This window comes from Euleptes europaea, chromosome 13, assembly GCF_029931775.1.
Source record: "Euleptes europaea isolate rEulEur1 chromosome 13, rEulEur1.hap1, whole genome shotgun sequence".
Lineage (NCBI taxonomy): Eukaryota > Metazoa > Chordata > Lepidosauria > Squamata > Sphaerodactylidae > Euleptes > Euleptes europaea.
The window spans coordinates 39,614,529-39,675,392 of NC_079324.1; the positions used below are offsets into that span (position 1 = coordinate 39,614,529).

A 60,864-nucleotide genomic window follows, 5' to 3' on the forward strand; every position below is an offset into this window, starting at 1 on the left:
TAGAAAGCCAACTTATTGCAAGAAGGCAAAATGTGAAATGGCAAGGTGGCAGCTCTTGACCTGTCCTTTGTTCTGAGAACTTTGTGGGCCCTGCATCAATGGCGGCGTTAAAAACGAAACATCCCCACTTGGAACAGTTGCCTGTAATAAACAATCTCTGTGTGTGTGGGCGGGGGGGGGGGGGGACGGTAAAAAGCAAGACAAACAAAGGCCTTTTCTGGCTAGGAATGGAAATGAATGTGCCAGTTGGGGTGCCCAGAGCCACTCAATTAAGAACATAAGAAGAGCCTTGTTGGATCAGACCAATGGTCCATCTAGTCCAGCATCCTGTCTCACACAGTGCCCAACGGGTTTCTCTGGAGGTCCGACAACAGGGCATAGAGGTATTGTCGAAGGCTTTCACGGTCAGAGTTCATCGGTTCTTGTAGGTTATTTGGGCTGTGTAACCGTGGTCTTGGAATTTTCTTTCCTGACGTTTCGCCAGCAGCTGTGGCAGGCATCTTCAGAGAAGTAACACTGAAGGACAGTGTCTTTCAGTGTTACTTCTCTGAAGATGCCTGCCACAACTGCTGGCGAAATGTCAGGAAAGAAAATACCAAGACCACGGTTACACAGCCCAGATAACCTACAAGAACCAAAGGGTATAGAGGCCTTCCCCTGATGTTGCCTCCTGGCACTGGGATTTAGAGGTTCCTTTTAGTCACCATGGCTAGTAGCTACTGATAGTCCTATCCTCCATGAATTCTGTATATCAAATGGTTCAGCACATCCAGATGTTTTCCAGTTAGCTGCAAAGGAATCCAGAGTGGATTCCCAGACTCTGAAACGAAGCCTGAGGCAACTACCTCTGGTATACCAAGACCTGGTAAACTGCTGGGGAAGGCTAGTAAGACCTGACCCACCAGAAGGAAGCTTGTGAGCACCCCCAAGTGGAGGCTTTGCTGAGTTTGCACCCCAGGCCACAGATCTCACCTGGTGCAATGGTGGTACTGCAAAGGCCTTCTTGGCCCACATGATGAAGACTAGCCTGGCTTGAAAATCACTAAGCCTTCTGGGTCCAGAATCCCATTCTCAGCCTGTGCACACAATTCCTTTCCAACCAGAACCTTGAGTCCACATCAGATTCCAGGTGGAAAGGAATTCTGCTGTATCAAAATTGGGGGGGAAGCCAGGCTGGCCAGAGCACTGCTGAGACAGACTAAGATCACAGTGTAATCATGACTCAGCAATGTGGTACGCTGGGTAAGGGGGATAGAAGGCAAATGTCATTTTGGGCAGTCTCAGCAACAGCTCTGTATGCAAGATAGGGAAGCATGTGTCTTGGGAGCCAGATCATTCTGCCAGAGGACTGTTTGCCTCTTTTCCTCTCCATCATAAAGGCTTTGAGCTACTAACATACGCAGGACGGCTGCAGTCATCCAACAGGTGCAGTTTCCCCTATCACTCCATTGCCATTAGAAAAACCCACAACAACCTGAAACTAAATGACATCACAGGGGTGATTATGCTAGAAGTATAATTGCACTGCTAAGTAAGTTCATAATGTTAATATTAAACCCCTCACTTTGTGATTAAAAGCAAGATAATCTCTTCTTGAAAGCAAAAACTGTCCTCCTGCGGCCACAGTGCAAACCATGGATTGAAACTCTATCTCTTCCTTCTCCATGAAAGTGGCTTTCTCGATCCGGATAGGAAGAAAGGTAATTATGCCTTGTGTGAAGAACTACTTTATTTTTGCCTATCCTGAATCTACTGCCTCCCCTTCACTGAGTATTCCCGAGTTTTAAAAAGGTAAAGGTAAAGGTCCCCTGTGCAAGCATCGGGTCATTCCTGACCCATGGGGTGACGTCACATCCCGACGTTTCCTAGGCAGACTTTGTTTACAGGGTGGTTTGCCAGTGCCTTCCCCAGTCATCTTCCTTTTACCCCCAGCAAGCTGGGTCCTCATTTTACCGACCTCGGAAGGATGGAAGGCTGAGTCAACCTTGAGCCGGCTACCTGAAACAGACTTCCATCGGGATCGAACTCAGGTCGTGAGCAGAGCTTGGACTGCAGTACTGCAGCTTACCCCTCTGCACCAAGGGCTCCTCCCCAAGTTTTAACAGGGCTAAAAAATTCTCTGGGGAAGGAAGGCAGCTTGGTATAGCCCGATCTTGGGAGACCACCAAGGCCAAACCAGCTCTGGTTCTCACTTGCCTTTAAAGCCCCTTGTTGGTCCTACATAGACATTTCCCTAGCATTTTCAGATTCATCTTTCTCTCCCCACTTGTTTCCTACTATTAATCATTATATAAGCCTTGGTCATATCCCCCCTTTTTTTCTAAACTAAAAAAGACCCAAACCCTTTCTTTGGAAAGGTGTTCCAAACTCTCGGTCGCTTGGCTTGCCCTTTCCCACAGTTTTCAGCATTGACACATCGTTGCTGAGGTGGGTGGCCCCAATAACCCTAGGCAGCGTCCCAAATGTGGGCACCTCACGGCTCTTTATGCAACACCCCGCAAAACTAGCGGTTTTGTATCCACTCTCCTAATAGCAGACTTGCCTGTCTGTCTGAAAACTGTGGCTTGGCAGAATTACTCCCTCCCCTGTGTGGTTTTTCTTCCTTGACACCCCCCTTCAGGATTAGCACTACAGAATCACCCTGGGAACAGCTGCCGCTGGAGAGGAGTAAGGTTGCCAACCTCCAGGTACTAGCTGGAGATCGCCTGCTATTACAACTGATCTCCAGCCAATAGAGGTCAGTCCACCTGGAAAAAATGTCTACTTTGCCAATTGGACTCTATGGCATTGAAGTCCCTCCCTTCCCCAAACCCCGCCCTCCTCAGGCTCTGCCCCAATAAGCTCCCACTGGTGGCAAAGAGGGACTTGGTAGCCCTAGAGAGGAGGTCTCTCCCAGGATGGGACCTCTGATCCCCGCCGACAGCAGAATTGCAGAGCCTGGGGTTCTTCCACTTTATAAGAACATAAGGAAAGCCCTGCTGGATCAGACCCAGGCCCATCAAGTCCAGCAGTCTGTTCGCCCAGTGGCCAACCAGGGGCCTCTAGGAAGCCCCCAAACAAGACAACTGCAGCAGCAGTTCCACAGCACCCAAGAAATTCGTTATGCTCCTCTGATCCTGGAGAGAATAGGTCTGCATCATGACTAGTATCCCTTTTGACTAGTAGCCATGAATAGCCCTCTCCTCCATGAACATGGCCACTCCCCTCTTAAAGCCTTCCCAGTTAGCCGCCAGCAGCCCATCCCGGGGCAGGGAGTTCCGCAATGTAACGCTGCCCGAGAGACCCCCGACCAGGATCGGGGTAGGAGGGTGGGCCTCGGCTTCCGAGGGCCTCCGGGCCTCGGAGGCAGGGGGCCTGCGGGGGCGAGAGGCGGATCAAAGGTACGAGCTGGAGCGGGGCCCCGCGCGGCCGGGGAGGACTGAGGCTCGCTTCAGAGCAGCTGCGAGGCCCGCCCCAGCGCGGTGCCAGCCGGCAGCAGCTGTGCCCGCCCGCCCTCCTTGGTACTGCGCGGCCGCCCGTCCTGGGCCGGGACTCCAAGGACAGTCGGCCATTCTCTCCAGCTGGCGGCGGACCAGGAGGGGCCTCGCCCCTTCCTGCAAGCGCCTTCTCGCTCGCCGCCTCGGCAGACGCCTCCACTTGGCTCTGCGGCTGCCCTCCGGGCTTCAGGGGTTGGAGAGGTCGGACGTGTTGCCACTGCGGCTGCTTTTTTCATGGGGGTGGGGCGGGGGGAGAGGCGATGCATAAGAACATATGGAAGACCCTGCTGGATCAGGCCCGGTCCCATCAAGTCCAGCAGTCTGCTCACACAGTGGCCGACCAGGGGGCTCCAGGAAGCCCCCAAACAAGACGGCTGCAGCAGCACCATCCTGCCTGTGTTCCACAGCACCTAAGATAATGGGTGCCCTGACTTGGATGGCCCAGGCTAACCTGATCTGGTCAGATCTCAGAAGCTAAGCAGGGTCAGCCCTGGTTAGTATTTGGATGGGAGACCATCAAGGAATACCAGGGTTGCTGTGCAGAGGAAGGCAATGGCAAACCACCTCTGGTCGTCTCTTGCCATGAAAACCCCCTCCAAGGCTGCGACTTGGAGGCACTTTACACACACACAATATAATGGGCATGCTCCTCTGGACCTGGAGAGAATAGGTATGCATCATGACTAGCATCCATTTTAACTAGTAGCCATGAATACCCCTCTCCTCCATGAACATGTCCACTCCCCTCTTAAAGCCTTCCAAGTTGGCAGCCATCACCACATCCTGGGGCAGGGAGTTCCACAATTTAACTATGCGTCGTGTGAAGAAATACTTCCTTTTATCTGTTTTGAGTCTGTCACCCTCCAGCTTCAGCAGATGAGGGAGAAAAGCTTCTCCCTGTTCACTCTCTCCAAACCATGCATAATTTTATAGACCTCTATCATGTCTCCCCTTAGCCGCCTGATTTGCAAGCAGCAAATCAGATGGACAACATTTCCCATTCCTGAGCCGATGAAGGGTTGCCAACTGACCAGGAATATAACGCTATGACTTGCTCCTGTGCCTTTAACAGGAGCTGAATTTTTTTGGGGGGGAATCACCCGCTGAAGCGTTCAGGATGGGAAGACAAAGGCACAGCTTCAGTGGCTGGTTTGAACCTCTAAATTGGATACTGTCTGATAAAACCTTTTGGCAGCAATTCTGGGGCCTCTTAGGTGCCCACTGTTCAGCATCCTACCTATGTCTGTCAGTTTGGCTTTTAATTCCTCCCTTACCTTGAAAAACACCAGCAGCATTAATGAAACCCCCCAAAACTTTATTTTGGTAGGAAGTTCAGGCTTTGTATTTTTCAAGCATTGTTTTTTAAAATCCCACCACTATTTCCAGATGTTAAGAACATAAGAAAAGCCATGCTGTATCAGATCAAGGCCCATCAAGTCCACAGATTGGCCAACTAGGTGCCTTTAGGAAGCCCCAAACAAGCCCCCAAACAGCTGTTTTACACACCTCAGACCCCTTTCCAAAACAGGTCACTGCCAGCTTTCACAGAGGAAAGTAACACAACAATGAATAACACAGGGTTTCTGGTGGCTTCAAAAGCTTTCATGGCCAAGAAAGCTACACTGACAAGGAGAAATCAGACCTCTGGGAATCTACATCAGCAGTAAAGCGGCAAGGCAGAGGCACAAGAAAGCTGTGCACCTCCCTTCCTTGATAGAGGCACTATGCTCACCTGAGTCAGGGAGAAAGGTGGCAATCTCAGGCATGGGCCATGCAGAGTACAGGCAGGCATCGGCTGGCTCCCTTTGACACTTGGGAAAACAAGGCATCACTGACCAAGTTATGCAGTTAGCATCGTTCCCAAACCAGCAGCTCCTTATTTCTTCCTGCTTCCAGACTTCTGAATTAGCACTGCAAAATCTGACCCAGCTCCTCATTTTCCCAAGTGTAATTTATGAGTTGTGTGTGTTGGGGAGGGATATTACAAAACCCTTTTTCTGGGTATTGACACTGGACTCGGAAGCTCGTGCATTGTTAGGTGTCATTGGATTGGTCCTAATAAAAGGTAATACATGGATTGGGGTACTGGATTATATGCCATTCTCAAGCCTTATTTAATTGAACTCAGGACTCTAAATTGTATGAAACGTGCTTTCTTAGAAATCTCTCATGCGAAAGGGTTGATGCTTAGGTTAAAATTCCCTTCAGGGTTACCAGCAATGAGGAAAGACACCTCCCCCAGCTTCAGGGTAGAGGGGGGTCACGTAAAGAGCCCCCTTTTCTCACTTAGGTATCCCAATTTCTCCTGTGCTCTCAGGGCTGTCCAAAGCTGGCTGGCCAGATTGCATGTCACAGTCACATAAATCACCAAGCCTAGTCCCCTGACAGCCTCTGAGTGCTGTTTGTAATAACAGGAGCGTTTTGTGTACGTGTGTTCAAGCTTTTAAAATGCCTGGCTGGAAATTGTTTTGGACATTAGAGTGAAGCTGAGGAAGAAAAACTAGATGAGTCTTTATTCAGGGATGGCTGGGCCTGGGGAGAAATCAACAACCCCTCATTTCTCTTCTTTTTCCCCTGAGGACTCCCCCTCCCTTTTTTCCAAATGGTGAAAATAATGAAAATTTGGGGGAGCTCTGGTGGGAAAAACCTCCTGTGAAATATTTTCTTTTTTGGCATGAGTAAAATGTGATCTGAGGGAAGGTTTTTCAAATTGGAAATATGGAGATTTTTTAAAATGCAAGAATCTACAGCTTTTTGTTTTGCCGTCAAGTTGCAGTCAAGGCGACCCTGTAGGGTTATCAAGGCAGGAGATGCTCAGAGGTGGTTTGCCTTTTCCCTGCGTCTGCATAGCAACCTTGGCATTCCTTGGCAGTCTCCCATCCAAATACTAACCAGGGCCAATCCTGCTTAGTAGCCAAGGCCTGACGAGATCAGGCTAGCCTGGGCTATGCAGGTCAGGGCATCTACGGCACTGGAGAATGTTAATTCCCACATATGGTCTATACGACAGTATTTTCAAATATATATTTATTGTTTAATTGGGGCTAATTCCCCCCCCAGCAAATATGCTATATTATGTATAACAATAACTCTCTGTTGAAGAGTTCAATTATTTCAGTGTTATAATGATTAACTTGAGAGAGCCAGCGTGGTGTAGTGGTTAAGGTGTCAGACTATGCCTGGGAAACCTTGGTTCAAATCCCCACTTGCACCGTGATTGCTGGTGACCTTGGGCCAGTCACACACTCTCAGCCTTGATCCTGGCTAGTATTTTGGATGGGAGACCTCCAAGGAATTTCAAGAGTTTGGAGGTGGAGGCAGGTAATGGCAAACCACCTATGAAATGTCTCTTGCCTTGAAAACCCTATGGGGTCACCATAAATCAGCTGTGACTTGACGGCAAAAAAAAAGAAAAAAGATTAACTCTACATTCAAATCAGCTACTAGTCCTATTGTGACAGTATAAGACTGTTTTTATCCAAACAATACGCTTTCTCATTTACCACAAAATTTGTGTTTTCTATTTTCAATTTTTATTTTGGCCTACCTCTCAGATGGCAAAAACAACGATATATGTGCTGAGTTAGCACAGAAGAAAGCAGCAAGTAGCTCTCTCTAGTATTTGGGTGTATTTGCAATTTGGCTTGCAGAAAATGAAGGCATTTATATTTTCATACTTGGGCATTTCATAAATATGCCAAACAGGACAGTTTTATATTCTAAGTTATACCGTAAATGATGCATTTTATGTTGTTAAACCAATAAAATAAAAGTTTGATAAAGAAGTGGCTCATATTTCAGTTTCCCCCAAATTTCTATTGTTTTCGGGGAGGGAACAATAAAAAATATTCCCCCCCCCATGGCTTCAAAATTTCCAGAAGTTTTACATCTCTGGTTCCTGATTAATATAGATGACTGCCCACTGCCCATCAAGCATTACTGAAATAAATATATACACACACAAATGGGATGAAGAGTTCCAATTTTTGTAGGGACCTCTTACCCCAATGCTGTCTGGCTTGGTTAGAGACCAGCGATATCAGACACAAGCTACCCATTTACTAAAGGGCTTTAATAAATGCTGGAGTGGGAGGAGGTACACCAGTGCAGCTGCCATGGGGCTCTGGTGGTGGGAAGCATCACAGGTAGAGAGGCCTCTGGGGGCACACGTCCATGCTACCAATGCAGAACAGAAGCCCAGTGCCTCCAGCATCATCCGGGGGTCTTGGAAAATGCCCCCTCTTTCTCTGCATCAGTATAAAGTTCTCTAAATTATCATGCGGATTAAATATCGGTGGGTTTGTGGGTGGGAAGGTGGCTTCATTCTTAAATTATAGTCCTGGAAAACGGGGTTAGATTGTTGAGGGCCTGCCCTGTGCTAGCCTCCCAGCTCCTTGTTGGGGCATGAGGAAAGCAACACAGGTCTGGAATAGAAATGCTGGTGCTTCCAGAGGTCCGCTGTCATTGAGTGCCTGGGAAAGGAACTGCAGCACCTTGAGAAACACAGCAACTCTGACTGCCATGCTGGGGTGTTGGAAGATGGACAATGGCCACATTTTGCACCTCTGAATGCCATGCACAGCTTGCCAGGGTTCTCAGATGGCAAGAGAAAGTTCTATGTCCAAGAAAAACAAAAAGGCGGCCTTGGAGAAGCAACCAGCATCCGGCCATTTCATACAGCAATTGCCAGAAGGAATACAGTTAGCCACAGCAATTTAGCTTGGTCTTGAATCCTGCTAAAATCTCAGGGCATGGCTAGGTGGATGTCCTCCGAACGAAGCACTTTGTAGACCACCCAGTAGAAGATGTTGAACACCAAGAAGGTGAAAGGGAAGACAGCCCGGGAGATGGTGTCAATCCGCTTGGCCCTGTCCAAATAGCGCCTTCGGATCACCTCTCCATCTTTCAGGAGCAAGGTTGGAGGTGGCGGACTGTAGATCTTGGGGCTCTCGACGGTTCCTCCGTCCTTCATGTGCAAGCAGTGGCCCAGGCCATACCCCCGGAAGTAGAAGCGGCTTTCACGAACAATCTCCTCTTCCTAAAGAGATGGAAGGAAGGAATCAGTAAGCAGAGCACAGGTGTGGCATCTGGTGAGGCTGCCATTTAAGTCTACTGCTTGCTTTTGTCCAAATACAGCTCAGTATATATGTGCAGTATGGATTGGGTTCCAGGCACTTTTTTGCCTGTAGAGGTGCAAAGCTCATGCTGGTTTTGAGTGCCGTGTTTCTTTTTGCACTTGTCAGGGAATGTGGGGCTGCTCTGGAGATACCAGCAGCCACCACAACAGCACAGGGGGTGTGGGAAGGCAAGAAGGGGAAGGAACCGGTGGCTTGAGGAGTGTACTTGTTGGCTGACTTCAAGTGGCCAAAGGATGTCAACTCCTTTTAGAGGGCCACTCCAGCATGGAGGTCAGAAGAAGAGTTGGTTTTTATATGCCGACTTTCTCTACCACTTAAGGCAGAATCAAACTGGCTTACAATCACCTTCCCGTTCCCTTCCCCTCCCCACAACAGACATCCTGTGAGGTAGGTGGGGCTGAGAGCGTGTGACTAGCCCAAGATCACTCACGTCCTGTGGAGGAGCAGGGAAACAAATCCAGTTCACCAGATTAGCATCCGCCGCTCATATGGATGAGTGGGGAATCAAATCTGGTTCTCCAGATCAGAGTCCACAGCTCTAAACCACCACTCTTAACCACTACACCATGCTGGCTGTCAGTGAGGCAGGGGAGGGGTTGCTTTTAATGCTTGTGACCGTTTGAAGCTAATGCAAGTCAGGGCATCAATCCTAGCAGGAAAGGGGGCAGAGCATGGATTAGAAATCAGAAGCGCTGGTTGCTTGCCTATCGTGCCTGGTGCAGCACACTGATACTCAAATGCTTTCATACTCCTACATAAACCTATGCCTGGCCAATAAAAGACACCACTTTGGCTGCCTATTTCTGCATCTTAGTCCTAGTTCGCTCCATTCTAGTTTCTCTTCCTCCCTCTGTCCTTTGACTGTTAAGGGCGGTTTGATGAACCCCAGCTCCCACCCCCATCTGTGCATTTATGGGCTTGCAGGCAAAAGGGAGAGGTGGGGGAGGGTAAGGAGTGAGGTTTGGGGTAGGGTAGGTGTATATTAAGAGCTGGGGGGGTGAGCTGTTGGGGGAAAGGAGGTGGGTTTGGTTTTTTTTACCCTGGAGTCGGTGCTGCTGAATAGAGAGAGGGTCTCGGACGTGGACTCGCTGCTGGGCAGGCGATCCAGCTCCTGCAGGGACTCCAGGCTGGGCGTCTGGCTGGTCAGACCCTTTTAAATCCAGCAGTGAGTGCAAACAGAAACAGGACAGTGGGTGACTCAGGGCTCTGCCTGCACAGATGCGCTTGGGGCTGGTTCACACATACACACAACATCACTCGCTGAGAGGTCTGCACAACTTCTGACCAGCCAGAGGCTTAGCGGCTCCCTTGTTTTGTTTTTGCAGTCCCAAGCCGACAGCAAAACTGGGGAGCTTCTCGAGCTCCTGATGGGCCGCTCTCTGTGTCTGGTGGTTGGGAAGCTCAGAAGTTGTGCTGACGTGCTCAGTGACTTCCCACTTGATGCTTCTGCGGAAGGGTTTGTGGTGATGATGCCCAGTGAGTGGTGTTGAGATGGTGATGAAAGCCAGTACGGTGTAGTGCAAGGGTGTCAAACATAAGGCCCGAGGGCTGGATTTGGCCCCTTGAGAGCTCTTATCCAGCCCGTAAGCCAGCCAAGGTAGCCATCCCCCGCCCCACTCTAGATCTGGCCTGACGAGGCATCAGCCCGGCCCAACCAAGTGACATTTATGTCATATCCAGCCCTGGTAATAATTGAGTTCGACACCCCTGGTGTAGTGGTTAGAGTGTCAGACTAGAATCTGGGGAGACCCAGGTTCAAATCTCCACTCAGCTATGGATATTTGCTGGGTGACCCTGGGCCAGTCTCTCTCTCTCAGCTTAACCTGCCTCATGGGGTTGTTGTTGGAAAATTAATATGAAGGAGGGGAGAACAAAGTTGTAAGCTGCTTTATGGTCCATTGGGGAAAACAGTGGGGTATAAATATCTAAATACATAAATAAATGCTGACTGTTTATAACAGATGTTCGTGTTTGTGTGAATCAGTTCCAACAGAGTAGGGAGACTTACAGATGAGGGTTAATGACAAGGCTGAAGTATTCTGGGATCCTGAAGTGAAGCCAGGCCTGCTGGGGTTGTTTGGGGGCTGGACCTGGCATCTGGCATCCTCAGAGGCTCTGCCTGCTTTCTCTTTTGGAAGCCAAGGTCACAGAAGCCAGTGGGCAACACTTGATGAAATCTCCTGTGCCAAGGAGGAGACAGAGAGCTCAGCAGGATCCCACAGAGCTCCTTGCTCCTGCCTGTCACTTGCGGTATGCAAAGGAAGCACACCTAAATCTGCTGAATCACGTTAATTTCTACAGGTTGCAGAATCCTGCCTTTCTCAGCATAGGATTTAATTTGGAATTTTGGACAATGCAGAAGCCACCAGGTGGTTCCAGAAGGAAATCACCAGGCACAAGGGTGAGGAAGGAACAGCAATGAGTGGGGGAAAGGGGCAGAGGTGGGGAGAAGGAAGGAAGTAGCACAGTCTCCCTGACCCACTGCTGGGATGTGGCCATTGCTTACTCTCTGGAGTTCAAGCTTGCCTGGATGGAAGCCTCATTGTGTCCAGCCTCTTTTCCTTTGATCCTAGGTATGTGGGGTCTGAGAAAGTGAGAGAAAGCCATCCTGCGCATGCTCAGAGGCGCTCTTTGTTATTAACTGCTTCACACATACCTAGCCTGCTCCTGGCACAGGTTATTTCTCTGGCCACTCCCAGGGAAGTTGCTTCTCCTGACCAGCTCCTGCTGCCCTGTTTTGCAGTAGAAGCCAACTATTGGCTCACCAGATCAGATGACGAGGTGTTGGGCGGCCAGGCACTGCAAGGCCTTTGGGCTCTTATATCTTAGAGCCCTGGGGCTTCTCTGTCACGGGTCTCTACAGAAGGGAAGCTGCTTGGTCTATGAGGCACTCTGCAGCTGAGGGGCTTCTGGTGGCTTGTTCCTTCTTGCCCACTGACCACCAGCTGGGCAATCCATATCCAAGCTGTCTTGCCCTATGTCAGGTGAATGTTGTTTACTTTGTGGATGTCCAGCTGGTGGCTCTTGAGGCACCTTTGCCTAGGGCTATGAGCAAGAGGCTGCTTTCCTGCCTTTTAATGTTGCGTGTCTTGTTCACTAGAGGGCAGCCAAGCCATCCTGATGAGCCACCGGAGAAGAGCAGCCAAATGGAATTGCACATATGGGCCAGAGGGTGGCCTTTCCCAGAATGCTTGTCCAGTTGCCAGTCACCTCCTTCCCCTTGCCCCTTTCTACCCAGGTGACTGGGGAGGTGCCCCCTTATGATTCTGTGAATGGCACTGCTGGAGTTCACTTTTGGTCATCCCCCATCTGCAACGGATTTGACAGAGGCTAGGACAGGCCACGAGGGCCCTCTTTCCGGCAGGTTACTTGCCTTACTGGTGTGCACCATGGGTGCGGTCAAGCATTTGCTAGCAGTTATTTTCATCAGATTACAATTTCCATCTAGTAACCCCCTTCCAATATGGGACCTTCAGTCAGGGCTGAATGAACACATGCTGAGACTCTAAGCTATGTCAAGTTTAAGAGGCCAAAAATGGTAATGTAGTGGGGGGGTATTTAGAGGCCCCTCATAATCTGAGGCCTTACGGATTACCTTACTTAGCCTCTGCATAAATCCAGTGTGCCTTCAGCTGTCTAGGAGCAGATCCAGTGAATGCCACCCTCTGCAGATAGCCCCAGACCAGACCGAACATACTATCTAGATTTGAGAACATTGGTGTATTCCGTCCTCCCTCGCTTTGGGGGCTAAGCCAAGAAATCGTGTTTATGCCTATTGTTAGAAATCCCTATGTGGAATTGCTTGTCTACACTGAAAACCAGTTTGCATGACAGAGATGCAGGGGAAGTGAAAGCCCTTATGAAAAAACACCAGCAGGCACGATGGAAGGCATTTGAAATGGATGGAGGAAACTCATGTAAAAATAGCTCTTTGCCATCTCCATGAAAGGATTAACAGCTTGCCTATGCCTGGGAAACCCAGTGAGCAAAGTGCTGATCCAGGAGGCACAACCAGTGCCACGTTCCTTACATTAGAAGAATGCTAATGGCCCAGCCTCCCTGTATGTTGGAGGGGGCTCAGCTATTGCACCAGGGAAATGGCAGCCTCTCACCAATGGCCATTCACTCTGATGGAGAAGACTGCTGGGGCAATGGCCAGCATGTCAATCCCACCCCACAAGAAGCCAGCCCAGAGGAAGGAGGGGTGTTGATCCCAAAGCCCCAGTCCCACTCACCATCCTCTGCCGCCGCTGCCTTCGACGCAGGCGCACTAACTCCTTGTGTTGACGGGAGACAAAGTTGACTGCTGCATACTCCAGCAAGGCGGCAAAGACAAAGAGCAGGCAGACAGCCATCCAGATGTCAATTGCCTTGACGTAGGAGACCTGAAAGAGGGAGGCAGTGTGCAGAGGTCAGCAGGAGGGAGCCACAGAGGGCTGCAGCTCCAGATACCCCCCTGTGCCCCATCCCCCACTCCCTGCACCCAGGCCACAACCTCGGGGGCCTTCTCAACAGCTCACAGACAACAAGTTTTCCCTCGTGGACTCCTATAGGCCAACCCTAAGGCTTCTAGCACTATCCCACTTTGGATGAGAACCAGCAAGTCACCCTTGGCAGCATTCCTTGAGATGACATGCACTGATCTTTGTGCTGGCCTTGTGGGCAGACAAGTGGTGGCAATTCCTTTCCTGGTACCTGTGATGCTCAGCTAAATGCACAAGAGGAACTTTGGCTCCTGCCTGCCTCTCTGCACCACAGGAAGAAGGTGGGACAATTTGAAAATGAAGCAGGCCAGTGTAACTGGGGGCCAATGGGAGTAGGACGGAGATGTGCTCCTGACAACAGAGGACTGCCCATGAAAGGGGTCTCAGCCAAGGATGTTGGCACATACCCCTTCCCCCAGGCTGCCTCCTGATATGCATTCTTGGAACTGGGCAAGGAAGCTAAGATTGGGTAAGAGAAGGCAGGCAGCCTCAGGGGAAGGGGACATCAGAACATGACTAATGCCACTCCCTTTTTTCTGCCGTAGGTTTCTGCTCAACAAAGCCATCTGCAAAGTGCACTGTCTGGGTAGCAGCAATATTTTTCTTTGGGAACTATAAATACCCCTCTAAGCAAATGGGCTGCAGATATCAGCAAGATGGAGCTTGGCAGACGAGGGGGATCCTCCCTGGCAGGGGGAAGGCGGAATATTGAGCTTCTGCTTGGGCTGAGGCTGCTGGCAGCTCTGTGGCGCTGTCCAAGCTGAGCTCCTGAATGGATTCCGCAAGGGTAACAAATATATATATTAAAAAAACCCACTATTTACACTCTGAGAACTTGATCAAGGGTGAATTAGAATTCAGTTACCTTATCATCCCCTCTCTTACTTGAGGTCGTTGTTGTAGGTTTAATTTATTCCCACCCACCCCCTTAAAATTAAAGTGTAACAAGGTTTTATTTTCTTTCTTGCTGTCAAGTTGCAGCTGACTTTTGGCAACCTCTAGTGTTTTCAAGGCAAGAAACGTTTAGAGGTGGTTTGCCATTGCCTGCCTCTGCCTAGCAACCTTGGACTTCTTTGGTGGTCTCTCATCCAAATATTGACCAGGGCTGACCCTGCTTAGCTTCCAAGATTTGACAAGGATAACAGAATATGGCAAGCTAAATGTGAAGTTTTGCAAATATAATGCACATATGTTACAGAAAAAGCCAGGAAGTTTGTGAATGTTGACATTTACTGGTCATTGTAATGTTTTTAGGAGACCAGTGGGGAATCTAAGAAAACACAGTCATTTCCCAGTAAGTCTCAAGAACCACCAAGTGCCTCTGCCTAGTAATGAAATTTCATTTCCATCATTATTGTTAAATGGCAACATTAAACAAGGCACACTGATAGCTATCCAAAGCCAGCCTTGTGTCACGCTAATTTACCACTAAATCCTGAGAATTTCAACTTCGAGTGAGCCCATGTGATTTCCTTTCCCTGCACCAAGACAATATTTTGTCATCCTATGAAATAAAGACTCATGTACCCTCCCCTTAGTTCTTTTGCTCATGCCTGAGCATACACAGAAGTGTCTGATCATATTTATTTATTTTATTTATTATTCATTCTTCTACACCGCTCTCCCTGACGAAGCTGGGCTCAGAGCGGCTGACAACAAAATACCCTGCATGTAATTCCTTGACACTTTCTCGAGAGGAGGAAGAACTCATTGATGGGGAAGGCACACAAAAACAGGGAGGAACGATGGGATATGTGAAGACCTCCACTAGTGCGAAGTGCCTTCCCACTCTTCTTCTGATCCAAATCCCTATTAAGAACATAAGAAAAGCCATGCTGGATCAGTCCAACGTCCATCAAGTCCAGCAGTCTATTCACACAGTGGCCAACCAGGTGCCTCTAGGAAGCCCACAAACAAGACGACTGCAGCAGCACCATCCTGCCTCCCCCCTCCTGTTATATTGATGTCAACTGAGGGGTAACCTGCTGCGAATATGTGGCAACACGAGTACTGTTTAGGCACCATCTGTAGTTTTTAAGTAGTTTAAGTTTTAAATTGGGATTTTATTCAAATTTAGCTTTTGTGGTTAATTTTATTATTGATGTATTAATGTTTTTGTATGATGTTACTCGCCCTGAGCCAGCTTTGGCTGGAGCAAGTGGGCTATAAATAAAAAATAAAATAAAATAAATACAGGGGGCATGAAAAGCCAGTGGCTTACGTGCAGGAGGTAGCAATGGGAATCAGAGGCACTCCTCCTGCTTGCTGTGTTTCTCTGCCTAAAGTCCATGTTTTCCCCTTTCCCCTGCCCACAAGCACTGACCTTTGGCAGAGATGCCCGAGAACCTGCGCTCTGGGTAGTCATTGTTAGCACTGTGGTAATGCCGAGTCCCACGCGAGCTGGCGCAGCATCCATGTTAATCCAAAAGGAGACCCAGGAGAGAATGACAATCAGCAGGCTGGGGATGTACATCTGGATCAGGTAGTAGCCCATCTGTCTTTCCAGATGGAACTTTACCTCGATGCAGGTAAACTTCCCTACAAGGAAAAAGAAATGAGGGCAAATTCATAAGCAGAGCAGATGTTGAGGAAACTGGTGCAGGGTCTCATGCTGGTCACAATCACAACATGCTTTTCTCCTTTCTTTTGGAAGTATTCAGATCCCCCACAAAGACCACAGGCAGGGAATGAGGCAAAATTTTTAAAAATCCAGCAGGGATTAGGCTGATCACCCAACATCTTGCCACACACCCCGGGGCATGCTGGTAGGTGTCTGGGAGGCAGGGCTACTTGTGTGTGCTGGAGTGGTGGAGGGGCCTCAACCCACCGATGGAGGTTTGTTACCTGTGTTGTAAGATTTTGTGCAGTAGCCCAGGTCTTTCTCGTCCCGTAGAATAAACTGAGGGAGCGTCAAGCCCTCGGCCACCTGGACAGCTTCCTGCTCCTTCACCCACTCAAATATCAAGTCGTTCATGGTGTAGCCAACTGCAAGAAGGGCAGTGCAAATGAGAAAGGGAGGGGCCTTGCAGAATGGACCATCCCAGTGATCCATGTAGAGGTCACCTGCTGCCTTCTCTCTGACAAGCTTCCCTTTCATTCCCTGAACTGAACCACCACATGTGGTTTACTTCCCTCTTTGCTCAACCACAGCCACTTTCCCCCTTATCCTGCCTCCTAGCATCTCCTTTATCTTTCTCCTGCCCTCTTGCCCTTCCCCTCTCCTCTCTTCCACCACTCCAGAATTTGCTGTCCCAAAAAGCACCATGGTAGCATCTCAATATACCCAACCCTCCTCCACCTCCATCACTCTCCACTGAACCTCTTCCTCTCCCACTCCTGAATAAACATCCTGGACTCACCTTGATGTTCTTCCACTGCCATCGTATGCCCTACAGTTGTTCCCCATCATTGCTCAAAATCTCAGTGGCTTCCACCACTTTTTGCATGCCAAATGTTGGTTGTTACCCCTCTTAAGCAGAGACCACACATCTTCTGCAGAGTGCCTGAAACTCTATATGTATGGTTAACAGTAGAACTCACAGCTCTCCAGTTGCATTGTGCACGTCTGGATGTCCATAGGGAAATTCTTGAGATCCATGGGACAGGAGAGGATTAGTGTCAGCCTGGGGGGGGGGGGATAAAGGAAAAGGGGAGGACTGTGAGTGTCCCGTATGAATGCCTGTTTTGCTTTCAAGCAGCAATGCCAGCGAGGAACACGAAGAAAAGGCAGCTTCCAAGCATAAGGCAGAAGAGAGATTTTGCTTGTCCCACCTGATGCTGTAGAGCACATTCCCATTCTTGAAGATGCGCAGAAGTTTGTTGTCAGTGGTGACCTCATGGAAGTTGGCTCCCTTCTCATTGGCAAAGAACAAATCTGGCTTCCAGATGGAGTCAAGCATGGAGGGATCAAGGTCCAACGAATCATCAGGGTACTCCCGGTAAGACAGGCGTGGGTCATTCCACTGCTGCCGTAGGAAGACGTTGACGCGGTAGTCCTAGGAGCCCAGAGTCATGGTCACATAAGTAGGTGGGGGCAACACCTCACCACACACACACACACATGAACAGCTTGCCTAGTGGCTTCTGTAGCTGGCCCAGAGTGAGCTGCATATCCTTTCTATGAGAGAGAAGTAGGAATTCAAAGAACTGGGGAGAATTCTGGCCAGTACATTGGGCCTTAGTCTGACTGCTCAACAAGTAGGGATGGAAATTTCCTTAACCTAGCGCTATACTACACAGGAATGCTACCAGACTTGGCAGGAAAAGCCCAGCTTCCTAGAAAGCATGAAAATGTAAGGCTGTAGGCAACTGACAAGTGGTTTAGCAGAGCATTATGGTTAGTAAGAATTTACAGGTCACAAGCAAACAATCCTGTCTAAGAACAAGCTCCTCATCCATTTAGCCTTCCATATTTACAGGTTTTTAAAATCTTCTCTTAACAATAGCTAGCCGTCTCACTAGACAAGGGTGCACATTCTTGGCTAATTATCTTAAAACTTCATACAAGGTTACCTACACTTTAATATCTTCATAAAATATATAAAAACTGTTAGTTTATTCTTGCTACTTTTTATTGTAATGAAATATGTTTAAAAATAGATTACAAGGTTCTCATATGTATGAACATCTGTTGGCCGTCAACCTATTAGTTAAAATGGATACTAGTCATGCTGCATACCTATTCTCTCTAGTATCAGAGGAGCATGCCTATTATCTTAGGTGCTGTGGAACACAGGCAGGATGGTGCTGCTGCAGTCATCTTGTTTGTGGTTTCCTAGAGGTACCTGGTTGGCCACTGGATGAACAGACTGCTGGACTTGATGGGCCTTGGTCTGATCCAGCAGGGCCTTTCTTATGTTCTTAATACACCTCATCTTTGCACTATATATCTTCATATTGTTGAGATGTGCCTCTTGCCAGGAATTAAATGATCTCATATAGGAAAGCTAACTAGAAGACTTTTTTGCCATGGAGTCACAGTTGATTTATGGCAACCCCATAGGGTTTTGAAGACAAGAGACATTCAAAGCTGGTTTACCATTGCCTGTCTAGGGCTTCTTAATATATCTGAATCAGGCCTGACCAGAGTAACCCAGAACATGATGTTCAGGCACAAAGGCTGTTGCCCCATCCTCTGGTGCCTTCTTCAAACAAGACTTCTTCCTCTCAGTAGCTCCCTCGCCTTTCTCCACACCCCTTTGCTCCCTGTTTGAGATCTGCTCCAGTGGACAGCTACTATCAGAACTGGGTTAGAATCGGAGAAATCCATTCACATCGCTTTGCCCAGACTCTCCCTCTGGAATCTGTGGGGAGCAGACAGAAGACACTGCAGTGTTAAGCAGGAGAGAAGAAGCAAGAGACACCTTACCATAGTGGTTTCTGTGACTGAACCAAAACTGTTGATGAAGATGTTGCATGTCACATTGACGGGCGGGCCTGTAAGCCAGTGAAAATACACGTGTGAGTGGACTTGTGACATTGTGTGAACAAGATGGGTGGAGGAGACACTTCAGGGGCTTGGGCACCACTCTGCTTTCCTTCTAGCTCTTTTGCCTCCAACCCCCCTTCCCCCAGGAAGAGCTTGTACTCTACTGGTGGCTGGTTGGGGAAGGGGGCACTGGGTCACGAGCACCCCTAGTGGGTTTCAGAACTTCCATTCAAGACATTAGGTAAGAATCTGCATTCTAGGATTCTGGATCAGGTAGCCATGCTGGAAGAATTTACCTTTGAAATTAGGTCTGATCCGAGCATCATATCCTGATGTTCGGCCCATAAGTTTATCCAGGAAATCAGAGGGAGACATTGGCTGAGGGAGGCTCCGTGGGGCAGACTTGATTTCTCCTTTTCCTGATCCCAGCCTGAGGAGTGAAAAGAGAGGAGACATTAGCTCCTCCCCCAAAACGCACTTCCATTAACGTGTCACTGCCAGGTTGGGGCTGACCTTCCGCAGGATTTGAAAATGACCCCCCAGCATTCATGGAGTGGTATCCCTTGCGCATGCAAGCAAGGATTTTGTTGCCACCTAGAAGGGCCACTGTTAAACAGTGCTGGCTTTGTTTTGTACCCTGGTGGAATTATAAAATATTATAAGGGACTGTCTGAAATCCCATTTTCTCTCCACCAGTGCAATAGAGGCCCATTTATACCAGGACACAGAATGATCAGTCTTCTTGGGAGTTCAGCCCCAGGCAGTGGGCACCAGAGAATAAGGACTTGCAGAGCAATTGAGAGAAATGGAGGGGGTACTTTATTTATTTATTAAGATTTTCCAGCCCAGCAGGTCTCATGAGATCAAGACTGGCAACTTTATTATACAACCCCAGGGGGGGGGTCTTTTCTGGAGCTGAAGACTGGTAATTGTCAAAGGAAGAAGGGCACACCATGGACCAACCTTCATAATCACACTGACAAGCCTTGTAGAACTACCACTTCCCCATAGGCAGCAAAGAGCAAGTAAACCAGCTTTCCCACTGCTCTGTGGCAACTAGGGTTGCCAACCTCCAGGTACTAAAGCAAAATAAAGCAAAACCCGGTGCTGTAATGAGAATAGCTCAACCAAATCAACAGCACGCACAATGTTTTAAGCAAACACAAAGTGTATTTACAGAATGACAAAAAAGAAACTACCTAACTAGCTATCTAATAACATGCACTATAAAACAAACACACAATGGTACTGAACAGAAATATTTACAACTATTGGTTCTCGTAGGTTATCCGGGCTGTGTAACCGTGGTCTTGGTATTTTCTTTCCTGACGTTTCGCCAGCAGCTGTGGCCGGCATCTTCAGAGGAGTAACACTGAAGGACAGCTGCTGGCGAAACGTCAGGAAAGAAAATACCAAGACCACGGTTACACAGCCTGGATAACCTACGAGAACCAATGAACTCTGACCATGAAAGCCTTCAACAATATTTACAACTATATACAACGATATACAATGAGCAAATGAACTTAGTTCATTTGCTCGTTGTTTATAGTTGTAAATATTTCTGTTCAGTACCATTGTGTGTTTGTTCATATAGTGCATGTTATTAGATAGCTAGTTAGGTAGTTCCTTTTTTCTTGTCATTCTGTAAATACACATTGTGTTTGCTTAAAACATTGTGTGTGCTGTTGATTTGGTTGAGCTAACCTCCAGGTACTAGCTGGAGATCTCCCGCTATTCCAACTGATCTCCAGCTGACTGAGATCAGTTCACCTGGAGAAAATGGCCACCCTGGCAATCAGACTCTATGGCATTGAAGTCCCTCCCCTCTCCAAACCACACCCTCCTCAGGCCCAAAAACCTCCAGGTCTTTCCCAACCTGGAGCTGGCAACCCTAGTGGCCACCTCCAGGTAGTATGTGATCTTGTGCATAGTCAGAATGGGTCACAGGGCAGACAGAAGATTCCTAATGGATATTTCTGGAAGAGGGGCTGCATTCTCCAGGGCTGGGAGTTTTTGGGATGGGTTAACAGAAGAAAGCTGCCCTTGGGGACCAGGCTGTGGCCGTCAGTGCTGGGATCTCATGGCCCTTTCTTACACGCCCAGGGTAATGCCAATCTCCACTTTGGGATCAAGAAGGAATTTTCCTCCACGCCAGATTGGCCAGGGATCCTAGAGGTGTTATGCCTTCCTCCGGGCATAGAGCAGAGGCACTGGGGGAATGGGGGGGGGGAGGTATGAATTTCCTGCATTGTGCAGGGGTTTGGACTAGATGACTCTTGAGGTCCCTTCCAGCTCTATGTTTCGATGTTTCCTGGAGCACTGAGTCAGGAGACGGCTGAAAGGGCTGCTGGGCTTCAGGGCAAACGGACTGCTAAACATGCCCATTTTTTTTTACTTCTCTGCTAGTTTGGGCCTGGTTTTTGTTCTTGCCTTCCAGGGCCTGCTCTTGCACTTCAGAGCACGCAGCTTTGAGGGCCCCGGGCACAAGATGTGCTTCCTGGCAGCTCTGCTTGGAATTAAGGCTGTCAACCTCTTCAGCCAGGGAGCTTCAATCAAGTAACCAATCAATAGACAGATAGAAGAAATCAGTTCTACAGAAAGCAAACTGGAATTGCCTGCCTTCTTCTTCCTCCCCCAGGCCAGGCCTCCTGGCCTTTGGAAAGCTGCCATCTCAGGAGCAGCTCTTTCCATACCTCAAGGGCATTAGCTCTTGCTACAGAACATCAACACTCCAGGGGACTTCCTCCTCTCTTCCCCATCCTCTTCCTCCAGCTAGAGAGCACTGCAGGAGTCTCTCTGCAGCCTTGATTTTTAAAATCTGTTTGTGCTGAGTCTTGGTTTGAGGTCCCCGATGTGGCTTGCATGGAAAAGACACTTTTTGAGCAGCATTTAAAAGGGGCAAAGAGTTGCCCTCCTTCTCCCACCCATCTCTTCTCAGTCGAAGCAAATAGCTGATGGAGATTTTTCCAGCTGCACTGGGCCAGCATCTACTGCTATTTCAATTCACCACCATCCCGTACCACGGGTCTGCTAGCTCCGAGGAGCAGCTGAGCCTGTCTCCCCCAAAGCTAACCTGCCTCCCCATCTTCTGTAAAGCAATCTCCGTGTTGGAGGTGGACTGCTCCATCTCCAGAGCAGCAAAGGGACAACTCCTTTGCCGCAAATCTCCCAAGGCTCTTGTCAATTCGAATAAAAACAAGCTTTGCGCGAGCTGCACACAGCCGAACCCTGCTGCCGAGGACTTCGCTCCACCTCCTGCTCCAACGAAGGGGTGTAAAATCCTGAGAGTCCAAATAATCTTTGCAAGCAGGGCAAAGGACATTGCAAGGCCACAGGCCTTCTGAAAGTTCAGCAAGCCAAACTCGGAGAGGCCAGCTGCACTGAAATTCATCTCATGGCTTAAAAACCTCCTCCAATGATATGGGGAGGAGGGAGGGGGGAGAACAGGGAGGTCCCCTGGAGTGTTTGTTCTGGGGCAAAGGCCTCTCTCTCTCTCTCTCCCCCCCCCCATTGAAGATCTGGTATAATTTACAAGTCTTTCTTCAGCCTGGGAGTAACAGTATGTAAGCTGTCTACATGTGTTTGCTTCAAAGAGATTGGTGTAGAGAGGCAGGTTCTAAATACTGTAAATAAATAAAGAATATATTCTGTAAATGCAAGAAACATAGCATCTGAAGTGGTTGTCCTGTGGTATGTATTAAAATAGTTACACGGCGCTTTTCTCTGCCAAGGCAAATCCCTCCATTTTATACTCACAACAGTCCTGTGAGGTAGGCTCAGCTGAGATCATGATTGGCCCAAGGTTACCCAGTGAGCTTTCATGGCAGTGGGGAGTTGAACCTGGGTTCCCCAGTTCCTAGTTCAACACTCTAACCACTACCCTGCTCTTTGCTTCTTAGATGACACAAAAACTGGCAATAGAATACTGACATTTAAGTTCAAAGGGCACCCCAAAAACCCCTACGGAGCAATTGCCACCTCAAAAACGTTTATGGCCCTGAGTCAGACTGGAAGACCTTTGTAGGCCAGCCTGGACCTTTTGAGTGTGGCTGAAAAGCATTTTGTGTCATGCATTTGCTTCCTGCTCCCGGAACAGCTTCAGACGGAGTTTGACACAATTCTGAGTCCCATGGGGCTGCGAACAAGGCAGCCTCCTCAAAAAGCAGGCTGACAAAAGAGTGACTAGCAGCACATCCCAGCTCCCAGGGGCTCAACCCTGGAGAGAAGAGAGGATGCCAGGCTCTCCCCCTCCAAGAAAAGAAGCCAAGACGAGTCTCCGCTGTTGCTAACACATGCAGCAACACTGCTTCTGCAGCTGGAAGTTCACCGGACTGCTGCCCTGAACAGGAGGGACTGTGAGAGGAAGGCACGTTCTGGGGAGGGCAGGATGCGTAGCCAGGACAATGGGTTGGGGCACGGCTGCGTCACTGGGCTTGCAGCACTAGGGTTGCCAACCTCCAGGTACTAGCTGGAGATCTCCTGCTATTACAACTGATCTCCATCCGATAGAGATCAGTTCCCCTGGAGAAAATGGCCACTTTGGCCATTGGACTCTATGGCATTGAAGTTACTCCCCTCCCCAAACCCTGCCCTCCTCAGGCTCCACCCCCAAAACCTCCCACCAGTGGCAAAGAGGGACCTGGCAACCCTATTGCAGTACAGAACCTGGTGCCTCTCTCAGATTGTTGAGGCTCCCCTCTGGGAAGGAACTTTATTTTTGGGCCCTGTTTTTTGGGTCTCTGTCCCCACATCTGGGATGGGATCAAATGCAAACTTTAATTGATCCTGGGATAGGGAGCACACACTCAAAATGTTGTCTGCACCTGTGTGCGTATGCATGTATTTTAAGGGACATGGATTTGGGCAAGGGATTGTGGAGATCTGAGTGACTGTATGGTGCTGGTTTCCCATAGTTTGAGGAGCTAGCCTCAGGAAAACAGGCAGAGGGCTAAATGCTTCCATGCCTACAGGCAAGCTTAACATCACCCCAAAGTGACCATAGCAGGGAACAGACTAGAAGTCATCTACTAAAAGGAAACACTGAAAATTCCTGAAGGAGCTGTGTGAAGGGGCTGCTTTTGCCTGACAGTTGCAAGCATTCTCCCCTCCTTTCTAGAGGCCCACAAGGCAATCCTGAAAGTGCTGTTGCTACACTCCCCATCCATGGCCTGGCATATCTCCAGAGGCCAACTGAGTCCAAAACTTGGACTCTTGCTCAGATGTTCCTGCTCAAATGTGGGTACATCTGAAAAAATGAACGTAAGATAGGAGCGCTTCTGGGGATCAAGAACCATTTCTTCATTAGTTGCAAGGCACCGGAGGACCATGGGGTACAGCCACACACAAATATGCACACCGTGATAGCTGAAAGTGCCATAAAGTCACAACCAATGTATGGTGACCGGTAGAGTTTTCAAGGCAAGAGATGTTTACAGGTGGTTTGCCATTGTCTGCCTCATGACCCTGGACTTCCTTGGTTGTCTCCCATTGAAATCCTAACCAGGGCCAACCCTGCTTAGCTTCTGATAAGATTAGGCTAGCCTGGGCCATCCAGGTCAGGGCATGCACACCTTAGCCAAAGGCAAAATCATTTGTACAATAATTTGCATTCACTCACACTTTACCTGCATGGGTAATTCTTTTGATTATTATTATTTTTTTTTTTTTGCTGAAATTCCATAAAACTCAATAAAGCATAAAATGTAAGCAGAGCCCTGCTGGATCTGACCAGTGGTCCATCTAGTGCAGCATCTTCTTGCACACAATGGCCTTCCAGTTGCCCTGGAGGGCAAACAAACAGGGCATAGAGTAGTTTTGCAGGACCTGCCTGTTCTGCCTCTGCCACTACCACCCTTACACACTGAGAACACACATTGTTCACAACATACACAAGACATGAGCAAGCAAGATGTCTTATGTCAGAGTGACCAGTGTGAAGCAAAGAATGGTTTGATTAAGATTGCAAGATAGAATAAGCAAGTGAGCCCAGCCACGTTCAGTAGGAGATGAGATACTACAGAACATCCAAGCTGGCCTACCTCTACTAGTCAGACAGACTTTGAGTAGAAATACGTTCAGAGCCTTGCTGGATCTGACCATTGATCCATTTAGTCCAGCATTGTTTTGAACACAGTGGTCAACCAGTTGCCCTAGACAGCCAACAAACAGAACATAGAGTCCAAGGCCTTCCCCCTTCAGTTGTGTTCTAGCACTGTTGTTTTGAGATTAACTGCTTCATGGACCTGTCCTCCATGAATCTGCCAAATTCCCCTTTTAAAGCCATCTACGCTCATGGCCAAACCCATCTGCTGAGTTTTAGTTTTCTCACTTCTTCATCCCCAGCTGTGCCCATCTCCCAAGGGAAAGAACCCTCCCCATTCTTTTGTCCCCTGCACCCCCACATTCCCTCTTGTTATGCACTGCAGCTACATCAAATCTTCCTTCCCTTTGTGTCCCCAGAGTACAGGCTGCGTTCCTTTGCAAGCAGCCCTGAGGGCGGGGGGAGGGAGGGAAGCTTTCATAAGCCTCTCAGCATGGAAGGAATGAATGCTCCATCAGCTCCTTCCAGTCTCCCAGGGTGGCGGCAGCATTAGCAGTTGCCGGGATTGTGAGTTCTGGCCTTGCGATGACCTGGGCGAAGGTGGGATTAGAGAATACATGCAAGCAGGGGGCCCTTAGCAGATTCTCAATCTGGAAGTACTGCATGTTGGAGTTGGATTGTCTAGTGGCACACTGTTGAAGCCATGGTCAAATATTTTGTAATCCAGTTTGAAAAAGACCTAAGAATAATTAAGTTGGGCCCTGGCCAACCTAGCAGGGACCAAAAGCTAATCCTGACCACAATGCATGCTGCAAGGATCTTTCACCAAAGAGATAGTGCTCACAAAGCACATTGGTTTAGAAGATTCATGCAAGCCAGCCAAGAGCTAGATTACAGAGGAACACAACATAACCTTTTCTCTCACAGTGGGCACAAATCCAGCTCAGAAGTTCACCTTGCCACTAGTTTAGCAACTTCTGATGCCCCAGATGGGGGGAGGCTACACTACCAAGAAAGCCTGTGTGGAGAAACAACCTCCAGTGACCCAAAGCACATTGCACATCAGAAATGCCAAATCTCCTAGGACTCTTTTTCAATGGCAGGTCCAGATGCCACTGAATGCTACGGAATTCACTTCAAATGCACACATTATCTGCAACTTCTCAGGTGGAAAGGTGGCTATAGGACATCAGACATTGATTGGAAAAGGACAATAGAGGCCATCAGCAAGGTTTGTGGAACTAGGAACCCCTGCCAGCCAGCCGAGATGAGCTCAGAAAAGACACCATCACATTGCACACGGGTGCAGCTTCCCAAGGAGATCCCAACTCTGCACATTCTGAGGCCATTTTTCACATTACAACCTCAGTTCCAGGCAAACCTATCCCTGGACCTTGAACTTCCAAGTCGCAACAATGGCCTGAATGAACGATGATCATCAAAACCTCACTGTTCTACTTCCACTGTTCTACTTAATTTCTCTGTTGATCTGGGTGTATATAACTTATTCACATCCTAGAGATGTCTGGGGAGTTCCCTGCACTTTCATGGGCAAGCCAGGAAGCTTGAAGAAAACCTGGCCTTTGTGCAAAGCCTCAGTCTCCTGGTCTTTTCGAAATCCAAAGGGCCACCAGAGAATATCTAGCCCTCTGCAACCTCCAGAGGCAACAGAAACATTCTGGGGCTCATAAAGTGTGATGTTCAGGAACCCTTGAGGGTTGAACTCAATGCATTATTCTCCCACACAGAAGAGCTTCAAAGATAGAATACAAAGGGGAATTGGCTGAATTAACATTCATGGAGGAGTTTAAAACTTTCTCTCAGCCAAGTCTTAATGGGGACTTCTTATTTCTTGCTCACTATAGGCGCTAATATTTTGCATCCCACCCCCTTGTGTGTGTGTAAAGTGCCATCAAGTCACAGCCAACTTATGGCGTCCCCTTATGGAGTTTTCAAGGCAAGAGACGACCAGAGGTGGTTTGCCAGTGCCTTCCTCTGTATAGGAACCCTGGACTTCCTTGGTGGTCTCCCATCCAAATACTAACCAGGGCTGACCCTGCTTAGCTTCTGAGATCTGACCAGATCAGGCTAGCCTGGGCCATCCATGTCAGGGCTCCCACCCCCTTAAAGTTGTTCATTACTTCAGTATGCCTCTGTAACTTCCTGTTGTATCTGCTTAATTGACTTCTGTTCTGCACTAAGAACACTCATTCTGAATCCCGTGATTTTGGATTAGATCTCTCTGAATGAGCCTCACTTACTCATGTTGTAAAATCCTCCCCATCACTTTTTGTTGTGTATATAAATAGATGGAAGGATTTATACTGCAAGGCATCTGGTGAAGTGAGTCTGACACCGGAAAGCTCCTGCTGGAGTAAAGGGTGGTTGGCGATTTTTCAGGTGCCACTGGACTCCTGTTTTATTCTGTGGCTGCAGACAAACAGGGCTGCCCATCTGGAATCTTCACCTACCCCCCCCCCTCGCAATTGGTGTCCACCAGGGGCACTACCTGGCACGGGAGTAGGTAAAGGGCACAGGCGGCCATGCTTCCTCTTCACCGTGCTACTGGGAAATCTCTGCTCTTCTACACCCAGGCAACCCCATCCCCAACCATTTTCAGCCCTGGGAATGGGCAATCATCGGCCATCTCTCCACACCTCCTTCAGCCCCACACCCTAACCCTCAACTCAGTTCAGGGCAGCTGACAAGGAACTGGCTAAGGGGGCTTCCTTTCTGAAGTGAGGGAGGGCAGGTGCCCGTGCTGAAGCGCCTGCCCGGCGATCCTGCGGACCCTGGCGCGCCCCTCCCCTCCCCCGCGTGTAAGGTGGTCGCGGCTGCTGGCCAGAGAGGGAGATGCGCGCTCGGACCTGGCCTGGCCGAAAAGAGGCGACGTCCCCACTTCGCCGCGGGAGAAAACGCTCCTCCGGGCGTGGGCTCCTCCGGCGCTTGAGCGGGAGGCGCGCTTGGAGTGAAACAGGAGAGATCAACTCATCCAAACCTGAGCCTCCAGGCAAGGCTCCCCCCCCACACACACCCACTGCCGGGGTTGTCAGAGCAACATGGTGAAGGGGCTCCAGTCTTTTTAGGTACTGCTGAGAACGGGGGCATTTCTCCCGCGAGTGCAGAATCTTGAAGTGAGAAGCTGCAGTAGCTGAAATTCTCCCTATTCTCCCTAAGGCACAGGAGGACCCTTTGGCCTGGGACCAGCCTCCTTCCCCCACCCACCCTGGGCCAGAAGAGGAGCATGCCCGCCAGACCCCTGGAATGCCTTAGTGGAATTCGGACGGTCCCTAAGATCCGGCAGGGGCGGGGCGCTGGAGGAGACTGGAGACCGGGATCTAGCCAGGGGGTGGGGTCCCTTCCGCATTCTCTTTAGCAGACCGGGGGGGGGGTTGGGAGCAGCCCCAGCGGAGAAGCAGTTCGGGGTCGCGGGCAGGGAGGCCAGGGGCCACACGGGAGAGCATTGCGCGCCCGCGGGGCGGGGGAGCGGAGTTCAGGCAGGCTGAGCCCCCGGACCCGTCCGCAGTCCCGGCTTCCGAACGCGCCGACGGATCGCGAGCCTCCGCATGCCTCTGAGCGCGTGCAAAGCGCCCCTGGCCAGGCCCAGCCCCCAGGGCCCCGGGCCCCGCCCTTCACTCACCTGAGCAGGGCGGCGAGGAGGAGCAGGAGCGGCGCTCGCATCCCTCGGCCGCGCGGCGTCCCCCGCCGGCGAGGGAGGCGGGCGGCTGGCGAGAGCGGTGGCGGCGGCGCCCCAGCCCCGGGAGGCGCGCAGGCATGTCCCGCTACTCCGCGGCGCCGCCCGGCAGCAGCAGCGCCGCATGGGGCCGCCCCGACGGCCGAGCGACGGCCCCCAGGTCGCGGCCGCCCGCCCGCCCGCCCGCCCGCTTCCTTCGGCCGCTACCTTCGCGCAAGGCGCTGCCGCCTGCCCGCCTCCCCTCCGGCGCTGCCCGCGTCAAGGACGGCCCCGACGGCGCGGCGCTCGGCTGCCAGGTTGGGGGGCCGGAGCCGCCGTCCCGCTTCCTCCGCCGGCTGGGCGCTGCTCGGGACTCCGCCGGACGGGGAGGGCGAGCGGGTGCGGAGCGGCCACGGCCGGCCTCTCCTCCACCCCCCGGGGCCCGAGAGGAAGGCTTGCGCGACGCCGCCGGTTTCAGCTCTTCTGGAGACCCGGGCGCTGGCGGTGCGGCGCCTCCGAGCAGCGCGCGTTGGGTCTTGGGCGGCGCCCTCAATTGCCGGGCTCTCCTTCCCGGCTCTGGAGCAGGTCGGAGGCGCCCCCGCCCCGCCCGGCTTCGGCCTTTGGGGCCTCGATTCCCACAAAGCGTGAAGGGGCCTGCTCGTCGCCCCACAAGTTCACCCCAGAAATGCCCACAGAAAGCCAAATGCAAATCTTTTGGATTCCAAAAAGGGCAATCGGCCAATCAGAGCCAACAGGGCAGCAGTAGGCAAATAGCTTGCTTACCTTGGAGGCAGAGGGTGGGCTTAACAACAGCCCGAAGAGGTTGCCTAGGGGACTCCGGTTCACCAGGAAGAAGGAATGTCCTCTTATTGGCTCACCTTGCAGGGCGCTCCATCGGCAAGCTTCAGCTCTCAAAAGCTTGTGTAGTCTCACACTTCAGGCTGCGTTCTGGCCTCAATAACGTTGCTCTTCCGGTGTTTCGTTGAAAGTGTGAAAATACAAGTTCAGCTGAGTATAGTGTCCTCTAATCCTGGGTATAGCCTCCTCTAATCCTGCTTGGTTGGCAGGACAGCCATCCCACAATGTCCTAGGCAGGCCATTGCTCCACCGTACCTGCTCTGCCAGTAGGTGATGGACCTACAATCAGCCACCCTGTGATAAGTGGGGCCAGTGTGTGTTTTGTCAGCCCCTTGCAATATAAGCAGCATCGCCCAACTCCCAAGCTGCCAATTTAGAAGGCTTTAAGAGTGGAGTGGACATGTTCATGGAGGAGAGGGCTATTCATGGCTACTAGTTAAAATGGCTGCTGGTCATGAGGCATACCTATTTGCTCCAGGATCAGTGGAGCATGTTGAATATATTAGGTGCTGTGAAACACAGACAGGAGAATGCTGCTGCAGTCATCTTGTTTGTGGGCTTCCTAGAGGCACCAGGTTGGCCACTGTGTGAACAGGCTGCTGGACTTGATGGGCCTTGGTCTGATCCAGCATGGCTTTACTTATGTTCTTATGTTCCCTGTATTACAATCAAGAGAGGAATGTCAGCATCATTGTGAGTTTGTCTGAGGACCTCTCAGCACTTGAACAGTGGGCAAAGGAGGTCCGGCAACCCCCATTCCCCCCTCCCCCAGTTAGACAATCAATGTATTTGCTCTTTGAGGGAACCTGGACTGAAGCCAGGGTGCCCCATGGCCTCTGGGCTGGAGCATGGCCTAATCCCTCGCCTAGTCTGAAGCATTTGAAGCAAGTGTCTTTCTTGGGGAGGGAAACAGTCAGATTGTCCATCTTTGTGTGCCTTGTTATGACAGCTGCTTTCAAGGCAATGTGGATGGAACGCAGGATTTAATGCATTCCTTCACTTCCTGTGAACAAATATTTGTGAAGGCAATTTCCATAAAGTATGTTTAATTGGGCCAACTGCTGGTGGTGAAAGGATACCAGACTGCAAGATGAATAACAGATTTGCTCTTCAGAGCTCTAGCAAAGGTGAAAGGAAACTTTGGTTGCTTCAATAAAGTCTGTTTTGTCATTCAGTGTGTGTGTGTGAGAGAGAGACTTACAGGAGAAACTGCTATGGATCTTAAGAATGCAGATAAGTGTGTATATGTCTGTGTGTGTGTGTGGGGGGGGGGGCGCAAACAGCCTTCTGGTGTGAAACCCTCCCCCCACACACCAGAAAAGGCAGGAGCATTTGCCCCTCTGTCCCCCTCTCAGATCAGCCAATATTGTCCAGAACACAGTGTATGAGAATCCTTTTTGACAACCCAAGAACTTGGATGCAGTAAGAAAGCGTCTTTTTCATCAGGCAGAAGGGAAAGACTGGCCATTTTCAGTTGCAGGGAACACAAAAGCCACATGATACCAACCAAAATAACACAGAACAGTGCACAAGTTTTTGAGTTCTCCAGAATTCTTCATCAGGATGGATGTTAAACAACAAATATTGAGGGGGGGGGGCACACAGATACTTCAGGCTGATTGCCTGCATCCTGCATAGAATGACAGTCAGATCTCAAGAGAAAATGGGGATGGGTGGATCTGGCATCAGTTTACACTTCTGGTCTTTTGGGAAAAAGAAGGGAGAAAGGCAGCCTCCAAGGGAAAATACACAAAAAACAAAACAAAAAAACAACAACAGAGAAAATAAAATACCTTCCACGCAGATAAAACACTTTCTTTTCCCCTCTACACATACTCTAAACATGCTTAATGCCTCAACATCACGAATTAGCTCCCCCACACATTCATGTTTGAAGGACGAAAAAGGAAAAGAGAAAAATCATCTGGAAGAACAACGGGGGGCGGGGCTGGAATAAGAAACGCCAGGGGGGATCGGGCTGCTTTTCACCTTAACCCTTGGGGGGGGGGTGCAATTGCTGTTTGTTCCCACTGCAAGGCTAAAATTAGCGGACGACAACGAAAAAAAATCATCTGTCACTTGGGCAGTGGACACGGATGCCTCTCCGCTTGCAGCGGCGGCTCAAGGTGAGAATGCTGATGAGCGAAGCGAGGCTGTGCTCCCCTCTGGCTATGTTTGGGGCAGGGTATTCCCCCCCCCTTTTTTTGTCTGCAGAGGGGCAAAGTGGCAGCTCTGCCTTCGCAGCGCTGGCAACGAGAAAGGTGCAGTCAGCAGACATTTGCCCAGACTCCTCTTCTGTAACCCGCTGAGGAGGACTCCTCTAAACTGCTGAGCGTGGCACAGAGCAAGGACTGGGCAGCCCGTCTCCTGCTCTGCGCTGTCCAGCTGCTGAACAGACGCTCTCCTCCAGATCTCACCATCCTGCTCAGCAGCCTATTTGCATGACTGCCCTAGTGTCAACAGAGTTCTGTCGCCGTTGATTTCCCACTGTGGTGGGTTGCATGTGTGCATCCGTCCACCTCCAAGTGCAGGTTTCTGGTGTGCAAGCATAAAATGTCACTTTTAAAGCCTTTCCTGGGGTGCTAAAGGCGGGACCCCACATGTGAATAGCAGGCGATGGCCACATCAAACTTGCTACAGCTTGGGAATCAAAGCAGACAGACTTATTAATTTCAACCGGTTGAAATTAAATCAAAAGAGTTTCCATCTAGACATTAGGAAGAATTTTCTAACAGAGCGGTTCCTCAGTGGAACAGGCTTCCTTGGGAGGTGGTAAGCTCTCCTTCCCTGGAGGTTTTTAAGAGGTTAGATGGCCTTCTGTCAGCAATGTTGATTCTATGACCTTAAGCAGATGATAAGAGGGAGGGCATCCTGGCCATCTCCTGGGCATGGAGTAGGGGTCACTGGCGGTGTGTGTGGGGGTAGTTGTGAATTTCCTGCATTGTGCAGGGGGTTGGACTAGATGACCCTGGTGATCCCTTCCAGCTCTATGATTCTATGATTCTACGATTATGTGCTCCATGGTACTCTAAACAAACTATTTCTATTTGAGAAAGAGGTAGCTTTGTGAGAAGAGGGAAGGAGAATCTTTCATTCTCAGAGTAAGGACTGAAGCCCTCCGCCCAAAACCCCAGAATTTCCATCCATGTCTTCCACATCAAGTAAAAATATTAAAAAGGCAGAGACCGTTCATCTCCAAGATCTTCCTGGTAACAGTGACTGTAGAAAAGGCATTTGTCATGTTCAGTAGAAATCCATCAAGTATGGAAAGGCCATTCCCCGTGTAGAATGGGGAAAATGATGATGGAGAGAAATGCCCACTGGATTTTTTGCAGACACAGCTGGGAGAAAAGCAAAGATGTTACCTTAACAGGTTAAATGTGTTGTGGATGTCTCACAAGACGCCTGTTTATTTTTACCCACTTTGAAGTACTGCTTAGGTCTTTATTTAGAAAACTCAGCTTTTCAGGAGTTTAATTGTTCATCCCCTTCAAACTGAGTTTGATGCAAAATTTATCAAGCTAGTTTAAATATAGACATGTAGAGCATCCACTGCCAGGCTCACAGCCATTCAAAATCACTGTGTTTCCATGTCATTTCAACTTTAGGAAAGTAACACTTGGGGAAGTGGTTGATGCAGTCAGAAATTCTGGGGACAACAATGCTCACTTCCTCCACCCCTGCCCACCGCAGACTTCACTCCGTTTTTGAATTACTTAAGTGTCCATGGGCTAAATGATGGGTAGAAGTAGTTGGGGAAGGAAGTCTGATAAAACCAGGGTGGGGCTCTTGAAACCCTGATCTCTGTGGGGATTCTGGCATTTCTATCATTGAGAAAAAGGATGCTCAAAGCAGCTAACCAAAGCCATCAAATAAAAGTAGACCAGAAACCCAGGGAGTGTGTTTTGATCAAGGGTTCCTGAACTATGGATCCCCAAGACCATAAGAACAGCTCTGAACACATGAAGCTGCCTTATACTGATTCAGACCTCTGGTCCATCAAAGTCAGTATTGTCTTCTCAGACCGGCAGTGGCTCTCCAGGGTCTCAGGCAGGGGTCTTTCCCATCACTTACCTGCCTAGTCTTTTTAATTGGAGATGCCGGGGATTGAACCTGGGACCTTCTGCATGCCAAGCAGATGCTCTACCAGTGAGCCACAGCCCCTATGGTTCATCTAGACCAGTGGTTCATCTAGTCTAGCATCCTGTTTCACACTGTGGCCAACCTGTTGCCCTGGAGGGCCAAAAAAAGGGCACAGAGGCCGAGCCCTTCCCCCAATGTTACCTCCTGGCACTGGTATTCAGGTCCTGCCATTTTTTCATCTTTGAAGTGCTGACCAAAGTGCTATTGTCAGTTGCCTATTTGTTTTACAAACACTGTATGAAATGCTTACTTTCTCCTTTATAATGACCAATTCTCGGCTCCCCTGACCATTCTGCGTGCAAAGATTCTGCTCCGCAGACACCTTGGGAGTCTCCCTTTGTCCCCACCCCAACCCCCATTACATGCCAGTGCATCTTTTGCATGGGACTGAGAACATAGCTTAACTTTAAGGTGCTTTTGAACACAAGAGACTTGGGCTGCTCTGCCTGGCATCTGACATCTCCCCACATTGCAGTCATTACTGCTGGGAAAAGACTGTGAATATTTAATACGGAGGAAGAAGGGGAAAGTGATGAATGTCAAGGATCCTTCAACTAAAGATCAGGCTGCCATGGATACTGGTACCTGCTTACAGTTTTGGGGCAGGATTCTGCTCAGCTCCAGGCTGAAGGCAGCATGGTTTGCACCAGAGAAAGGATGAATACTCACTGTTTGTATTCCCTGTTAGGGGTACAGTGTGAATGCTAAATGTTATTGGTGATTCTTTGTCTGGAGCAGTTGGTGGCAGTTCTTCCAGAATAATTAACCTGGACACCGTGCAAGTATATGCCCACACACTGGGGATCAAAGGGACAGACCTGCTGCCCCACCCCTAGAGAGGACTGCGTTCCACAACTCCCTGACGTTGGTGAGTGTTTGGTTTGTGACCTTGTCTTTCAGGACTGCTGCACATAGTCAGCTAGCTGAGATGCAAAGCTACAAGGACCAGCTCTTCTCTCCTGCCATTGTTGCATTAAAATAAGATCTAAGTTTTGCCTCAGGGTATTTAGAAGTACTTCTGATGTAGATATTAAAAAGACTATTGAGTGAAGTGATGAGCCAGAAGAGGCATTCATTCCTTATCTCATTATCAGGGTGTTTTTTTTTTTTAACCTCAGTGTTACAATGTGAAAGATGTAGCATCACGCTTAACACAGGAAAAAGAATTGAGAATGGAATAATTCTACTCTTCTATCTATCACTGTTTCATCCTGCCCTTTCTCCAAGGAGAGCCAGTGTGGTGTAGTGGTTAAGAGAGGTGGTTTGGAGTGGTGGGGTCTGCTCTGGAGAACCAGGCTCGATTCCCCACTCCTCCACATGAGCGGCGGAGGCTAATCTGGTGAATTGGATTTGTTTCCCCACTCCTACACACGAAGCCAGCTGGGTGACCTTGGGCAAGTCACAGCTCTGTTAGAGCTCTCTCAGCCTCACCTACTTCACAGGGTGTCTGTTGTGGGGAGGTTTGCTAGATGGGGAAGTCACTCTCTCTCAGCCCAACCTACCTCACAAAGAAGAAGAAGAAGAGTTGGTTTTTATATGCTGACTTTCTCTACCACTTAAGGAAGAATCAAACCAGCTTACAATCACCTTCCCTTCTTATCCCCACAACAGACACCCTGTGAGGTAGGTGGGGCTGAGAGAGCTCGAAGAGAGCTGTGACTAGCCCAAGGTCACCCAGCTGGCTTCATGTGGAGGAGTGGGGAATCAAACCTGGTTCTCCAGATAAGACTCTACCATTCCAAACCACCGCTCTTAACCACTACACCACGCTGGCTCAAAACAAACTTGTTGTGAGAGTAAAATGGAGGAGGGGAGACGGATGCCTTGAGGTCCCTGGAGAAAGTCTGGGATTTAAAAAGTGTGCTGAATAAATAATGAACTTCAACCCACAGTATCTACCATCCAGTATCCACCACCCAAATCTCAGCTCTCCAAACCTCTCTGACCTGCTGACTTACCTGTCACCAGCATAGCAGCCTGGGGGGGGGGGGGAACCCTTACTAAGATGAAGCAAAAACACTATGGCCCCGGTATGCTCCTAATGCCTGAGTTTAAAGGAGCTCTACCCAGACCTTTTACTCCTCCACAGTCTATAAAGCCCCTCAGGCAGCTGTGGAGCAAGGCAGGAGGAATGCGCATGAATTCAGCAATGAGCTCATCCTTCTTGGCTTTCCTCTTTCCACCACCTGTGAGGGAATCCCTGGGCAGGGCGAGAGACAGCCTTTCTTGTACAAAAGCCTATTTTCAGAAAAGGTGTGAAATTAACGTTGTAGAAAAAGCAACACTTGGAGCTACTTTCCTCCCCTGCCCCCCGCCTGTTCCTCTTGCTCTTTGCCTGTGCTGAGCTGCTGACTTTGTAGATTCCATAGCACTCTTCTCTACCCCCCCCCCCCCCCGCAAGCTTGCTGAGAATTAGCTGGACTCTGGCTCCCTTGTTCCACGAGACACCACACACAATGCTGCGCTAATGATAACGCATGATGATAATAAATAATACAAGTCTAAGACACTAATAAATAAGTCAGCAGTTGGCGGGATCATATCCCTGCTTTGCATTTCTCCAGCGGCGAAGCATCAGTGCCTGACAGCACTTCCCAGGCATTAAAACCCGAGGCCTCTCCAAACTGCAGGCAGAAGGAAGCAGGTGGCATGGCTCTCTGGTATCTGTCCCCCACAGACTGCAGATGTGTGCATACAAAACTTCAGTATTCGTTAAGTCTTGGGCTCTTCTCGCTGGGAATGAGGTGGTGAAGGGAGAGAGAGTCCTGTTGAAATCCGTGCCCCTCCTCCTAAATAGTTCCCGCAGCCATTGCCAGACTGAGGCCTGCTCCACCCGCCATCCTCACCAGGTTGTTTTTTAAATGGCACGTCTCTGAAAGGCTACAGGTTGGCTCTGCGAGGAGAGAGCAAGGTGAGACGAAGCAGTCATCCCAAACTGAATCCAATCTTTCTCTTCAACTCAGTGGCTCTTCTCCAGGGCTAAAAATATCCAGGTAGTTTATGTGGGAGCCAAGGAAGAGTTGCCTGCAGGCTCCAGTGAGCAGAAGCCAAGGAGACCAGCGGTGAGGTGGGTTGGCCTGGAGCCACTGCACACTCTGGACTTGAAAAGCCTCCACTGGCCCCATCAGGCCCCACCCTGGCTCTCTCGAGGTAGGAGAAGGCACTGGAGGGGAGTGTGCTGTGAAGCAGCAGCTAATGGGGGGCTTGTTCCGTTCACTGGGGGAGGAGGCTGAGGTGGCACCAGGGCTCCATCAGTCCTGGGATGGATCAAACTGTTAGTGGGAAACTAACACAACATACTAACACCCCACCTCAGTAGCTGGAATGCTGTTCTTGCATTTCCCTGGGCAAACAAAACATTTGCCTGGCTCATGTACTTGGTCCCTTTGGGGTCTGGACCTTCCAGGGAAGGGGGCTGTTGAGTCAGAGTTGAGGAGGGTAGACAAAAGTTTCCACAGCGTGGAAAGCAGAGCCAGTCAGGTGGGGCCTGACTTCAGCCCTGTTGCTTTTGGGTATCTTCTCGCCATACCTGACATCAAAAGTTTCAACTAGTTTTCCACCCTAAGTATTTACTGAGCTGACTTGATCAAATCCTCACTAAGACCCAATGGTGCCAGCATAACTTCCTCTCAGCCTAACGTACCTCACGGAGTTGTCGTGAGAATAAAATGGATGAGGGAAGACAATATTGTAAGCCTCCTCGGCTCCCCATTGGAGAGTATAAATATCTAAATAATAAATAATACACTCCATAGCTTTGTAACATGGATCAGTATTTGAATTCCATGCACAAGCATATATTGAACACATGGGAATGCCTTTTTCTGGGCTCATATATGTCTTGAAGGTAGCCACTTCACACGTTGATGTCTCAGGGGTCAAGGATTTCTACTCCCTAATCTCTGCTTTTGCTTCTTGCATCCTGCCTGCCTTTTGCTGCTTTAGGATTTTCCCACCCTGAGTTTTAATGAGAGCAGTTTGTTAAGCTAGGCTGTGAGGATGAATAATTCAGTGTAATGGGAAGCCCGAGAAAGAGAAAAGTCCACAGACTGTGGGAATAAGTGAGAACAGCTGCATCTCATTAGGGGGAGTGGAGAGAGGAAAAAAAGAGGAAGGAGGGATGGAAGCAGCCAATGCAGGTTGGAAGGGGGGGGCGGCATTGCAAGGGCTCCCTTTGGGTAGCCCTTTCCCTTTTTTGTCATCCAGGAAACCTTCCGGCCCTTTCACCACAACAAATCCCCTGTAATCTTTTAGCAATTGCTTTGTTCAGAGAAGATCTTTTATAATTGATGCCTTTTCGTCTGGATAACCTTGTTTTTATTCTCTGATCTGCAGTACTTTTTAAAAAAACTCAGTGGGCTTTTAAAAGATTAAGAGCCCTGGGGATAGAGGAGGGAATGGAGCAGGTGGGGAAGTGGAGAGGGAGGTTTGTTTTGGGGCTTTACTTGCAGTGATCTAAAAATACAGGGTTCTGGCTGAAGTGAGCTTCCCGCTGGAGATGGGACCTGGCAGCTGACCAGTTGTCTTTGGGACACCTCATTGTTGCCTACATTGCAAACATTGTTCGGAGTCGCATTCCCAACAGAGTCACCTTCCGCAAGATGGTAGCCAAAGACAAAAGCTATGGCTGGGTCTTGTTCTGCCTTGGCATGCCACATTCACCGTGAATCTACCACACAACAGCACTAGGGCCTCATTTGCAGACTTTGTCCCCAGGGCTGATCTTTGCACCTGCAAAAGTCATTGACGTAAAATGATGATGACTATCTGGGATAGTCAATCCCTGCTTTGAGCCAAGAGATGAATGAACCAGTTGGAAAGGCCCTCACAGCATAGAAGTTGTCCATTGGGAATAGGACACTTTTTCTAAAATGTATGCCTTTAATATATCCTAGGAAGATAATCCGTCATGAAGCAAGCCTCTCCCCATTCCCCTCCTCTCTCCATTCGTTTTAATCTTCCCAGCTCTGCAAACAGTCAAGGCAAGAGCAGTTGCTACTAACATAACTGCTTGACTATAGGAGCCTGAAGGCCTGCTGGTTGCCATGGTGATTAGTAGGCCCTAAGGATGAAGGAGCAGGGAGGGGAGGAGGTAGTGGTGGTGGGTTTTGTTTGCTGGTTTTGATAATGACTAACATTTTTTTGTTCAACTTCCTTCTCAGTCCAGATCATCAGCACCAAAGGACACCAGCAGCACAGTGGGAAATGGAGGTTTGGGGGAAAGGAAGGCTCACCTCCTGGGAGGGACCAGATGCAAAAAGGGAGACATACTTGGAAACCAGAGATGGTGTTTGACAAAAACTAGGCCCCTGACTCCTTCGCCTTCTCTGTCTGCCTCCACCCATATCTCATCTCCTCTCGCTTCCCATTATTATTGTGATGGCTGTGATCAATTTGTTTAATTAAAGGGGGAAATGGATCCCTCCTGCACAGAGATGCACATAAGAAAAACACAGGAAACTGGCAAAACCCAAGAGCAAGCAATGAAGTTGCTACAGTCAGGGGGGCACACTATTATTATTAACAGCCCCATACTCTGGTTCCTTCTTTTCTGTTGCACGGGGCAGGGAGGGACAATTGGCAGCCTGAGAGTTTCTCTAGCTTAGAAGAACTATTGTGAGTACATAATACCTCTACGTGGAGGTCCCAGTGCTCAAGCATTGGGGTGGCTAAGTGAGGCCGCAGGCTCGATATTCCAGAATGAGTTTCAAAGAGTCAGTCCCTTTTGGAATGAGTGGCTTACTGATTGGGAGTCAGGATGCTTTGGGTGTCTGTGGTTCTTCTGCCTCTGAAGAATCAGAGAGGGGTGGGATGAAATGAAGCTTCTCATCAGCCAACCCCTGCCAAAATATCCCTGAATGGCTGGCTGTTTTTTTTCCCCCCTCTTGAAAACTTATACCTCCTTCTTGATTAGGGTAGGCACCAAAAGGGCACCTAGTATGCATGCACACAGATGACACACTCTCAGATCACCTGCATCTGTGAGACTGGACCATCCAGCCCAATATCATCCCGCCATCATTGCTCGTGTTTCCTAATCTAACTCCCTTTCCCCTCCTGTTCTTTTGGCCATCCACCCAAAGTTGTGTGAAATTAATAGGTAAAGGGATATTTTGGAGGAGGGTAATGTTATTAATTGCCTATGGCTGAAAGCTTTGTCCTTTTCTGCATATCAACAAACTTGAATTTCAGCGAAACAAGTCACAGGAATGAAATATTTTTCTTCTCCATCCTTTTCCAGATTAAAACCTGCTCATGTAGGTCTTGTCTACTAACGCAGTGGACTGAAGTGGTAGAATATAGAGGTGGTACAATGTGAGGGAAGGAGGGGCATATTCTTAATGCCACCACCACATGTAAAACTCCTTTCCTCAAAAATTTTCACATCAGGGAGAAACCTGTTATCTTAGGCTTTTGTCTGTTTCCCACTAACAGTAACAAAGGGTGGCTGAGGGAGGGGACAGGTAGATGTTAGCAACTTTTTTCTGATTGGTCTGGCGGTGTAAATGTGACATAAGGAAGGATTTCCTCTGCTAGGCAATTGTTATGCTCTCTAGCTTTTCAGGCTCACGGATTGCTTGCTAGACCTGAGACAGGTGGCAGGGTAGCATGCAATCTGCAGGCCTAAAAGGCAAATCACTGCTGGTAAGAACCTTACCAGTGATATGAAAAGAAGAAGACAGCACACAGCTGGAGATTGGAATCCCAGGTGCAAACTGCAATGCTGAAACTTTGGAGGACAACGAAAAAACATCCCTCCGACATTTAAACTGAGATGATTTGGTCTGGAATTGCTGAGGGCGCATAGAAATTGAGCCCCCCCCCCACAATATTCTTCTCACTGACTCACAAATGATAGGTCTGGAGAGGCATTTCTGGGTCATGCAAATCCATCCTCTTCTGACTTCACAGGTCCTCCTGTCCATCCACTCTCCTTTTTTTAGTGTTGCCCCATCTCTATGTGACAGGCTTTGCACACACACACACCCACCAAGAAGAAGAGGAAAGAACTGGAGCAGTCAGAAAAAAGGCATCTGGACCAGATATTTGAGTGCCTTAAGTCATCCCTGTTTCCTACTGGGGTCCTCAGAAAAGATCATGCTGTGCAAACAAGAAGCCGCCCACATTGTTCATTTGGCAGGGGCTCTACAGAGCCGAATGAGGGCCGCTGCTGTGGTTTAATGGTTTGATGTTACCAAAAATAATGCTCAGGCTTCTTGAAAATCAGAACATAGAACTGGTTTCATCATCACAAACATCCCCAACTGGAGGAAACATTGACAAAAAAATTTTGCCTGACCAACAGAGCTGCTTTGTGAACACACACACATCCCCCCGGCAAATCCTGGCTCTTCTTTTTCTCCACAGGCTGAGCACACAATTAGAATGAGGCTTCTCTTGGGTCTCTGTAACTCACTGCATTCCCACAGTATTAAAGTTTCAGGAGCACAGATTGCACCAGAATGCCAGAGAGAGCATTCTCAGCCTGATTACACTGTGCAGATATACTTGAGGATAAAAGCTTGTGGCAAGTACTGTATCTGGCCAGCCTCTGTGATATTGTGCCCTGATTCTCACGTTAGGGGTGCCATCTAAAGCCACCATTATTTTCTGATACACCATAGTAACAATATAGTAAAAGAACCCCCCCTCCCAGAGAAGACAGATATTGACAATTGACAAGGGGGCTAGTTTTGAACTGAGTCAGTTATAGGAGGCTGAAGTTGGTTCCCAGTTCCCACTTGATTCCAAGTTCCCTATTCACATCTCCTAGTTCCTGAATTATATTGAGGACAGTTTAAAAGCTCTGCAGCCCAAAAGAAAGTTTGGATCACCACATATCATACATCCCCACATTCAGGGGACTGTGCCCTCTGATGGGGTGCATGCTGGGTCCTGGGCCAAAGTCCAGTTCTTGTGCCAGCTGCTCCCAAGTGGGGTGCCCCCAGGCATCCCCACACTCCAGAGACTGTCCCCTGCAAGAAGACATACAGTTGTGCCTGATCCAAACACTGGTTCTGGCATCACCAGCTTCTATTGGGAACCAACTTCAGCCTCCTGTCAGAGGACTCTAGTGGACTGGACTTCAAAAGAGATGAGTCTATGATGCTGGTCAAGTCAAGTGTGACTGCAGAGTCAGACTATGTAAAGAAATAAATCCTCTCCTTGAGTTTGCAAACATGGTACTTTGCGTCCATGGAAACAGGTACAGCTAAGCATCTCTGGCAGCCAGAATGGAAGGAAAGGGAATTTCTCAGGTTTAGAGGATAATGACATCCCAAACCAATGGGATTTTAAACTACAAGCTTTGGTTCTAATTTGAATTTGGAGCAATAGTTCACACAGAGGACATGGGAAGGACAAAGACATCTGATGAGGACAGTCTATCCCTGTGTCAAGGAGAGATGTTCAGGCATTCTTCCAAGGGGAATCTAAAAGGCACAGGAACAGAGAGTACAGAAGGGTCACCTTGACGGTTGCCCAAGCAAAAGCCAAGCATGCATTTCAAGCTTTTATAACCTTGCCAGGTCAGAGGGAACCAAGGGGGGTTCTTGGGAGGGTAGTCAACTTCTGGAGCAAGGATCTGTGACCTGTCATGGTTAAACAGCCACACATACTGTACATCAAAATTCAGAGCAAGAGATCAACAGAGAGTCTGTATAAGAAAATCCATTTGCGAAACTGAGACTATGTAACTTAACATCACTGATAAGTGACATGTGGGTATAGCCATGAAGTTTCTGCTGTCCAAACACTGGTTGTTTCTGGTCCTTCATTAGGAAATGGCACCCATAAGGTCTACCAATAAAAAATAAATATGCACAGGAGCACCATACACAATTGTCTCAGTGCACTGCTGTAAATCTGCGCATGGTTTGCACTTGGATCACTGGCAACTGTTCAATCTCCAGCTATTAGCTGGAGAGCTCCTGCTATTACAACTGATCTCCAGCCAACAGAGATCCACTCACCTAGAGAAAAAGGCCGCTTTAGCAATTGGACTCTATGGCATTGAAGTCCCTCCCCTCCCTAAACCCCACCCACCTCAGGCTCTGCCACAAAAACCTCCCACCAATGGCAAAGAGGGACCTGGTAACCCTAACTGCTCAACACTATCAGTTTCCTTTCTGTCAAGAATCTACAAGAAGCCCTTTAGTGCCATTAAAAAAACCTTAACCTGCTATTTCCTTCACATATAAAGGTATGATTTTCTTAATGTAAATACATGATTAATGGAGAGATATGATTTTCTTTCCCCAAAAACCATGTTTGGTTCTGTACTGAGCCACATGTGGCTCTAGAACAATAGATAACATCCTAGGCCTGGGAATGCTTTGGCCTGCTAACCAAGTGGCTCAACTAATGGGAACAGCATAGCAAAGATGCAAATGTTCCTGCTTCAAACCCTGGAAGCTCCTGACAATGGATATACAGCAGCTAAGTTATCATACATGTGTTGGTGCAGACTGGCTGTTACCATACCAAGCACAAACTTTCTTTCTTTCTTTAGCATGGCCTAAGATGGTCGTGTAGGTGCTGAGCACAAGTACTTCAGCTTGCCAAGCAGGCAAACAGCCCATGCACTGGAGGTTTCTGTCCCAGGCAATCAAGAAAAAGCATGACAGGAGTGTGTGTGACAGGCTGCCTGGCCCAATTACCAGGGAGCTGGTTCTATGGCCAGAGATGAGGAGTATGATCCTTGGCTATGATTTTCCCTCCGAGGTCTTTGCCTGCAACTAATTGGTGTGCAGGATGAAGCCCACCCACCCGTCCTTTGTCCTCTTCTCTCTGGATGACATGATCTTGATTAATGGAATAGAGAGAGGGAGGGATGTCCCAAGGAGGGAGAGGCACTCCGTGGAGGGAGCTGCACAGCAGTGGAGACCCTGGCAACTTACTGTTCAAGTCAAGCAGACTTTGCATGGCTCTTTCTCCCTTTGGTTGGCTTTCTTGCCTCCCTATAGGGGCTGCCCTTTCCTTTGTTTCTGAAATGCTGAGGCTGAGCTGGGGGTGGGACAGGCTCTATATCCACTCAAGGCAGCTCTTAGCTGCTGAGCCAGGGAGGGGGAAAGGGGGGGAGCTGAGGCCAGGGAGATGCTGGCCTCTGGATTCCTTTGATGGTATAGAAGGGCGACCATCCTTTCCTTCCCTCCTAGCTTGAGCTCCTAAAAGGAGAGCCAGAGTGGTGTAGTGGTTAAGAGTGGTGGAGTCTGATCTGGAGAACCAGGTTTGATTCCCCACTCCTACACACGAAGCCAGCTGGGTGACCTTGGGCTAGTCACACTCCCTCGGCCCCACCCACCTCACAGGGTGTCTGTTGTGGGGAGGGGAAGGGAAGATGAGTTTAAGCTGGTTTGAGTCTCCCTTAAGTGGTAGAGAAAGTCAGCATATGAAAACCAACTCTTCTTCTTCTTCCTCTTCCTCTTCTTCAGCTGGACCCAAGAGGGGACTCTCAGGGAGGTTATGAGAAATGGCACATCATCTTAATTATAATGAAAACAATGTAATTTAATAACTTTTTGAGTATCCACAGTGCCCCTTTGAGAGACGTGGAGGTCACAGCCAGGACAGTTTCTGATGCTTCCCTTGTTTCTTTTTCTTCCCTGCTAGCTGAGCCTAATCTTTGTATTATTTTGTCTGTGGGCAGATTTCGGGCAGCGGTGGATTCCATGCATGGATGGAAACAGAGGGTGATATTAGTAAGATTGAGAGTCAGCGCGGTGTAGTGGTTAAGAGCGGCGGACTCTAATCTGGAGGACCGGGTTTGATTCCCTGCTCCTCCCCATGAAGCCTGCTGGGTGACGTTGGGCCAGTCCCAGTCCCCTCAGAACTCTCTCAGCCCACACAGAGGCAGACAATGGCAAATCACCACTGAACATCTCTTGCCTTGGAAACCCTATGGAGTAGCCATAAGTCAGCTGTGACTTGACAGCACTTTGAGAGCCAGCATGGTGGAGTAGATAAGATGGTGGTTTGGAGCGGTGGAGTCTGATCTGGTGTTAGCTTCCCCACTCCTCCACATGAAGCCAGCTGGATGACCTTGGGCTAGTCATGCTCTCTCAGCCTCACCTACCTCACAGGGTGTCTGTTGTGGGGAGGGGAAGGGAAGGTGATTGGAAGCCGGTTTGATTCTCCCTTAAGTGGCAGAGAAAGTCGGCATATAAAAACCAACTCTTCTTCTTCTTCCCACCACCACCATTAGTAAGACTGGTTCTGTTCAACACCACTGGGTCCATGGATTGTTGAATAAAGCATCACATACATTATCTATTCCCTGCACAGCACCTGTCCCTTCCTTTCCCCCAAAAGAACAAAGTTGATGTTCCCTTGGAAGGCTTCCTTTCCCTCTCCTCCATCTCTCCTCTGTCCCGCTTAGCCTTCTTTCTCTAGCCCTGCCAAGGAGGCTGCCCCTGGGCCTTCCGTCTCTCACTCCTCTCTTCCTTATCTCCCTCCTGCTCCCCTGTCTGCAGCCTTATCTTCCATGTTCTCCCTTGTCTGCAGCCTTGTTCCTTCTCCTTCCTTGTTGCATATCTCCTCTTTCTGTCACCCTCCCTCTGCCTCACAAGTGGCTGAATCAGCAGGCAAAGCCATTTTCGCTCTCTTATCATGCCTCCTGCGCTAACTACAGCCAGAGGGTCACTTCGGGCTCCATGACAGGACCGTGATCATTAAAGTGACTGAAAGGAAGGGAGGGGAATTCCAGAAAGGGGAGGCCAGGTGACACGCTTCTTCTTCCAGTGAGCGTGGCATTTGTCACGCAGCAGCTTGCATGCATGAAATGACTTCTGCACATGGGCCCCAGCCTGAGAGGAGAAGAGTTGTCTGACTGAGTTGTCAGTGAGAGACTTTGGGAAACGGCAAATACCAAATCTAACCACACATAGGGTGGGTGTCCCAGAAGAAACACTGCCCATATTCCATTCACCAGAAAAAGCCAGGAATTTTTACTACATCCAAATTTAATGTTATTCATTGTTATGTTTGTCACCATTATTACAGAATCTAACAATACAAATCTGGATGAATATGCAGATTCATGGGCTAGAGAAAAACACACAGCATAAGAATGGAGTACCAAACAAACATATTCCATAAAGATGACAACAGAAAAAACTGAAATCTTTTGGCAAAGTCTCCCGATGCAGAACAAGTGGAACTAAGTTGGAGCTCTTGGGAATTATGAATAAATATGTCAGCATCCATGGAAAAGTAAGGTCCTAAATAATAATTCTATTTGAGTCTGAAATATAAATGCCAGTAGGATATTCATCAATTTTTATTACAAATAACATCAGCAACTTTCCCCCCTAGAGCACGGGTGGGGAACCTTTTTCCTGCCAAGGGCCATTTGCTCATTTATAACATCATTCTGGGGACATAATCAGGTGTAGATCTCCCGGCGCGGGGGGGGGGGGAGATGCTAGGGTTGCCAGGTCTCCAGCCACCACCTGGAGGTTGGCAACCACAGGGGAGGCCACGCAGAGAAGGCCTTGAGGGCATCCCCGCTCCCCCCTCCCAGGTGGGAGGGCAGCCAGCGGTGGGCCCCGAGCAAACGAGGTGCCAGGGGGGTGCGGCCCGCAGCTGATCCTCAGGGAAGGGAGGAAGGAAGGAAAACAGAGAAATGGAGGGGGGAGGACGGAAGGAGACAGACAAAGAAAGAGACAAGGGAGAGAGGGGGAGAAAGGAGAAAGAGTGACCGAAAAAGAGGAAGAAAAGAGAGAAAAGCCTTCCCACACACACACACACATACACACTCGCGCACGCCGGCCCCACGCAACCGGGCCCGAGGCTCCCCACCTCCCCCAATACACGCGGAAGCACACTCAGCCCCGCATGACCGGGACCCAGCCTCCACGCCCTCCCACCTCCCCACCCCGAGTCCACAAAGGGCCCTCCAAGCCCGATCGGCTCCCATGCGCATGTTCCGCCGCCGGCCTCAAGAGGGGCTTACAGTGTGCCGCGGCATTCCTGCACGCCGCAACTGTAGGGGGCAGCCTTGGGGGAAGCGTCCCTCCCCCTCCCCCTCCTCTCGCCGACTAACAGTTGACGAGAGGAGGTCCAAAGGGTGCCACAGCGCCCCCGCAATCCGTGGCCCCAGGAACACCCTTGGGGAGGGCCACACTGTGCTGTGCCTCCGTGGCTGGGCCCTGGAGTTCCCGAGGGCCACTGAAAATGTCCTCGGGGGCCGCATATGGCCCCCGGGCCGGATGTTCCCCATCCCTGCCCTAGAGCAACCACATATCAGTGGTTTAAATGATGAATGTGCAATCTGGTTCTTGGCCAAATAGGCATTGTCATGGGTGGGAAATGCAATATTGATGCAAAGGGAAAGGCAGAAGGAAACCCTTGGGAGGGTAAGTTGGCTACAGGATGAGAATGAAAACAGAGAAGGGAAATGGAGGAGAGATGATGGGCTAATAATATAACAAAAGAAGGAAAAGCAGATATAGGCTGGATAGCCAGGTCTGCACATCAATGATTCTGTCCATGGGTAAGGCCTGAAACAGAAGGTCAGGGGCAAAATCCCATGGGTGCATCCAAGGGCACCTACAGCCTGTATCTTTTAAAAAATTGGCAGAAAGAAAAAGCACTGATCTGGCCTTGTGCTTTTCTGGTAATGGAACCCAAAGCAACCCCCTAAACCAGCCCAGATATTTTCCTCCTGATTGGTTGGCAGCCCTGGATTTAGGACAAGATTAAGGAAACCAGAGGGCCTGCAGCCTGCACTTCTAATCCACAACATTCTTCAGGGCAGGAATAAGATGTTCTAGATTCCGATGTGCTTGTGCACCTCACCACAGTCTGCCTGCATTAAGGTTGCCAGGTCCCTCTTCGCCACTGGTGGGAGGTTTTGGGGGCAGAGCCTGAGGAGGGTGGGGTTTGGGGAGGGGAGGGACTTCAATGCTATAGAGTCCAATTGCCAAAGCTGCCATTTTCTCCAGGTGAACTGATCTCTATCGACTGAAATAGCAAGAGAACTCCTGCTACTACCTGGAGGTTAGTAATTCCCTAAGGAAATAATCTCAGTACACAGCCACCTGGTGGCTGTGTACTGAGATTATTTCCTTGGTGGCTGTGTACTGAGATTATTTCCTTGGTGGCTGTGTACTGAGATTATTTCCTTAGGGAATTACTAGCCATATATCAGTACACCTCCAATTACTAGCCATATATCAGTACACCTCCAGTTTATAGTACTACCTGGAGGTTGGCAACCCTAGCCTGCATATGGCCATCCAGATGAACATTACTGTTATGGGTTCTTCACCTTGGGAATGCTGCAAATTAAGAGGATGTGGGTTCACTTGTACTGCTTCCTTGTGTTGTCCAGGCAGTACAAATAGTATGGAGAAGGGTATGGGGGATAGGGGGGGTGAGAGAATGGGGGTCAATGGCATGATGTGAGGGGATGTGCCCCAGGATTCCTTGTAAAGTAACAGAGAATGCTTATTCCAAAATGTCACCCATTACCTGTTGTATGACTTCCTTTTCTAGCCTTCTTTTTAGGCCTTTTCTTTGCTGCTGAAAAAGAGGTTAGCATTCAGCAGGGAGGAGTCTGGGAAGGATGCTCCATTTCAGCCTTGAGCCAAAAACCCACTGGATCTAGGTCAGAGAGATCCTTGCTAATTGCTTCTTTCTAGCTGCTGCCAACAGCCATCCACGGCAGCTTATTAAGAAGATGGATGACTTCAACAAGCAAGCAAGCCCTTCCCTAGGAAGCAAGCAAGTCCTTCCTTAGGAAATCCCAACCCTCACACCACTGGCAAGGTGAATGTCTGACACCTATAAGAAGCAGGCTGTTTGTAAGTGCCTGTCAGAAAGAATTTAGGCCTCTGATTGGAGGAAGAGATGAGCAGGACACCAGCAGGGAGGATACTTGCCCTTGTCCTCTGGCCTCATCAACAGGGTGCGTCTGCCTGTCGCTCCCTACATCAGGTATTCCCAAAGATTTCTGTCCTCAACATTCCATATGGGGGGAAAAAGAATACTGAGGTTTGAAATTGCAGAAGGTGGCAAATCCAGTGAAGGAAGGTGAGGAACCCCCTGTATAAACAGGATTAAATACAGATTAATAATGAGAAATTGGTTGAGATTAAGAAGGAAGGCAGAGTAGACGAAACAGGGTGAGAGACAGAGGTAAAGAGTGTTGAAGAAAGAAGTGGCTGGACTGGCAAAAGGGAAAAACAGGCCCAGTAGAAGTGCTGAAAGGCAACATAAAAACCTCTAAAGAGGAGTCGAGGTGGACCTTCTGGAACTGGCAAGGAGGGGGGGGGGAACCAGCCAATACCACAGATTCCTAAATGGAGACAGTTGCTAGACCACTCAGCAAGACACTAAATGGTTACTGCAGGTCCTTTCTCTGATCCATTGCCTCTGGTTTGGTCAACAAGCTGCAAGTCATGATATTCTTCTGTTTGGACATCAGAAGGGCTTTGTAACATTGTCTAGTTTGTTGTTATTATATCGTTCTTCAAATTGTTGTATTTTTTTAAACTTACAGCATTATTCTGGGCCCCTAAATTTTGCTAGTCTGCCAATACTGGCTGGTCATAATGCTTCTTATCATGCTTCATCTGCTGATTTTTACAGATCACATTTGTATTAAAGGCAGAAGAGTAGGTTGGTCCATTTCTATCTGGCCAGTTGGCAACCCGAGTGGAGATTCAGTATCTCCACGGGAAAGCATTCTTCTGTTCAGTTGCTGCTACAGTAGTGCAACACAAGGAAGCCTACAACTCTAGTGCACTTAAAAATCTAGAGACTAGGCAGAAATTCAATGGATGAAGACTTTCCTACTTATTTATCTTATACCTGTTGTGAGGCTTAGCCTGAATGCCAATGGAAGAAAAGCCCTCCTTAGCTAAGCTTCTTATTCAAAACACTGCAACAAAAGCCAGTCTTTAGCTTTCCCTTTTTTGAGCGTTGACACTGATTCTCATTTTATTTCTTCTGCTTTTGCCCAAACATGTTACATTCTTAGAGAACCAGAAATATCAAAGCATGAGATTGTGGCTGAGAGTGCATCTGGGCACTGGAGTCTTCCCTGACCTTTTCTCTTGTCCAGCCACTCACTACAGGTGAGTTTCTCCTTGAAGTGGAAAGATACATCTGCTTGGCAATGAGCCAGTTCTTGCAAGGTGGCATGGAACCTCGTCATTAACATACATCCTAAGAACCTTGGGGCAGCAGGCTGTCCCTTGATATTATTTTCTGTGCAAAGAGCCAAGTAGATGGTTGGTGTATGCAAAAGAGAATAGTAGACTCTTGCAGCATGATGTCTTGTGCCAGGCTGATGCAGAGCGTTTTTGTGCCCAGGCCAACTCCTTGCCAAGGATCAAACCTGGAAATATGTGAAACAGATGGCACTGCCTCTGAACAGGTACAGAGTGCATTTCCCTTTCCAATTTAAGAGAATCCAGACCCATCAAGGATTAGGAAGAAGTCCTTTCAGATTAGGTATGCTAGAACATTAACATCTCTTCTGCAAGAGATTAAGGACAGGACCTGCAAAGTTGGCACGCACTCTGCATATGCACAAAGATGGTCACATTAGCTAATTCTTAATTATAGCTGAGCTCTGGTTTTAATCATGGGAATCAAACCCGGTTTTCCCTGCCTTTAATGGCAACGTGCTTTATAGATGACAGCAAATGATAATTCCTGCAATATTGTGCACACCAACTTCAGACCTGTTGAACTTATTGGGAGTTTCTGTACTTCTAAACAATTCAATTTCAGTTCAAATATTGTTTAGCCAGCAAGGTCATTATCACATCACTGTATGTCTGATTAAAATGCCATTAAAACCCGTAGGTATCTTACTCCTGAATATAAAGGTGTCAAATCATATTGCAAGAAACATACACTCAACTGTTTATAAAGCAGGAATCGAGTGGCACCTTAAAGATTAACACCCAGCATAAGCTTTCTGGAGTCAATTCTCACTTTATCAGATACATGAGTTTTACTTTCATCAAGCTAATTTATATAGAGATGTTACAAAGACAGACCAAAAGATCCAGTTCCAAGAGTATTAAGTTCACTAAGAATGGGTGAGATACAGTAGTTAGATAGGTAAAATGCAATACTTCATGCAGGATGAAAAGAGATAAGCAGGTAAATAGGAAGTTTTAGAGATAACTGAAGTACTTAACATCTGTAAGAGGGAGTATATGTAAAACCTATAGTGAATGAGGGATCTCAGGTCCCTGTTAACTCCTGTGTGTGGGGGGGTACATTGTCTTGAATTTGTTGATGAATTTTATTTTGGCAATTGATGTTGGATTATCCCTTTGAAGTTCCTTTGTAAGAGAACTGTAACTTTGAGATCAGAATGTCCTGGAAGATTTCCCTTACTGGTTTCTGAATATTGCAATTTTTAATGTCAGATTTATGTCCATTGATCCTTTTGAGTAGAAACTAACCTCTTTGTGCAACGTAGAAAGTAGAAGGTCATTGTTGACACATGATGGCATACATTACATTGGAGGATGAACAAGTGAATAAGCTTGAGACAGTATAGCTGATGCTGGAAACTCCTATGATTGTATATCTATAGAAAGCATTGTCTCAGAGCAGTTTACAAAGGTGTGTGACTGGCCATTGGCACAGAACCTCCAGAATCTCAGCTTTCTTTACGAAAATTCACATACGCACACCATTTTGTGTGTTTGTGTATAGTGCTGTCAAGTTGCAGCCAACTTCTGGTGACCCCAGCAAGGGACTTTCAAGGCAAGTGATTAAGCAGAGGTGGTTTGCCATTGCCTTCTTCTGTAAAGTCTTCCTTGGAGGTCTCCCTTCCAAGTGCTGATCCTTCTTAGCTTCCGAGATCGGGTTATACCATACCACCTCCCACACACTATTTTAGCCCTCATGAAAACAAGTGGGCTGTGTCTTCCAAAGGCTACAAGTGTTCTGGGGCCAGAGCTTCTGCATCCTGAACCTCCTTCAGAGCCTCCACTAGCTTCCCCCAAACCATGCGGCTAGCATCATCTTCTATAATAGCCTTTATCTTTTTCGTTTTTTTAAAAAAATCTCCACAATCTTTAAAAAACCAATTTCTGCAAAAACCCAACTGATAATGATTTTAGCATAAACACAGGCAAGGGTTTGCAGAGCAGATGTGCAAATTCATTAAAATACAATCTAATTACATCAATTGGACACCAAGGAGCTCCTAGGTCCTTTTGGCCACTTGTAGTTTCTCAGCTGCTTTAGCATATAATCTTGTCTTACAGTTTAGCAAACCATCCAGATCAGTGCACCCCCCAGCTCTCTCCAGACCCCTCCTGACATTTTCTGTAGCCCCACAAGAGTGCTAGACATAGGCTGCCATTCATAACCAACTTCATGCTAGTGCAGTCTTTGACAAGGGGAGGTGCTGTGGCTCAGTGGTAGAGCATCTGCTTGGCATGCAGAAGGTCCCAGGTTCAATCCCTGGCATCTCCAATTAAAGGGACTAGGCAGGTATGTGATGTGCCTGAGATCCTTCCTGTGATCCTGGAAAGCCACTGCTTTTCTGAGTAGTCAATACTGACGTTGATGAACCAACGGTCTGAATCAGTACAAGGCAGCTTCATGTGTTCATCTGTACTATAAAGTAAATGGATCACGTAATGCAGCTCAGTCCTGTCCAGAAATAAGTGCTCATCTATACATTGCATAGAATGAGCGGGTTGACTGTTCAGGAAGCCTCCTCTTTCCATCTGCTGTGTGGGGGTAAGAGTGCTCAGTTCTGTATAATACCTGTTACTAAGACCAACCAAAAAAACACAAAACAGTAAGCAGACTTCTGAGTTCTGCAGGATTTTTCATCAGGCTGCTAATTGCTATTTAATGGTGGCAGCTGATTTGGAGTTTCCACTCAACCCATGGGCATTATATTAAAACTGCTGCTTCACCTGGCCTTCATACATGTCCCTGTTGTCCATATTATAGACCACTAATATGCACAGGTCATGATGCAGTGATGGCTTGCCAACTAGCCTGGAGAGAAATATCCTGTCACTTTAATAGAGGTTTAATGTGTGGAAATGGCCAATTGAAGGTTTTCATGGCATGGAGGTAAACAACAGCACCTGGCGAATAACATCCCATTAAGCCTCTATTAAAGGGACAGGGCATTTTCCTCCAAATCAGTTGGCAACCCCAAGTGCAAATCAAGCATTCAGGCCTCCGTGCTTTGCAGACAATGATGCATAAACTTGTGGCAGCATTTCGGCTTCAAGTTAAAAACTAAATCAGGATGTAATAAGATGCCATTATTAATGTTCATTTCTCTGCAAAGAGATAATTGCCCTTTGCCAGTGAAATTAAGATTCACATTGCTGTGCCACATTATGTTGCTGAATCGCTTTCAGATAGCATCAACGCAAGAACATCTCAGAGCTTGCAATGTTGGTGTCCAGAAACCAGGAAGCTGACAGATTGAACATGCCGCTTGCTGCCTCTGCCTTGTTTGTTTGCAGATCAAACTGATGTTAAAAGGACAGCTGGAGGGACCAGTTTAAAAACTGGCAACGTAAAAACATGGTCCAGTCCTTGCACAGAAAGATAAACCAAATTTAACTAGCTTGTACGTTTTTACCCCAGCCTTCCTCCAAGAAGTTCAAGGCAGCATACACAGCTTCCCCCCACCCCTTCGTTCTGCTGCTCTCTCAAATTCCATATTTGCCTGACTCGATTTCTAGATCAGGAAACGCTGGCAGTCAAAAGGACTGATCTGTCAGTCAGCATAAACTGGCAGATTGCATAAAATGCCAGTTTCTCCTAGGGAGACTGCCAGCCTCATAGCTCAGAATTTATGTTTTAGACATCCAATCAAAACATGACCAAACCCCCAATCTTGGGGATGAAATTACACTTAAAGGCTGACAGCCTCACAAATTCTCAACTCAGCCACAAAGGGGCTTTTTATATGCCCTCCACTAGGCCTGGCCCTCTCTGAGGTGATTAACCAGGGGTCTCCAACGTTGTGCCATGGCACCTGCCAACACCTTTCCTGGCACCCACCAAGTGTTTTGAGAAAGTGGGTGGGGTCATGCCCAGTAGGGCTTTTGATTGGCCATCTGGAATCTGATTGGCTGTGCAGATTTGAAAAACATTTCAGCAACAGCAAACAGTGTTGGTTTCATTCTCTCTCTGACTCCTCTTTCCTAGTGCATTTTCAAAATTAGCTCCTCTTAGCTCCTGCACTTAGGCTTCCTCTGTGTGTGTGGTTGGCTCTGCCTCCTATGTGGCCATTTTGCGGTTGCGCCCATTGCCATGTTTCAAAATTCTAAAGGTGCCCACAAATGTTGGGTGCTGGGGAAAGGAAACATTAAGAGAATGGAAGCATCCCACTGAAAAACAAAGGCCAGCAGTTGGTCTCTTGCCTCTCTAACACTAGAAAGGACATACAGATCCCTGCAACCTCTTTCTCCTGAAAGAAAAAGAAGAGTTGGTTTTTATACCACGCTTTTCTCTACCTTAAGGAGTCTCAAAGCGGTTTACAATTGCCTTCCCTCACCTCCCCCCAACAGGCACTTTGTGAGGTAGGCGGCGCTGACAGAGTTCTGAGAGAGCTGTGACTGGCCCAAAATCACTCAGTAGGCTTCAAGCAGAGGAGCGGGGAATCAAACCCAGTTCTCCAGATGACAGTCCTCCACTCTTAACCACTACACCACACTGGCTCTTATGATTATGGTTGCCAACCTGCAGGTGGGACCTAGAGATCTCCAGAATTACAACTGATCTTTAGGCTGCAGAGATCAGTTCCCCTGGAGCAAATGGCAGCTTTGGAGGGTGGACTCTATGGCATTATACCATGCCCTCCTTAGGTTCCAGGAGCCCCATGGCGCAGAGTGGTAAGCTGCAGTATTGCAGTCCAAAGCTTTGCTCACGACCTGAGTTTGATCCCGACGGAAGTTGGTTTCAGGTAGCCGCCTCAAGGTTGACTCAGCCTTCCATCCTTCCGAGGTCAGTAAAATGAGGACCCAGCTTGCTGGGGGTAAAGGGAAGATGACTGGGGAAGGCACTGGCAAACCACCCCATAAACAAAGTCTGCCTAGAAAATGTTGGGATGTGATATCACTCCATGGGAAAATAATGACCCGGTGCTTGCACAGGGGACCTTTACCTTTTACCTTACCTCCTTAGGTTCCACCCCCAAATCTCCAAGAATTTCCCAATCCAGAGATGGCAACTCTAGGCATGATGGGTAACGAATCCTGTTAGATGGGTAACTGATCCTGTTGCAAGACCTCTTTCCATAAACACAATTTTAGAAAGGACTCTTTTGCAACTAAACAAAATTTCAAAGAAATCCTGAATGGAGAGGAGCAGGGAATTAGGAACGTGCCTCCGGCCTTCGAGTCCTTCTTGCTCTTCAAAGGGAAGGAAAAGATTATGATACATAAGGATACCAAAGTACCACATGCCTGTTTGTTTACCATCAACAAGGAAGACCACACACTTGGGAGTATCATTAAGTCACAGTTATTGAAAGATCCTTAGGTGCTGTTTGCAGGATACAAAGTCCCTCACCCCCTTGAGCATAAGATCATCATTTTTTTTCAGACCACTTCCGACCACAGTCCCCAGGAAGCTTTCACCAGTGTTATCACAAATCTCATCAGTAAGCTGTCTCTGCTGGAGGAAAGGTTCCGGGTTGCCGTAAAAGACAAACAAGTAATCGAATAGTTTAAATGCCATTTAGCACCCACTTTGTAAATAACTAGTTTTTCATATTTGTAATTATTATTTGTTGCTTTGTAGCCTCTAAGAAATGTTGTCTCCTGACTTCTGTATAAGTTTCATTCAGCGATACAATTTTTGTCGGCTAATAAAAGTTTCTAATATGTTAAAAAAAAATCCTGTATGTAAAAAACAGTGACTGAATGGTGTCAGTTCCCAGGGCTGTCATCTGGTTATTCTGAAGCACGTGGATTACAGAAAGCAAAGGAGCTTTCCATTCACCTTTGGGTATGGTTGCATTGGCCTGCACTACAACCCCCTTGGAAGCACATAAACATTGCAGTCATTTGGCTGTTGGACTGGGTTCATAGGCATCAGATGTGGCTTAATAATATGGAACACATCTTACACCATGACATTTTCTATTCCACTAGAATATGCAGTTTGAACACAGTGAGAATATTGCCACTCACCTTAACCTCAAGCCCTATTGATCAAGAAGGTCTTACTTCCAAGTAAACATGCATAGGATCAGGCTGCTTGGGGCTGACCTTCGGTTGTACACAGGAAGGACCAACTTTAGGCTGCTTCTGAGCTATAGTCCATTCTTGATCCACACTCCCTTCTGGGTAGTCTGTATCTGAACTCAGCCACTCTTGCCTTCCTCTGGCCTGCTTTAGCACATGGAGGCTGCCACCTACTGGCCTTATGCATTTCTTGCAGGCCTTTGGCACGGCAACCCCTCTGCCCGCTGTTGGAAGGTAACTGGCGGGCAGTCTCTGAAGGCAACAGCTTCTAGAAAGGGTGCTGTTCTTCCACCACTAACATCAAGCAACGTGTGGCAATAACAGATTAATGATTTCAGATGGGGGGCATAATTTTGCCTTTTTACCGCAGATGTACAATTTAAGGTTCACCCTGCCTCACAGTGCTTCTCCAGTACTGGTTAGGATTGCCAACGCCCTGATCTGGATGGCCCAGGTTAGCCTGATCTCATCAGATCTCAGAAGCTAAGCAGGGTCAGCCTTGGTTAGTAACTGGATGGGAGACCATCAGTGAATAGCAGGATCACTATGCAGAGGCAGGCAACGGTAAACCAGTCTTTGGGCAGGACTTTTTTTCTCCAGGCAGTGGGCAACCCTAGCTGGCAAGGGTCTCACACAGACCCATTCAGGAAGCTAATAGCCTTTCCTCCAAGGACATGAGAGAGAGAATAAGAACTTTGACATTCCCCTCTTCCTTGCTGCAGGCAACACTTCTAACAAATTGTCTTCTGAATGAGAAAAAGACTGTGCACTTCAGGAACGCATATATATGGTGCCAGGTCAAAGGGAAAAAAATACAAGAACATAAGCTTGTGTGAAATCAGCCCTGGGTCTCTGGTTGCCCTGAAATCAGTTTGCCACCCCCTGGGGTGGGGCTGCCAACTGCCTGGAGAAATAATGTCCTGTCCCTTTAATAGAAGCTTAATGAGATGTGATTTACCAGGTGATGTTATTTACCTCCAAGCAATGGAAAGCTTCAATTGGCCTTTCCCACATATTAAGCCTCTGTTAAAGGGACAGGAAATGTCCCCCCCCCCTTAACTTGTGTGGACTGAGTGCAGACTCCAAGCCCCACCCTCCCTCAGCAACCCATCTTACCCACTGGAGTTAATGGCCCAAAGTTCTGCCTCTACCTCTACAACAGTTAGAGATGGGGGAAGAAGAGCTTTCCATTTGAATTCCTTCCAAGGTTCATCCTTCGGAAATAATTGCTACCTTGTAGAAATCATGAAGGATTTCAAGGATAATCCAAGGAGCATGTAAAGCCTTTTGGGGGATTCTCCAGGGAATCCTTCCTCTTTGCTTTCTCTTCTGCTTTTGAACTAATTGTGCTTTTTTAAAACAAAAAACAACCTTCCTTCTACAGATGAGATGACCTCGGAATACCAAGAAGTGACAAGCAGCCTCAGCAGGACCTGTTCTTGGAGGTTCCCCCTCCCCTCCCTAATTCGATATCATCTTGATGTTTTTCTTCTTCTTCCTTTTCTTTGGAACTGATGAATTGCCACACCATAGCTAGCATGTGGGGTAGCTTAGAGCTGCCCCCCAGGCCATTCTGCCACTGCTTCTGGAGAAAGGGATTCATCCAAATGACCAGAGAAGAAATGCCTGGATTTGGGGAGGTGGGACCTCACCTCCTAATATGGGTCCCATTCTGGGTCCCCAAATCATGTTGGAATGTCCAGGACGCGTAGTTTCATGCTGCTTGAGAGAGCCAGCGTGGTGTAGTGGTTAAGAGTGGTGGTCTGGAGTGGTGGATTCTAATCTGGAGAACCGAGTTTGATTCCCCACTCCTCCACATGAGAGGTGGACGCTAATCTGGCGAACAGGGTTGGTTTATCCACTCCTACATATGAAGCTAGCTGGGTGACCTTGGGCTAGTCACAGCTCTCTTAGAGCTCTCTCAGCCCCACCTACCTCACGGGGTGTCTGTTGTGAGGAGGGAAAGGGAAGGGGATTGTAAACCGGTTTGATTCTTCCTTAAGCGGTAGAGAAAGTCGGCATAGAAAAACCAACTCTTCTTCTGCTGCTGCTGTCCCAGAGAACTGTCTCATAGGAACCCCCAGCTACTACTAGCCCTGCACCCCAGTCTGGAACCGGCCAGGTCAAGCATTAGGGAGCACAAGCTCAGTCAAGGCAGGCCTTCTGCTATGCCCCCTCCAAAAGCTCTCCTCTCCTTTTGCCTCCATTTTCATTCCTGCGGATGCACTTGTGCCTCCCTGGTGGATATTCCTGGTGGGAAGCTGACATTGCAGAGAGTGCTTGAAAGCAGGAACAGCGAGTCTTGCGGGGGGCTACAGGCCTATTGGCAGAGGCCAACATGCCAAGAGGGGAGTCACAGGCAGTACAAAGAGAGGTGTGGCACAACTCACAAACCTTTGCTGACCCGGTGGGACCTCCCCCTTTGGTTTATTGTTTTCTTTTTGGCTCTTTTCTCACAGATCCAAGACTTGTGTGGGAGCAATTGTTGCCTGCATAAAGGGGCTGTGTTTGCCCGTGCGGGCACTGCTCTGCCAGCCTGCTCTTTGCTGCGCGAGGCCTATTAAGATACCTTGGACATAAAGGAGGCTATAGATAGCCCAGAGTCTCTCTCAAAGCAGTGTGGCAGCACCTGGCGGTGCCTGAAGGAGGCAATGTATTAGCACCCACTCTCTCCACTGTGGTCTCTGCAGGAAGCACGCTTCTTCCTTGGGGAAAGTAGGTCAGCTTCCCCCGACATTTCAGGGGAAAGACCACATGGCTTTATCAGGGGAGTAGAAGTGTGATTCAGGACCACCTAACCTTCCAGACTTTTTTCACTCATAGCTCTGAAAAGACAGCCCTCAGACCTGGGAGGGACCTGCTGCTGTTCTTTCTCAGGGTTCTTCCAATCAGTAGACAGACAGAGGCTCCTGGGAAGAGGTGTCCCTTCTTCTGGGACCATGGCTTGGATTTGCAAACTGGGCAAGAAAAACGCTTCACAAATAACTGTCTGAAAACCAGGCAAGCTCCCCCTTCCCCTGGAAAGAAGGCCGGGCAGCCAAGCTGAGACAGAGGATGGAGCTGCAGAGATACTGTGGACTGACTATGGAAACCAGGGCTTGTCACTGACCTAGGGTTGCCAGGTCCCTCTTTGCCACCGGCGGGAGGTTTTTGGGGTGGAGCCTGAGGAGGGCAGGGTTTGGGGAGGGGAGGGACTTCAGTGCCATAGAGTCCAATGGCCAAAGCAGCCATTTTCTCCAGGTGAACTGATCTCTATTGGCTGGAGATCAGTTGTAATAGCAGGAGATCTCCAGCCATCATCTGGCGGTTGGCAACCCTAAACTGACCCCCTCTGCCTATGTTCCCAAACATAGAGCCTCTAAAGGACCACACCGAGACTTAGGAATGCCAATTGTTCCTCGGTGGGTAGGGTACTGTTTTACTACCAGAACATATGCAGGTTACTTTGTATGACTGCTGCAAAGACCAGCCTACTCCCCCCAACACACATAGCCAACATTAGGGTTGCCAAGTCCCTCTTTGCCACCAGGCGGGAGGTTTTTGGGGCAGAGCCTGAGGAGGGCGAGGTTGAGGAGGGGAGGGACTTCAATGCCATAGAGTCCAATTGCCAAAGCGGCCATTTTCTCCAGGGGAACTGATCTCGATCAGCTGCAGATCAGTTGTAATAGCAGGAGATCTCCTGCTACTACCTGGAGTTGAGAAAACCAGTACAGGAGCAATGCTGATAACAATGCCAATATATTATAGCTAGATATACACTTTACAGTATGTGGTAATGAAACCACCAACCACACATACATTCAGTACAACAATGGATGTGCGAAAATTCCACAATTAATTTGAAATATAAATTCTATCAGGTAAGTATCAAGCAAGTCCTTTGAAATAACTATCTCGGTCTTTTCTCAAAACAGATGCTGCAAGATGCACAGTCAAGGAGAATACGATCGTTTCGGAGCACAAAGGCTCAGTTCTTCATCAGTCCTTCAAAAGATGCAATGCATGCAATCATAGATCATCATCCATGATACCAGGTTTCAAAGAATAACCTTTTCCAGAATAAAGTGCATAATGCTTCCCCAGAGGGGTAAGATGCTGAGTTCCTTCCACTCCTGGTAAGGACTCAAGTTTTCTCATCCTCCTGATAATAGTACAGAGGTGTCTTTTTTTCTCCTTCACTACCTGGAGGTTGGCAACCCTAGCCAACGTATATGTGGCAGCAGCATCCTTGTTCCCCATTAATCATCTTCACTCCTCTGAACAAATTATTCTAGCATCATTCCTGGCTGAACCTCACAAACAAACAAGCCCTCTCGAAGCATCCTGGCACTCAGCAAACCGTGGTATGTAACCGCAGGAGACAATCCCGACATTGTTGTGACCTCTCTCACGCTGGAAGGACCACACTGCCCTCTAGAGGTCTTCAGGAACCTTGTGTGGGTGGTGGTTCTCCTGACTGGGCTTGGCGAAGGAAAGGTAACACTAGTGTAGCGCAGGTGGGAGGGAACACAGCAGCGGCACACCTTCATGGAAAGAGTGCAGTTATGGAGATCTCCGCTCAGGGACGATGCTTAAGGGAATTTGGCCTTGATGGGGTTAGTCATTAGACGAGGTGCAGGAAGCCCAAGAGAGGCATGGCTGTGTTGGTGAATATATAAAGGAGGAGGCCTGTTTGGGTTAAAGAAGGCTGTGTGTTCAAGGTACGAATTGCTCCATAGCGGCAAGTCAGGTTTTGGTTCTGTCACTGACGACAGCACCCCCGAGAACCTCCAGATGAATTTCTGAACGGAGCCTAATAATTTTGAAGGCGCCTCAGTTTAGCCCAATTTGGAGGTGGGCCAGGAAGGCATGCCCAGGCCTGCACTTTTACACCAAAGGACATTTTCTGTTTTTGAATCTAGGATGAATCTGGTGACTCTTTTGGCTGTGACTTATGGGGTGTACATGCAGGCAATGGGCAGCAGGCAGACGCAGGGGCGGGCGTGGAGAATGGCTGTGAGACTATGAATGGGTATGAGACTAAGTAAGAGCAAACAGACAGGCAGACCCTGGCATGGGAGACCTGCTCTCTTGTCTCTTGATGATCAGTGCATAGATTGCTTGGCCTGACTGACACCATTTTAAGAGGGCCAGCAGCACTCTTTGGGGACATGGGAATGCCTGCCGGCCTGGGCAGTCAGTTGCCCTGATATCAGTTTGCATCAGCTCTTATGCCACTTCCCCGCCTGACCCAGGTCTCTAGTCATTTGATTGTTTGACCTGGAGCTCGGGCAGCCTCCTGGGGCTGCATTCATTGCCTTCTTGTCTTTCCTGCTAGTTTTTTTTAAAAGATGTTACCAGGCATGGTTACCCAGAGGAGGCGCTGCAAATTATGCCTTGCACTCCCGATATTCTTCTCACAATTTGGTCTTTTTACAAG

The 60,864-nt window shown here is 48.6% G+C and overlaps 1 protein-coding gene across 2 annotated transcripts; it reads right to left on the minus strand.

Moving 5' to 3' along the window:
* Positions 1-8,123: 8,123 nt before the first annotated feature.
* Positions 8,124-28,440, minus strand: LOC130486587 (glycine receptor subunit alpha-4). Of its 2 annotated transcripts, XM_056859898.1 has the most exons (10): positions 28,210-28,440; positions 18,823-18,956; positions 18,467-18,534; positions 16,870-17,093; positions 16,639-16,721; positions 15,943-16,083; positions 15,422-15,636; positions 12,850-12,999; positions 9,654-9,764; positions 8,124-8,514 (listed from the first exon to the last, which is right to left on the minus strand). In XM_056859898.1, the coding sequence occupies exons 1-10, from the start codon at positions 28,248-28,250 to the stop codon at positions 8,221-8,223; spliced, it is 1,461 nt and encodes a 486-aa protein (XP_056715876.1). In that variant the 5' UTR covers positions 28,251-28,440; the 3' UTR covers positions 8,124-8,220. The 2 variants fall into 2 exon arrangements, with proteins under 2 accessions (XP_056715876.1, XP_056715877.1); XM_056859899.1 differs by lacking the exon at positions 9,654-9,764.
* Positions 28,441-60,864: the final 32,424 nt, after the last annotated feature.

Bases quoted from the DNA above. Each gene is read 5' to 3' on its own strand.
- LOC130486587 (XM_056859898.1), bottom strand. From the start codon at position 28,250: ATGCGAGCGCCGCTCCTGCTCCTCCTCGCCGCCCTGCTCAG. The intron at 18,957-28,209 runs GTGAGTGAAGGG...TTCACTCCTCAG, and splicing joins CTCCTCGCCGCCCTGCTCAG to GCTGGGATCAGGAAAAGGAG. The intron at 16,084-16,638 runs GTGAGTTCTACT...CCCTTCTTGCAG, and splicing joins CACAATGCAACTGGAGAGCT to TTGGCTACACCATGAACGAC.